Raw genomic sequence first — 72,089 nt, forward strand, 5'->3', positions numbered from 1 at the left:
GAAGCTCTCGGTCCGCAAAATCATCGGGCGGGACGTTATTATTGGAATCGGATGGATGAAGACTACAAGAATTTTCGTTCGAAAGTGTGACGGTGCCGAAACACGCCCCGATGATTCACCACCGGGAGTTACCGCACTCGGTGGTCTCACCGGCCTTTCATGAAATGGGGAATGACACGTGTGGGCCAGCCACGGCACCTGTAAGACCCGTTTTATTTTGTTTATGACCGACTATTTCTCTGAAAGTGGGTTGAACGCGTTGTGCCTTTGAAAAATCGAGAAAAAGAAGTCATCAACTTCATACGGGATCACATAAATTCGTCGGTTTCGCATCCCCGCCGAGATAACTTGTGATAACGGCCCTCGGTTCGCGGCGACAAGGTCGTCAGTTTCCTCGAAAGTTTGAAGATCAAGAAAATCGTATCAACCCCGTATCACCCACGCGCGAACGGATAGGCGGTAATCCACGAACAAAACAATAATCCAAAATCGAGGAAAAGACTTGAGACGAAGACCGTCGAGAGACGTATTGCGGAGGTGCTGTGGCTTACAGAATCCACATCCAAATCGAGCACCGGTGAAACTCCGTTCGCTGGGTTTACGGGCCGAAGCCCTTATCCCCGAGAGAAGTCGGTGAACCGACTCTCCGAGTATACCACCGGGGAGTCGAACGAGGCGTAGGCACGCGTTGAGTTTCGACCTCGCGGATGCAGCTACGCGAATGCGCATCTATCCGCATAGTGGCCCAAAAACGTAGAATGAAAAAAGATACTACAACCGGAGATCGAGCTTTAAGCATTTCCAAGTGGGGACTTGTCGCTTCAAAGGTTACCTTGCACACCAAAAACCCCAACGAAGGAAAGCTAGGTCCAAACCGGAGGCCCATACAAGATAACCAGATAACGGGCAAAGGATCGTGCCGCCAGGAGTCAATGGACGGGCAACGTCGCGCAACAACTTCGGAACGCGGCTCATCTAAAGAGATACCATCGCTAAGGTATGGCCCATATCCTCTCATTTACCTTTCTCATTTGCGGGGAAGTCGAGAATGTATGGAAAATAGAGTCTAGGTCTTCGAAAACACGTGTTGCACTCTTTTCCTTAGTACGGTTTTGTCCCAAATGGGCTTTCCGACAAGGTTTTTAACGAGGCAACATACAACGTGTTACCGAACAAGTATGAAGGCATAACGAGCACTCACCCGGATGCCCAAAGGTGCCGCCTTTCCGGGAGAGGGAAAATAACAAAGACTCACCGCCCTCCGACCTCGGATCGCGCTTCTGGGTACCATGCCCACACCGAAGATGACGCCCCACACCGAAGATGACGCCGATCAAAGTAGACAAAGACCCAACATTTGCTACGGCAAATAAAATAAAAAAAAATAAAAAAAGGCCCACACAGCTCATAGCCTTCGATGTAAGGACCAAACGATCATAACGAATCGTGTCCCATTCAACATTTTACAAGAAAAAAGGCGACACCGCCATAGCCTTTGATGTAAGGACCAAACGATCATAATGAATCGTGTCCCATTTTTACACTTTGTTACGGCGAAAGGAAGAAAGAGTCAAAACTCTCATATGCACAAACGTTTTGCAAAAGCAAAGTTGTCAAAGGTTATCAAAGATAGCAACTTTCTGTTAAAATGCACTCGTACGAAGACACCGCACCGAGTTTTAACTTGCAAAGGCAATCGTCAAAAATTTGATAAACTCCCCAAACGGGAGTCGCCACATCAAAAAACTCTATTAGCCGCCGAGGTTGAAAAGATATCGGTTCCTAAGATAAAGCCGAAGAAAATGTTCTGGCTCCAATAAAACGCTCCCCGAAATATCGGACAAAATCCAAAGGACGCAATAAGTCAATGACTATGGGTCACCCCTGCGTCCCAAAACGGACCAACGATCGCAAAGAAAAATAATGACAAACATTCGAACGAGGAAGCAAAAAAGATGCACTTTTCATTTATACGACAAATGTTCTTTACATCAAAAAGAGAAACAAAGTCCTGTGAAGACAAAAAAAAAAGATAGATGCCAAAGAAGGCCCACACCTATCCGACATGACCGAGAGTGAGGATGAATGTTTGGATTCCGTCCGCTCGAGTCTTCTCGACTCGGACCCGAGAGCACGGTTAGCCTTCTCCTCCATTCCTTTGGCCTCAAGTGCGACGTGGCCTAAAGATCCTCAAAGCCGTGCTCAACTTGCTCGAGCGCGGACGCCGAGACTTTCACTTCTCGTACTCGGGCCGACGATAGCGGTACGAGGCTCGGCCGCCTCCACTCTTTTCCAAGTTTCCTCCAAATCGGCCTCGCCCCGCGCTATTTCCAAACGAGCCCTCCGTTTTCTTCGAGGTCATCTCTCGGGACGGCCGGGCCGCATCCGGGCCTCCTCGCCACGCAAGGTCACATTGCCTTTAATCGCCCCTCGAGTTCGCTCGAACCCCCTCACATATCCCGGCCCGCTCTCGGCTTTTCCCATCCTCGCGCTCGTTGAACAAAGCAGCCCTCGTACCGAGTCGGCCGGCTCGGGCCGGGACAAACTCCGTAGGGGCATCGCCCCTTCACCGAATCCGCTCCCCGGTTGGGAAACAATGCTCCCTTCGAGTTCATCCAACCGCATGCGAGAATCGGGGTTTTATCCCCGCTAAGAGCGATCTGCTCGCCTCGAGGCTCCGATTATAATCGGTCATGGCCCGCATCACTCTCCAAACGACAATTTTTCTCCCGACCGCATCAAGATCGGGCGAAGGTTGGGCCAAAGACGATCGCCTTTAATTCTTCCTCCTTCTCCCCGGTGCGGCTGGCATTCTCGTCTCTCGGCTCGGGCATCGAGTTGGCCCCGAAGATCGTCTATCTCGTGTGGGCACCTGTGAAGGCCTCATTGACCAAAGACCACGCTCCGCGGGTGAAACAAACCGAAAAACTTAGGTGAAGAAAGGATGGCATTCGAGAATAAATGAACAAAGTGGCTAAGAATCTTACCCGGGCCGCCCGTACGCATACCCTCGTTAATAAAGACCGCCAAGTGACTCCTGGGCCATTTTGGCGTCTCGTCCGAACCGAGGCGAGGGACGCAACAGCTTGCCACGCCCACCGACGAGATACAGTTACGGTCGCCGGGGACGGTGACTACCGCCGATCGGGTTCTCCTTGGCTCCACGCTCGGGGCGGGAAAATGTTCACCAAACTATCTCGGCGCCGGACTCTGAGGCCCGTCCCGCCGCCTCGTGGCCGAGGAATAGGAAGATGGCCAGGCCCCCCGTTTCCCCCGCAAGTGGCGGGAGGAGTCCTCGAGAACATATCGTCAAAATCATCCACACGCGCAGCCGGAGTGGATGAACTTCGGAACGTACCTCAATATTTTCGGCGGAGGCCGTGGCTCGGGGTCACACGGTGCTCATATATCCGGGAGACGGACGAATGCCCGTAGGGGCTCCGATCTCTGCTCTATACCGCCTTTTACCGCCTCGGTTAGCCCGGTCGCTTCCCCCATCCTTTCCTTTGCGGGGGAGTATCTTCCGAAGAAGTTTCGCCGAAATGTCGACAAAGTCAATCGAACGAAGAGGTCGAAAGTATTTTTCCGCACCTCGAATGGGAGCAGGAACAAACGGACCTTCGCCGACAAGGAAGGGCGGAACGGATACCGCCTCCTCCGGTATCGGGGGCCGCGGAGGGACCGAGCCGACTCTCCGAACGATGATCGGGCTCGGCCTCTTCCGCCTTGAAGGCCGGCAACACCCCAGCCTTTCCGTGTCGGCGACTTTTCGGAAGTCCTTTTCTTTTGCGCATCATCGAGAACACGGAAGAACCCGCCGTGTCAAACTCCGGATGGCGGTGCATACAGGACGCCGGTTCTCGATTGCTCCTCGAGGCCACCGAGCCCTTGGGCAAACCTGAAAGGCAAAAGCAGTAGCGAAGGTTGTGAATTCAAAGGGCCACTTTCGAGCGGGAAAACACAACAAAACATGAAAGGGAATAAAAATATTACCATGGTTTTGCGCCACCCACCGGCCACGAGACAGGTGAGCCCATGTTCGATTCTCATAAGGGTGGCCGCAGGAGCGGTATGCAACCCATTCGCTCGATCGCGAATAACGGGAGGAACGATCCGTTCGTCGAATAAAAGCAAAGAGAAAGCAACGAGACAACGAGATCGAAGAATGACTAAATGCGCAAAACGATTGCCCAGCAGAGTCGAACTTACGCTTATCGTTCCATTTCTCCGGAAGGGCATGTAGTCGGCGGGGGATGATATCCTCGGTTTCACTCGACATACCGTTCTAACCCCCTATCCCGGCCTTCATCCATCTTCGAGAAGAACGGATTCCGGCCGCGCTGGACAAGTTTTATCACGCCGCTTCCCGACATCCTCGGGGGTACGGGCAGCATCAGTGGCCCGGCGAAAAATTCCTTCCCAAAGATCGTTGGCGAGTAACCGGAAAGGCAGACAACGACCCTCCAAACGATCGGCGGCCACCGTGCCAAAGTCACGCTTCGTAGGTCCGCACATATCGAGAATGACCGGTCAATCGGAGGGTCGATTTTTGAGGGTAAAAGGATAAGTGTACACGTACAAAAACCCCTCTCGATAGTCGGTGACGATGATTCATCCGACCGGGCACGAAAAGATGCGTTACCGAGCGGCCCCACCCGCGTGGGCCGGCCGGACACGTCGAGTCTCTCCGGTAATCGATGAAGGATATCGTCGCACATCGTATCCCCCGTCCGAAACCGCAGCGAAGGCTTGTCGACCTCGAGATCTTTGTTAAAGTTGAATTTGTCGTATAATATCCGAAACCGCGTAGCTCGATTTTAGCCGGGGATGCGTGACGGATCCGTGGGTGACATCGATGAGTGTCGTGGGTAGTGCCTACTCGACATCTTGAAAGTGTGAAAGAAAGAGGGTTCAAAGTAGAAAGGAAAGTGAAGAAACCGGTAATTCGGGGGGCGACGGTCGTTAACACTTTCAACCAAAACGATTGGCGAAATCAACTCTTTTGCACAGAATTTGAGGTGATGAATCAAACAGCAAGTCAAATGTAGAGGCAACAGTTCATGGGGGATGTGAGGAAATGCAGAGATAAGAGGGGGACGGTGAAGAACGGAGCGTGAAAATGGTAAAATGAAGAGGTAATGGGCTTTATATAGGCATGGAGGGAACGGTTACCAAGGAAGTCCAATCGTACGCGCGCGCGCGTGTCCCCATTATTAATGAGAGGCGACGAAACGACGTGCAAAAAGCGCGGGTCGTCCGGTAAGGACACGTGGCGGAGAAAAGGGAGGGGCGTTACGTCACCATTCCCGCCAAAATGTGAAGATAAGAACGAGTCGGCCGAATCACCCAAGCTTTGAAAAGTCATTCACTCCCCGTTGTCACAAGGCACCGCATAACGAAGTGAGTGAAGAGTCCGTATCCCGGAAAACCGGATATGATCCCGACCGCTGTGTTCATAGGTGAAGGAAGAGGGACGAGAACACACCGGATGCTACCGGTCCTTTTTTCGGGGAAACGCTCATACCTACGAAGTCAACGAGTCTCCTTTCCCCAGTGATCGGAAACGCCGCATCCTCCGGTTCGAGCATTCGTGGCGGGTCGACGTCTTTGTATGGTCGATTCACACGCGAATGGGAACTACGCGCCGGTGACGTCCGTCGCGGTCGGTTACCTCGCCAAACGTGTGTCGACGCGGCGCGTCGGTACCAATCCCACCAACCAGACAGACCGTCTCCTTGAAATTATTAGTTTATTGGTTCACAATGCACGAGATTTGGAAGAAGTTACACTATAAATATGGCATATCCTCACCCCCCTGGTGGGTTGCTTCTTGACTTCTCCAAGAACACTTGTAATAGAATAGATCATATATATACAATCTTTCCTTCGGCTTTCTAATTCTAAGGTCGTTTTGTTTAAGTTTATAGTGTGATTTAATCCATCAAGTACTCCATACTGTCCATACGCGATTTAATCCATCAAGTACTCCATACTGTCCATACGCGATTATATTCGCAAATAAATCGCCACTATTAGCCATTTCACTAGAGAACTCTTGAACATATACTCTCTCCATTTCATACATACCAAGATCCAAGCACATATCCTATACCCACTTACAAATTCAATTGATTATCCGATTTCGGGGTAAACACTCAAATCTCTTGTGGGAATACATTGGGTATGTTATTGTGTTATCAACGTATTGATATCTATAGTTAAGTAATTGTAATTTGTAGATTATACTAGAGCAGAATAAAAAGAGCAATTTGATGAATCAAGTAGTGTTACATCTTTCTGATAAAGGAATTTCAATTGATCACTATATATAGCTCCGTGCCTGCAATCTGATTATAATATATGAGATTAATTGTGACAGAATTTTAATGTGACTTTAAATTCAAACTGTGTCACGTACATTTCTAAAAAAATCTTAGTTTAATTGGCAGAATATATTATGGATATTGAATAATGACTTTTGTAGGTCGATAATCATGTAGACAAATGTTATACCAAAACAAATTTTATACAAAAATGGATGTCACGTTCTTGCCATCTAAGTTGCTAAACACTTGAAAAAGCAGTTGGCAACGTGTTCGCAAGTCAACCTCGTATATACCATTGTAATAATATGTGCAATTTTTACATTTATTTAATTAAGAAAAGCAATATTCCAGTAAGTCAATTTGAGTATATATACTTTTGATTTTGAATTATCTTGTTATTAAAAAAAATCATTTTCATGGATCCTTTTCACAACCACCACGTAAGTAGTAAGTACCAAGTTGAAGGGGTTGCCAGTGATGAAATGTTAAATGATATGCGGCACTAAGGAACCCCTAATTTACTAGGCATGATCATGAGTTGTCAAGATTGATGCTATTGGTATATCTTGAATGTTTGTTTTTTATATATATAATCATGGTGTTCGAGTAAGCTTGTACGTATCTCAATTAATTTTACGGGGTATTTACAGAGACGGATCTAGAATTTGAAGTTTATGAGTTTCTCAGTAATTTTAAATTAATTGTATAGGGGTTTATGTGCGGATATCAGTGATTTCGATACGGTATTGCTCGCACTTGGATTAATTCTACGATATACGTGCTATCTCGACCAACACAGGCATCGAAGGACTTGCTCACTAAGACTTGAATAATGGGAAGAAATTATCTTAGTGTATTTGGCTCCGCTAAATTTGAACAATATCTTTATACTACATTACTCTAGGTGCAAATTTAAGTAAGTCAAGTCAATAAGTTTGAATAGATTAACGAGTCCGCATTTGAAGTTTATGAGTTTTAATCATCCTAATGTGCCATCGGAACCATAACCTATTTACGCTACTGGGTTTCAGTATTTTATATGTATATATTTAGTGAATTTTTCAATATATATAAAGATTTGAGCTAAAATTCATGAGTTTTGTCAAACCCGTAACATATATTGTACATTCATCTCTTGCATTCGAATGTTCAATGATTAAGAAAAGAAAGAAAAACGTAAGATCGTTGCAGTACTCATCTATGCAACATCGTTCCTTTTTTTGATATTTAAAAATGTGATGAGATTGAAATCTTTTTATTCTTAACTAGATATTTCGGGATTGTACCTTGAAAATTAAAGATCTCGGTAAAGAGTTTTAATTTAACCCTTTAATGAGCCTAGCTATCCGCCAAGAACATAACCGGATAAACTAGGCCAATAAATTTTAAATATCGAATACCTAAAAAAAAAAAAAAAGAAATACTAGAGTAATAGTATATGTATAGTACTTGGACCACATTTCTTTTTTTCCTTTTTCCTTTTTTTTTTTGGGGGGGGGGGGGGGGGGGAACCGCTTGTTATTCAATGGTAAAAGCTGTCAATTTAGTTTTTTTTTTTTAATTATTATTATGAGGAAAAAATATTCCATAACTTTAGTCATCTTGGTCACGCAATTCACTTGAAAAGTTTTCAAACTCTTGAAATTTTGTCAATAAATAGAAGAATAACAACAATGATAGCAACAACAGAATCTGTTTGATATTTTTGGATATCTATGTTCGATCAACTTCAATGAGATCTTATCATATACTCCCTCCAGATCAAAATAAGTGTCCACTTAACCTTTTTATTTTGGTTCAAATAAGTGTCCACTTATAAAATCAAGAAAAAATTAAAACTTTAATTTTTTCAGATTTGCTCTTATTTACTTTAGGCAATAAATAACAAGAGTCTTATTAATTAAGGATTGTTAGTTAAAATACCCTTTTTTTTTTTTTAGAAGTTAGAATTTTTTTAAGGGGTGTTAAAAAGACTAAACAGACACTTATTTTGAACCGGAGGGAGTATCTTAGAAGAATAGCAAGATTTAGACATCCAAAACTTTTAGAGTTCCAACAATTGTTTATACCTACATTCGATAGAATTCAATTATAGATCTTACAAGAATAGCAAGATTTAATTTATTGGAGTTCAAAGTTTAATTTTCCCCAATTAATACTTACGTACTTTGCATTTGATCCTTCTTTTCATACTGGTAATCTTGTGAATATCTATAATTATATTATTGGCTTTGTTATTAGTACAATCCGACCTCTCTTTAACAATCATATTCTATAACAACTTTTTACTATAACGGTTAAGTTTTCTTTGTAACCAATTTTTCATATTATGTTATATTATATCTTCTCTATAACAATATTCTGCATAGCAGTTAAAAAGTATTCGAACAAAGGATGATATATATAAAGATGTTTGACTGGATATGCAAAGTCGTTCCCGGAAAAAAATATAATGTGAACTTAAAATAAACAAGGATTCAAATTAAGTGGTATTCGAGTTTCTTTTTCAACTGCGTTTCTTTTCTTTTGTGTGCTAGCTGCGTTCAAATTACTGTAATGAATCGAGTCTTTGGCTGTGGAATTTCTCATATTGAATTGAGACATGACCGATATAGAAAGAAGACTATAACATAGCACGTGCCTTGACAATTTAGAGAAAATATACACGGATTTCGTTGAGACACGACATTGACCTTAATGCTGGGAGGCCCCCACATTTGTGGAACAACTCAACATTTGATGAGAAGAGAAGGATCGATAGATTTTAGACCAGTAAGCTTGCGAAGGAGCGCACATGATATTTTAGGCGAATTTCACGTTGCAATTGTAGGAAAAGATAAGAGTATTATAAGATATAATATAAATTCACATAGTACGCATGATTTTGGACTCGATGATGGTATAGTCGATGGTGACAATTTTGTAAAGCCTATTGAGTCAAAACAGATAATACATATCATGGACCTGGGTTATGACAACTATACTAACTTGAGATTAACTCTAAAAATTAGTAAATTTTAAATCTTGAATTTATCTCCACGTGGCACGTCATTATATCTTCTACTGATGCGGCGCTTTCATTTTCCAAGATATTTGTATATGCTCTGATGGAAGCTACATCCGGTAATGATGGAATTATGGAAAAGAAAAGGTTTTCACGTAAGCTTAACCTTATTATATACTATAAATCAATCAATCAATCAATCAATCAAAGGCAAAGTAATTACTTGAGTATTATGTCAATTTTGTGAATAACATGAATCCTTGTATGATAACACGCAAACTATGGGCACATATGGTAAGTTTCAAGCTAGCTTCCTCCTTTTCTTTCACATTCACTCATTTCTTTTTTCCTATCGACCATGACAACTAATTGAAATCACCCTTAGGTAGAAGGACTAGTATCTGTAGAGAATTTATTCAACAAGCGTGCAATTGTAAGAATCATTATTATGCCACGAGGAAATCAGAGTCACAAGTTCAAATTGTAGATAGCCTCTAGTAAAAATATAAGGTGATGTAGCGCATAAGTTACAAGGTTATCCAAACACAGTAACTTTGACTCAAACCAACTGTCATAATCAGACCGTGAAACGCCAACTATTCCACTAGCTACCTCCCACCAGCACAAGTACCAGATTACTCTATCCAACAAAACTTAGGCAATCCATAATTGCTTACTTGAGGTGTTTGGACATGAATTTGGTGATACTTGAAAAAGTTGAAAAAGGTTATTCGAAAATAGTAGTTGTGTTTCACTTGAAATAATGTTAAGTTTTGCGGCTTGAAAAAGTGGTTAGAACCAGTGTTTCAAACTTGAAAAACTCAAACTTCAAGTTGGATTGAAAAATTAACTACAATGTACAACCAAACAATTTTTTATGTAGAAAAATGAAGCAGAAAAAAAAAGCAAAAGATTGTATGTCCAAACAGGCTGTAGTTTCATTTGCCATAACAGACATCAATTTGAACAATTAATATTTAGCTAAGAAACCATCTTAACTGAAGATCCACCAAATGTTCTGAAAGCAAAATCAAAAATCTAATACTGATCCTCTCCAAATGAGACAAAAGGATCTAAAGAAGTTATCAGTGGACAGACGAGGCTGCTTCCAGTAAAACTACTTTACATAATGTACAGAGGTATTATAAGTTAATGAGTCTAGCAATTGATCAAGATTGAATCCGGCAGAGACTAATGCTCGTGCTTGATGCGGGCCTTTAGTATTCCGGGGAGAGGAGGTGAGGTCGGAAGCCTACCAGATGTGTTTGGCACTGATGGATGAGAGATTTGATGCTGAAACATGTTGGCCATACTGGAACTGGAACCTTCGCCTCTATCAGCAGATACATTCTGTGCGACAACACCATCTTTTGGTCTACTTCCGCAAAATTTCATTGCTTTGAGGACATAATTATCGTCATGTAGCTCAAACGGAGTGCTGGAATCGATAAACCACACTTGAACGAGTTAACGAATGTTTTGGAATATCTTAGGTCAAAAACATGATTGGACATTGCAAGAAACAGTAGGAGCTCAAGCCGAGAAAACGACAAAAGTGATCCCTTATGTTTGAGGATAGGTTCAAAGTAGTCCCTTAAGTATGAATTTAACAGTTTGGGTACTTTAAGCTTGCCAAAAAGTTCACTTTTAGTCTCCCTAAAATATTTACCGAACTCTATCTGTTAGATTTGACGGAAACAACGGGAAAAAAGATTCAACTATAAACACCAAAAAGTCCCATCAAATCGTATAATATGCAACATAAAAAGCTATACTAGACACTATAAGATATAAAAGTAGCAGAAATTACACCTTAAAAAGCTGCACCATACTCTCGCAATAAATTAAAATTAGCAGAAACTAGAAAACCTCTAAATGTGAGTTCTCACTAATTTCCCTTCTTTTTTTTTTTTTTTTTTTTCTTCATAGTTCCATCAAATCTAGCGGACAGAGTTCGGTAAATATTTGAGACCAAAAGTGTTAACTTTTGGCAAACTTAAAGGACTAAATTAAGTTCATACAGAAGGGACTATTATAAACCTACCCTCAAACATAAGGGACTATTTTTGTCATTTTCTCAGCTCAAGCCACCCTGAACTTACTGATTAATTTGTTCTCTCTCTCTCTCTCTCTTTATTTATTTATTTTATTTTATTTTGGATGACATGGGAACCCGCAGGCGCTACCCTTAGGGTGCGCACAGGGTAAACCCAGCTCCTATGCAATAGCTCGCAAAATTTTGTTCTCTTTTTTGGTTCTTTTGATAGGTCAAATTATTAATTAAACGTCAAGTTAGTGTCAAAAGTATGTATTTGTTTACAGGACTCAGCCGAGTCATTCACACTCTAATCAGAACCAAAAAGAGCATAGACGTTCCAAGGCCACTAACCTGTTGAAGTCGAAATGCACCAACTGCATATCTTCTGATATTTCCACTTCGACTGTAGCATGAGGACGAGTCTAAAGCACCACAAGAAATATGCAAGTCATGACAACAACGAAATGCTACGAGAACAGCATTACAATCTCCTTTCTATTCAATTCTATTGCTAAAATTTACATATGCACGCAAATAATAAAATGCTACACGAAGACGTTGACAAAAAAGCAAATTATATGGAGAATGTTTTCACCCTTCTCAATACTTTTATTTCCTTTTCTATTCCTACAAGGACAAAAGAAACTTGTTAAACCCCCAAACTTCTGCACAATATTACTAGCGTCAACTGAAAATGAGGCATGCAGATATGGAGGAAAAGAAACTCAGAGAATAGAATATGGACATAATGAATCTAACTCAACCACAAAAGTTTTTTTTTTAGGAATTTTTTGTGACTGTAAACGCAACATGTAAGAATATATACAGAAGTCATCTTCCTTCCAAGCTTCAATATACGTGTTTGTACTTTTAGATGCACCAAAGCTCTACTAATTTAAGACTAGCATTACTCTTGCATCTTGGAGTTTTACTGATGTTGAAAAAGAGTATTTACATGCTTTCTTCTCTGCAAATATGAGCGCATGAACGTGTGGAAAGAAATACAAATGGGAAAACCCTCTCTTCTTTTCTTCTCGTTCAGAGACTAGAGGTATTCTATATCTGTGTTATAACAAAGTTATCCTTCTGATTTTTGTTAGAAGGGTTTTAATCAAATGTAGGTGAAAAGCAATAAGCTATAATTAATATCAAATTGTTAGGCCAAAATTTACTTGAGTTCAAGTACAGCTAAGACAAGTCGAGGAAACCTTAGTTGCCACGAGCTTACTTCCCTCACTTGTAGCCTTAAACTAATCCCAACAAAATAAATTATGAGATGACATATTAAAGAATGTAATGACTTGTATCAGATATTTACTTACTTGATAGACAATAGCACTAACAAAAATAGATGATTGTTGCCATTTACCTGCACTAAAATAAACGGTAAAGCCACACCACCACTAGGAGCATTGCCTGAGCCATATAACTGCTCATTGCGTTTTACGAGGTTTTGAAGCCCTACATACTTTTGAAAGGAAAAAAACTTTATTAAAAAGACAGGGATTATAGGACCAAGATATCACACATATCAGCATTGTGAAAGACTATCAGACTTATTATCAAAATCGAACCAAAGATAGTGCTTAGAGAGAGCTCATACTTGTTCTTCTAGTTCTTCTAAATAGGCTGCTTTCTTTTCAATCCTATTTCTCAAGCTAAGACGCTCAGTCTGCAGTTTAAATAAACATGAGATTAAATTAAGCATAGATCAACTTTTGTGTGCCAAAATTGATGGCTCGTCGAATTCAATAAGAAAGAGGAAACAGACAGGACATTAAAAAATTTAAAATCAAACCTTTAGCTCCTCAATATCGTTAGCATCAGTTCGTGGTAAACCCTTCCACTGTATTTCCTTTTTATCTTTAGAAATGATATCCATAGCCATAAGTACGTTCAGAGCATCATAGACTCGTCGTCTGATGTTCTTCTCATCATATTGTTTCTGTCATAAGTAAAAGGTTCAAACTGATTTTATTGTAAAAAACAAGTTCGTTCAAAATTTATGAACCACGAGGATGGAGAAAAAACCTGATCTGGACATGCAAGACCATTGGGAGCATCAGAAAACTCAGCTACAAGTTCATCTGCAACCTGAGCGAGACATTAAGTATTTCAGTTTTTTTGTGTATACAGATGTCCTTAAGATTTTCTTTTTTCTGAGATTAAGTTACAGAAAATCTATGCAGCAATTTCTTGACAATAACTATAACTTTGAATTAGTTCAATGCACAGACAGATAATCCACATCTCGATGCTCATGCCATGGACATGATTAATAAAATATATCCAGAAGACAGAAAACAACCACATTACTAGTTCTACAGAAGAAAGACCATAAACTCTATGCCCTTGTGAGACACTATTTTGCATACCCAGAAGTCATTTAGTGAATCATCCATAATTAACGACTATTACATATCTTACCTCAAAAATTCTCTTCCCATATTAGAGAGGGGAAGCCAATTGGAGGATGGTTAAAAGTATTAATTAGGAAATCCTATGATGCTTGGACCCTTCAAAGTCCTTGTCACGGCTGGGACAGCAAGTAAATAAATAGGGGGTTGTAAGGAAACTATATTCCTTAAAAGATTTGTCCAGTTGAGAAAGCCAAACTCTTGTAAACCAGCTTATATCAACCCGACACACGGATTTGGTCGACTTATCTCGGGTGCTTTGACTACATCTATGACCAAGAAGCATAGATTGATTCGGCATTTGGTTCGAATTTTTTTGGTTTATGTCACATGTGACGTATATAGTTACATAAAGTATGAGAACACTTTGTTATTACACGAGATATCTTATGAATAAAATAGTAGGTGCTTATAAAGAATTAATTTTATTAATCTTAGTTCAATGTTGTTCAATGCCAGAGGAGTGGAGGTGGAGTACTATGGTGCCACTGTACAAGAACAAGGGTGATATTCAGAGTTGCAATAACTACAGGGGTATCAAGCTTTTAAGCCACACTATGAAAGTTAGGGAGAGGGTGGTCGAATTGCGAATGAGGAATAGTGTGTCTATCTCCATCTCTGAGAACCAATTCGGTTTCATGCTGGGGCGTTCGGCTACAGAAGCCATCCATCTTGTAAGGAGATTGTTGGAGCAATATAGAACAAGAAGGGACCTGCACATGGTGTTTATCGATCTAGAAAAGGCATATGATAGAATTACTGGGGAGGTTCTATGGAGATGCTTAGAGTCTAGAGGTGTGCCTGTGGGTTATATTAGGGCTGTTCAGGACATGTGCGGTGGAGCCAAAACTCGGGTTAGGACAGTGGGAGGTGACTCAGAGCACTTTCCAGTCGAGATGGGGTTGCATCAGGGATCAGCCTTATCCCGTTCCTATTTGTCTTAGTGATGGACAAACTAACACAACATATTCAAAGGGAGGTGTCGTGGTGTATGTTATTCGCGGATGACATAGTATTGATTAACGAGACGCGTAGTGGAGTTAATGCAAGGCTGGAAGTGTGGAAAGAGGCCCTGGAGTCAAAAGGTTTCGAGTTAAGCAGGACGAAGACAGAGTACCTGGAGTGCAAGTTCAACAATGTGACGGCTGAGGCTGAGGCGGAGGTGGAAGTGAAAATTGAGGCACTAGTTATTCCTAATAGAGACAGCTTCAAGTATCCTGGGTCCATAATCCAAGGAGACGGGGAGTTTGATGCTGACGTAGCACACGGTATTAGGGCGGGGTGGGCGAAATATAGGCTCGCCTCTGGGGTACTGTGTGATAAAAAAGTGTCGCCAAGGCTTAAAGGTAAGTTCTACAGAGTTGTGGTTCGACCAGCACTTTTGTATAGGCCAGAGTGTCGGTCAGTCAAGAATGCCCACATTCAAAAGATGAATATGGCGGAGATGGGGATGCTTAGATAGATGTGTGAAAATACTAGGAGCGATATGATTAGGAATGAAGTTATACGGGGTAAGGTGGGAGTGGCCTTTGTGGCGAACAAGATGAGGGAAACGAGGCTCAGATGGTTCGGACATGTGACGAGGAGGTGCGAAAATGCACCAATGAGGAGGTGTGAGAGATTGGCTTAGCAGGAGTTAGGAGAGGTAGAGGTAGGCCGAAAAAGAATTGGGGGGAGATGATTAGACAGGACATGGCAGCGCTCTAGTTGATTGAGGACATGACCTTAGATAGGAAGGTGTGGAGGTCAAGGATTAGGGTAGATGATTAGTAGGTAATATCGTGTTATCGTACTTTTAGTCGTATGTTTTAGGGTAGTCATTTTTTTTTTCCGCTAATGCGTATTGATATCTGTTATTACATTTTTGTACGTTTGCTATTTTGTTGTTCCTTTTTCTTTCTTACGTTTTTGTATCGGTTACATTTCTTTTGAGCCGAGGGTCTATCGGAAACGGCCTCTCTATCCCCAAAGGTAGAGGTAAGGTGTGCGTACATCTTACCCTCCCGTAAACCACTTATGGGATTACACTGGATATGTTGTTGTTAATTAATCGAAATACTTATATATCTCGTGATAATATACATTTATTGTATCCCAGCACCTGTATCCGCACTCAGATCCATACCCTCGAATCCTAAAATTTATGTGATGAATAGATCCCGACCCGTACGAGTAACCGCACCCAAGCCCAAGCAACATAGAAGAAATCTAAATTCTCCCATAACAAACAAAAGAATATACTCTCTTTTTCAAAATGTAGTAAAACTTACTATCGATTCATTTGCACATTAAGCAAGAATTACAAAAATAACATCTCTTACTTGTAGTTGTAGCAGAATGAAATGCCTTACAGAAAGAAAAGTAAAGTGTCAAAAAGCAGACAAGGGAAAATGTCACGATCTTTTTAAGGGTTAAAAGAAACACAGGACCATGGAACCTCCAAAATACCCTAAATATATCCACTGAAGAAAAATGACTACCCTAAAATTCTTCCTAAAGGTCAAAATGTGTGTTTTTGTATAAGAAGCGAAAAATGGAATAACTCTTAATTTCGATTTTCATATGGTGATAGTGTGATATTGCACAAGTAAAAAGATACTAGCATGACACAACTTAGAAAGGATGGAAGTATCAGATGAAAAACGTTATCTCAAAATAGATATAGAAGTTAGCATATTCCTTTGTAGTTTGCTCGCCAGGTGCTGTCAGAACCAGATACCAAACATTATCATACATCAGAGCCATCAAAATAAAAAATGATCATACATCAGAGTCATCATAATAAAAAATCATCATCATAAATCAGATTAATCATAATAAAATATCTAAGTTGGACACCCAGAAATACATTGTACAGACGAGAAAGGGGGTTCAATATATAATAGAATAAGGACAAGTAAAAAGGCACAACTATTAAATTGAGTTGCTGAATCGTAGCATCCATTTGTGAAACAAAGATACAGATAAAGGAAACGCCAGAAATTTTAAAATCACCTAATGTTGATAACATAATGAATTTTCTCAAGCCAACTTACCTCATTATACGTAGTTCTCCCTTTGCTTTCAACTTTCTCACAAACTGTAGATAGAAAACAATAGCTTACTAATTAGTAGAAAGCTCTGATAGCATGCAAGTTGCAACACACGAGAAATAAATGATATGTGAAATAAAAACAACCCAGCCGCTGCAAATTTTTAGGCGTTTCTCCAAAGTAATACCTAAAAGAAGATGAAACTGATTAAGAGAAAAAACCTTTCATGCTAAACTGTCTGAGTCCTCTACCACTCTTATCCCCTCCTGTTGCACGCTGAGCTCTCTTCTTTTTCCTGTTACTGATAAGAAAGCTTAAGTAAATGTAAGGAAACATTACTGTAAGAGAAACTATTTGCATACACTTTTAACAGCTGAATCATGAGTTCCATGTTAAACCGCATAATGACATTGTAATCTAGCAAATCATCAAAATGAGAAGAATAGCATAACATCACGCTTATGATGTCTAAACCACAACAATGAACACCTATTGTTTCTTAGACAATATTAAAGGGTCATGTTTTCCCAAACTCAGTAGGGCCATCACCTTAATAGCAAATATTCTAACAGGTTACATAAAAAATCTCTGCAACAACCCAGTAGCATGAGGCTTGCATGGTCACTGATCCAATTGCTACGAAGTTGAAAGACATCTCCTGTGTCACTATAGCATTCCATTCCTATAAGCTTTTTGACAATTCTTCTTAAGTACAACAACAACAACATACCAAGTTAGTCCCACAAGTGATGTCTGTGGAAAGTGGGGTGTACGAGACCTTAACCCTACCTTCGTAGGGTAGAGAGGCTGTTTTCCGATAGACCCTCCGCTCAAGAAAATCGTTTTTCAGAAAATGGTTTGAAAGAAATGCGAGACACTTCTTCTTAAGTATTCTCCAAATGTTCTAGCATTATCAATCTCCACATGTCTATGTTATTCCTTAGTTAAGTCTTTAAGCCATGTCAATGCTTCTTAAAGTCAATATAATTGGCTAATGCAAGTTCCATTATCTCACGGTTTAGCATTTACTGCTAATTACTCTAGAGTCTAGACTAGCATTTCGTTTAATTATCAGATAGACTAGTAAGAACAACAGAATCCTAGGTTAATCCATGATCTAAAGTTGCCGCGCCACTTATCATCTATACATATTTTAAACATTTGGCTACAAATTTTCTATATACATGTACAATCTTGAGACTGAGGACCTACAACTTATATGCTGGATCAGCTTCTGCACTAAGGGTGTGTTCAGCATGGAGGAAAACAAATTCCTTAAAAATGAGGAAAATTGGTTTTCCTAGTGAAAGTAGGGAAAACAAGTTTCACAAGTGACATTCCACATTGATTGTGTCCTCCCCATCCTCCAATACACATCATCGTCACCCCCACCCCTGTAGCCCCCATCCCCATGACCCCACACTTCTACCCCCACCCCCTATAATACTTTCGGATAATATTTCCTACGTACTGAACACAAGGAAATAAGTAAGAAGCACAAATATTTTCCTGGATAACATTTTCCCTGGAAAACATCTTACCCTACATAGAGTTCCATCTTCCAAAAGTTCAAGCAGTAAAGATAGCATTTTTTTTCACATAAAAAGATTAACAAAAGACTCACCCAGCTGCCCCTTGAGATCCAGCATCATCAGCATGAATATCAAGATTATTCAACCTAAGAAAAGTATTCTCACTAGCAGGTGTTGCCACCATAGCTGCCTCACTTCTACTCGATGGTGACCCGATACTACTACTCGTAGAAACCGATTGACCCGAACCCGAAACAGTAGTACCCCATGACCTAGTTACCCCACCCCTCTACCATTACCCCCTCTAGAAACTTCTGAAACATTCTTCCCCCCATCTTCCAAATTAGTCAACATTGCCCCCCAAAAATCATAAACAAACTTTCTATTTCAGTAAAGGCATCAACAAAGACCAATCTAAACTTGACCCAAATGAAATTTTCAAGAATCACTATCAACCCTAGCAAAAAAAATATTGTAAATTTCAAGAAAACTTAATTTTTTCTACTATTCAACATTGCCACCACAAAATCATTAAAAATCTTTCAATAAAGATTAATCCAACCTTGACCCAGATAAAATTTTCACAATTACTATCAACCCTAGCAAAAAAACTGTAAATTTAAAGAAAACTTAAATTTTTCTATTAATCAACATTGCCACTTAAAAAAAATTAACAAACTTTATATTTCAATAAAGGTTTCAATAGAGACAAATCTACACTTGACCCAGATGAAATTTTCACAATTCATATCAACCCTAGCCAAAAAAAATGAAAAATTTAGAAGAAAAAACTTAAATTTTTGATACCCAGATGAGAAAAGGACAAAATAATTTTTTTTCCACGATATAGGAAACTAACAAAGATGAAAATTTTACAAATTTAACAGATACCCAGATGAGAATTAAGCTAAAAAAGTAATAAAAGAGGCTTTCATAAATGGAAAAAAAAAATGATATTTTTGAGGTTTAGTAGAAAATCTTGATCATATGAAGGCGGCAGAGATAATAGTTGGTTTCGAGCTTGAGGAAGGAGGGAAAAGTAAAGTCCAGGTCTAGTGAGTTTTTTATTTTATTTTTCACTTAAAGTTTTGCCCTTTTTTTTTTTAGTATTAAAAAAATATTATTATTTTCTTTTACAATTTTTGTTGTACAAAATTGAGACTATTATTAATGAAAAATACAAAAAAAAAATCATAATACAATTTTTTCAGTATTTGTTTAAGTATTTTTGAAAATATTTTAAAAGTCATAATTTCGGCGTGACTATTCTTTGTCGTTTAAGGGAATGGCTGAGTGTATTTTTAGTCTTTTATACAGAGGGTCATATAGCTCTATTCATTTTTGTAAAGGCCCCTTTTAACTAATTTCCTCTGAACGCTTATGTGTCTTTTAGTAGTTTATTTATATCTCGTGCATGTTACATGTCTTTTAATAGTTTATTTATATTTCTACGTGTTCATTGCATGTCATCGCGGTCGTTTTATAAGAGATAGCACACTAATTTTTTTCTTTCCTTGTTCGATACTTTCGAAGAAGTGCTTCTTCAGTTTCTACTGGCTTTCGGAAGTGTTTTTGTGCTGTTATTAGGAGTTCTAGTACTTTTTATGTAATTATAAATATATAGATTTTACCTAAAGTTTTGATAAACTCATCTTTTAAATTTGTATGGATGCTCTCATATTCCAAAATCCAATATTTATTTGAGACACAATATTTTCCAAGATATAATTTTTATAGACACGTTTCATTAAAAATATAGATAAAACGGGAATGACAAAGCATAATCAAGTGAGACAATTTGATATTATAAATTCATTCTCAAATTAGTTGGTTCAGTGTTATTTTATTTTATTATTTTAGTGTACGTGCATTGCACGGGCGTATCGTTTTGAACAATAATCACTAACATTGCGTGTCTTTAATTGTTTTCTTATACCTTTATGTGCCCATTGCATGTCATTTCGATCGTTTAATGAGAGACAACATGATAACTTGTTTCTTTCTTTGTTCGTTACTTTCGAAGAAACTCTTCTTCGGACTTTCAGAAGTGTTTTGTGTTGCCATTGGAAGTTCTAGTACTTTTTATGTAATTTAAATATATAGATTTTACTAAAAATTTATATAAACTTTTCAATATTTGTTAAGTATTTTTCAATATACAAGAAAAGTCATGATTTCGACATGTTTATTTTTTGTTTTAAGAAACAGTTATCAATATCACTTACGTTACGTGTCTTTTAATTGTTTGCTTATACCATTACATGTCCATTGCATGTCATTCCGATCGTTTAATGAGAGACAACACACTATTTACTTTCTTTTTTTGTACGTTTGAAGAAGCGCTTCTTCAGTTTCTACAGGCTTTCGGAAGTGTTTTTGTATTTTTATTGAGTATTCTAGTACTTTTTATGTAACTTGTTGTTATATCCCGTATTTTATGCGTTTGGATAAGTCGGGATAATTGCGAGAAGTTAAGGGTTAGACCATTTTCTAAGAGTATTTTTGAGCAGAGGTCGTTGGCGAATACTAATTATGAACATTATTAGTATGGAAATATTGAAAAAGGTTAAGGGTGAGAAGGGATATTTGCAAAGTGGCGTCATTGGAATAATGTGGAAGGCTAGGGGCGAAACGGTAATAATACGAAAAGTTGAGGGGCAAAATGGGAATTTCACCCAAGTTTCATGAAACCTCCAAAGAGACCATATTGGCCATGTGACTAAAAGAAAGAAAAAGAAAAAGAAAAGGGAATAATAAAAAGATGACAAAATTTAGTCATCTTTTCTAGAGAAATTAGGGAAATTTCTAGAGAGGGGCATGTGCCCCTCACATGCATGAGAATTATATATATATACATATTTGTTCATCTTTCAATTGAAGACAAAGCAAGAAAAAAAAAAAGAGAAAGATGAAGAACAAAGGAGAAGGCCATTCGGCCAAGAGAGAAAAAAAAAAAAATTCCTAGCCTTCAACTTCAATCCAAAAATCTCATCTTTCTTGAATTCTTGACAAGCGCAAGACGCTCTTCGACGTGGTATACTTATCTTGGCAAGCAAGAGACTTCGGTGGCAAGTGGAAAAATTAGAAGAAGGTAAGAACTTTATTCTTTTATGTTGGAAGAATTACTTATATGATGTAGCATGTGTAAAGTGCATAGAAATCATGAAATTATGGTGTGTATGTGTGTGCATGGCCGGGTGGATGTGTTTTATGTATATGTGGCCGTGTGGTATTATGGTTGGAGAGGGCATGAATTTATTTTATTTAGTATGGTAATGGTGTTGATGTAGTTTTGTGGTGTAAGTGGAAGAATATGAGCCAAAACTTGCATGAAAATCGTTGTTAAGTTGTTGTAGGAAGTTTAGTAATGTTATGGGAAATTTATGTAACTAAGGGAATGGACTTGTTAGAATGCAAACTATGTTGTTGTGAATGAATTTGGAAGGAAACGATGCTAGTTGTTAATGTTGTGGCAATTGTGGAAATTTTGGATAGAATATGGAATTGGTAGAAATATTCGAATTCGTGAATATTGTTCGGAAAGTCATTGAAATATGTTTGAATAACCTTGAGTTAGCAAGTGAATATGAGAATAATGGTATTAGTTGGATATTGTGAAGTTGGAATGAAATTTGTTGCCTTATGCAGAAAGGAAGACTATTTATGTTATAGTGTGTTTTGTGACGATTATTGCAATTCTTGGTATTGTTTGTGTTGTTGGGTTGTTGTTGTTGATACGTTGGAGCCGAGTTAAATCTCGGGGATGTTATGTGTACAGGGGAAATGCTGCCGAAATTTCGGTAGGCAAGTGTTACCTTAAGACTCAACTTCTAAATGCTCTATTTGACGTTTGGTAAATGTGACCAAATTGTAGATTTTGGCGAACTTGGAACCGGAATTTGGAGTAGCGTAAGAGACGGAAAAGGTATGTAAGGCTTCACTTTCTTTCTTTGGCATGTCTTAGACGTAGTAGGCCTGAATATGTGCCTCGGGGACAATTCCTTTCTTAGAAATTCGAGATTGAAATTAACTACTATTCATTCAGTAGAATTGAATTAGAAATTGCGTGAAATGATGGAAGAACTCCCTAAGCATTTAGAACTTGCATGAGTAGGACCCGACTACCAAAGGCCAGTTGTTTAGCTACCTCATTATGTTCTATAATGTACGTGGTGGTGTGACAATGTTCCTAAAATAATTATTACTTCGGTTTTCCAAAAATAGCTTCGGAAACGCGTTTGTGGTTCACTGATGATTTTAAAGAACTAGTTTTGTACAAAGAAACACAAAATTGATTTTTCTAAAACCACTCCGATGGGGGTGTGAGATTTTATTATTTAAACTTTTCAAAACCACTACGAATGGGGTGCGATGGCCTCAGCTTATGCCTGAGTGTGCTATGGCCTCGGTCTGTGTCTGAGCGAGCTACGGCCTCAGCTGATCACTGAGTGTGCTATGGCCTCAGTTCACGTCTGGGTGCACTATGGCCTCGACTTATGTCCGAGTGAGCTATTTTTCAAAAACGACTCCCGAAGCGGGGTGCGAGATTTTACTATTTCATTTCACTTACTACTTATGGTTACTTTATCATTACTATTATGCCCGAAGGGGGCCGTGATTATTGTTATGCGGAAGCGGCATGCCCGGGCGGGGCCATCTTTATTGTTATGCGGAAGCGGCAATGCCCGAAGGGGCCATTGTTGATATTGAGCCGAAGCGCGCCGCCCGGCGGGCCATTGTTGATATTGAGCCGGGAAGCGGTGCCCGGAAGGGCTATCGTGATTTCGCCGGAAGCGGCGTGTGAGATGTATTGTATTACTCCTTTAAAGGAAGAGTTCTAGATCACATTACTTACTTTGAGAACGTTAGTTGGATTGCGATTATTTATTTAAAGCTTGCTTTAGGACTTGTGTATTCGTTTATGTTTTCTTTTAGCGAAGGCTGCAGGTAATGAGCTTGATTGTGGTTTCTTCCCTTCTAAACTAAGCTATGGTCATCATTTGTTATCGCTTTACATACTCAGTACATATTTCGTACTGACCCTCCTTCTTCGGGGGGCTGCGTTTCATGCCACGCAGGTACACCCAGATGAGTGGAAGACTTTGCTAGGAGCTGTTTCAGTGACATTGGCGAGCTCCATCTCAGTTCGGAGTATTGCCGAGTCAAGTACTTTGGTTATGATATTTCGTTCGTGTTAGAGACTTTGCAGACAGTGTCCTGTGGATAGGGTGTCGAGAAGCGCGAATCAGTTATAGATGTTAAAAGAGTGCCCATTTTCAGATGTTGTCAGTTGGTAAAAATTTTGTGACTGCCTAAAGGTTTTCATAATCTGTGTAAAGATAGTGATCTTTATTTTGAAAAGTTTCATGTTTCTTAAATTTTTTTGAAATGACAGGTTTTAGTAACGCGAACGTTTGAGGGTTCGCTCGACTCTGAGGAGAGTCGGGTGCCCATCACACCCTAGTAAGGTCGGGGTGTGACACTTGTTTCTTTGCACGTGCATTGCACATGTATGTCGTCATTTAAAATTCAATTTTTTCTTCTCCAAAGAAGTGTAACGGAAGCATACCCTCTATCATTTGTGAAAAATATTTAGTCGATGTTTGTGTCCTTCTGAATGGTTACATTAAGTACCACAAAAAATGATTTAGATGAGAATAAGGTAATAAGAAAAGTTATGGTGCCTCAAGTAAGTCGGGGTCTTCTAAAGAATTTCTTTTTCATTTAAAGCTTTGGCCTTTTCTTTTTTACTTTTTAAATTTAAAAATAGTTTTTTTTTATATATTTTCTTTGTACTTGAAAATTGAGACTATTATTATTAATCAAAAAGAAAAAAATTACCATACATTTTTTTCAACATTTGTTAAGAATTTTTATATATATTAGAAAAGTTGTCGTTTCGACTTGCCTGTTTTTTCTCATTTCAGAAACGGGTGAGTGTATTTTGGAGTCATTTAAAAATGTCACTCACGTTACGTGTCTTTTAATAGTTTACTTATATCTCAGCATGCCATTGCATATCAACTCGATCGTTTTATGAGAGATAACACAATAACTTTTTTCTTTCTTTGTTCGTTACTTTCGAAGGAACACTTCTTCAGGCTTTCAGAAGTACTATTTTGTGTTGTTATTGAATGTTCTAGTACTTTTTATGTAATTTAAATATATAGATTTTACCTAAAATTTTGATAAATTCTTCAATACTTTTTAAGTATTTTTGTTTATATTTAGAAAAATCATGATTGCGACGTGACTGTTTTTTGGCATTTAAGAAACAAGTGAGTGTATTTTTAGTCTTTTAGCGTCATTTAAAGATGCAACTTACGTTACGCGTCTTTTAATAGTTTACTTACATCTCTGCATGCCATTGCATATTATCTCAATCGTTTTATGAGAGACAACACAATAACTTTTTTCTTTCTTTGCTCATTACTTTCGAAAGAATTTTTTTTCAGGCTATCAGAAGTACTGTTTTGCATTGCTATTGAAAGTTCTAATAATTTTATGTAATTTAAGTACATAGATTTTATCTAAAATTTTGATAATTTTTTCAATATCTGTTAAGTATTTTTCAATATACTAGAAGAGTCATGATTTCGACGTGGTTAATTTTTGACATTTAAGAAACATTTATCAATATCACTGACATTACGTGTCTTTTAATTGTTTGCTTATACATTTATGTGTCCATTGCATGTCATTTCGATCGTTTTATGAGAGATAACATAATAGCTTGTTTCTTTCTTTGTTCGTTACTTTCGAAGAAACTCTTCTTCAAGTTTTCAGAAGTGCTTTGTGTTGGTGATAATACAATGAAACTACAATTACAATTGAAAAATAAAATGAAGAAATAAAAATATCTTCGGCTGAGGCGCGGATATCTCGCTCTCTTTAAGGAGATTCAAGCCCACTGCAACAAATTTACCGGTTCAGCAATAATCTTTCTGAGTTGTCCCCTCAAGGATACAACAGCCTGATCACGTCGTATAACTCAACAAACTCTGGACAAGATGTTGAGTCCAAAGCTCCACCAAAAAAAAGAACACCTTCCTTCAACTAATAAACTCTCTTTTTTTCCTCACTTTTCAAGAACTCTCCAAAGAATATATTTTTCTCTCTACCCCAAAAGCTAAGGAAGACTTCTATTTGTAGTTTAGAAAATCATCCTAGAATTGAATAGGACATAAATGGGGTAGTAAAATAGGTAGATAATGGAAGAATTATTATATGGAGGTTACATGAGTTACAAAGGAAGAATAGTGCCATATTCTTACCACTAACTGATTTGGTTTAAAGGAAAATTATGGCAAAAAAACGGAGAGGCCACATCTGCCTATATGGCACTAATTGAAAGAAGTAAATGTGATAAATTGATGTAGGAGTTTCAAAGGAATTAAACTCCAAACCTGCCATGAACTGAACGTGGTCATGGACCATTTCAAACACACTTAAAAGCAGCACTTTAATATAATAATTTGTAAAAAACACTTACATTTTGTGTTGCTATTGGAAGTTCTAGTACTTTTTATGTAATTTATATATATAGATTTTACCAAAAAATTATATAAGCTTTTCAATATTTGTTAAGTATTTTTCAATATACTAGAAAAGTCATAATTTCGACGTGGTTATGTTTTGTAATTTAAGAAACGGTTATCAATATCACTTACATTAAATGTCTTTTAATTCTTTGCTTATACCTTTACGTGTCCATTACATGTCATCTTGATCTTTTAATGAGAGACAACATACTATTTACTTTCCTTTTTTGTACTTTCCAAGAAGCGCTTCTTCAGTTTCTATAGGCTTTCGAAGTGTTTTTGTATTTTTATTGAGTACTCTAGTACTTTTTATGTAAGTAGATTCTTTGAACGTGCGTTGCACGTGTATGCCACCATTTAATATTCAATTTTGCTTCTCCAAAGAAATGTAACGGAAGCATACCTTCTATCATTTTTGAAGGCTTCAATCAAAGTTTATGTCCTTCTGAATGGTTACATTAAGTAACACGAAAATTAATTTAGATGGGAATAAAGTCATAAGAAAAGTTACGGTGCCTCGAGTAAGTCGGGGTCTACTAAAGAATTTATTTTTCATTGAAAGTTTTGCCTTTTTCTTTTCTTGTACTTTTTTTTTTTTAATTTAAAAATAGTTTTTTTTTTTAAATTTTATTTTCGTTGTACTTGAAAATGGAGACTATTATTAACCGAAGCAAAATCATACATTTTTCAATATTTGTTAAGTTTTTTGTATATATTAGATAAGTCACAGTTTCGACGTGGCTGTGTTTTGTCATTTAAGAAACGAGTGAGTGTATTGTTAATCTTTTAGCGTCATTTAAAGATGTCACTTAAGTTACGTGTCTTTTAATAATTTACTTATATCTCAGCGTGCCATTGCATATCATCTCGATCTTTTTTATGAGAGACAACATAATAACTTTTTCTTAGGCGTCCAGAAGTGTTTTGTGTTGTTATTGAGTGTTCTAGTATTTTTCATGTAATATAAACATATAGATTTTATCTAAAATTGATAAACTCATCTTTTATATTTGTATGGATAGTCTCATATTGCAAAAAACATTTATTTTGGAGGCAAGATTTTCCAAGCTATAATTTTTATATGCATTTCTTCAAAGCTATATTGATAAAATGGGAAATGACAAGCATAATGAAGTGAGATAAGTTGATTTTGTAAATCATTTCTCAAATTAGTTGGTCGAGTGTTATTTTATTTTCAGTTCTTTTCTTTAAGGATTTAAAAGTAGTGAAAAACAAGCGAAAAAGAAAAGTTTATTTTCTGGCCATGTTGCTCATTTAATGAAAATATCCAGACTTGCTTCACCGGACATAAGTTTTGTAACATTTTATTTTTCGGAAACTGAACTTTAGACTTGTTCGACACAAGTCTTGTTGTAATTAAGTTCACTCGGCTTAAGCCTTGTTTTTGTGGAGTTTGAAAATTTTGCCGTGTCCGGCATAACTTGTGTGATATAATCTAAAACTATGCTAAGTGAAATCTAAATTGATGTGAAGCCACCGTGCTAGAATCAGGGGACTCGGAGAATGCCTAATACCTTCTCGCTGATCAACAAAATTCTTTACCCAGTCTTTTGTTTTCGCGGATCAATAATAAAAGACTCATTTCCTTTTTATTAGGGATTCATAAGGTAACTTGGAATACCAAAACTTAATTCCAAATGGTGACTCTGTTACATAAAATAATCCATTTTCAAAACTGCCACTTCAATTGAAAAAATCCTTTTGATAAAAAAACCTTTGTTTATCGCGGGGTGAAAGGGGTGTGACGGTTTTTACCTAAAATTTCGATAAACTCGTCTTTTAAATTCGTATGGATACACTGAGCGATGAGCAGGATGAGGTTGATTTTTTTTTTTTTTTTTAAAAACAAATTAAGCTTCTTGCACCTAACCTTATCTATTGCAGTACTATTTGGTATTCAGCTTTATTACAAACTCATTTTCTATTACTAAAACCTCTCTTTTTCCACACGAAGAATTCATTTCTTGTCTGATTCCTTAGCACATGCTTCTTTCAGACTAGTTAGGCTAAATCCAATGAGGTTGATTTTTTCATATTCCAAAATCCAATATATATTTGAGAGTTTTCCAAGCTATAATGTTCATATACACATTTCATCGAAAGTATATTGATAAAAGAGAATGATAATGCATAATGATTTTATAAATCCTTTCTCAAATTAGTTAGTTGAATGTTATTTCATTTTAATAGTTTAGTGTACGTCTTTTTTGCACGTGCGTATCGCGTTGAACAATAAAAAAATTGTTAGAAAAGTCATGGTTTCGACGTGACAGTTTTTTGTCATTTACGGGAATGGTTGAGCGCATTTTTACTCTTTTAGCGTCATTCAAAGATGTCACGAACGTTATGTGTCTTTTAATAGCTTATTTATATCTAGACGTGATCCATTGCATATTACGTGTCTTTTAATAGTTTACTATATATCTCAAAGTGTTCATCGCATGTCATCCCAGTCGTTTTATGAGAGACAATACACTAAATATTTTCTTTCTTTGTTCAATACTTTCGAAGAAGTGCTTCTTCAGTTTCTACATGCTTTCGGAAGTGCATTTTTATGTTATTGGGTCTACATTACTTTTTATGTAATTAAATATATAGATTTTACGCAATAGTTTGATAAATCATCTTTTAAATTTGTACAGATACTATCATATTCCAAAATCAAATATTTTTTTGAGAAACAATAATTTCCAATCTATAACTTTTATAAACGCACTTCATCAAAAATATATTGATAAAGCGGGATGACAAAGCATAATGAAGTGAGACAAATTGATTTTATAAATCCTTTCTCAAATTAGTTGGTTGAGTGTTATTTTACTACTAGTTTAGTGTATGTGTGTTGAACAATAAAAAAATATATTAGAAGAATACATTATTGAAAAATAGTAATTAGCGCTAAAATAAAGGGTCTTTGACATATATATACATCTTAAGGAGAAATATTTAAACGCGACGATAGTTTTATATTTACAAAACATAACATTACAAATCCTATACAAAACATGCTTTATATTTAAAAAAAAAAAAAAATTAAATTATTTTTTATTTTTTAAAAATCATTTTTTAAAAAAATATTTTTTTATTTTAAAAAAAAAAATATTTTTTTTTTAATTTTTTTTAATTTTTTTTAAAAATTAATATTTTTTTTTTTTTGCTCAAAAACTTATGTATGAAAGTTGTATGAAATGTGTATATCTCGCTCAAGACTTAAAAAGTTTGCTCAAAATTTAGTGTATGAAAAATGTATGAAATGTGTATATCTCGTTCAAGGCTTAAAAATCCGCTCAAAATTGTGTGTGTATAAAACAATATGAAATTTGTATCTTGCTCATGTCTTAAAATTTCGCTCACATTTTCATGTATAAAGTTCATGTTAGATTTCTATAAAATTAATACAACTACAACAACATTGTATATAACTTTGATACAACATTCAAGACTTAAAATAATCGCTCAAATTTTTGTGTATGAAATGTGTATATCTTGCTCAAGGCTTAAAAAGTTCGCTCAAATTTTATGTATGAAGAACGTATGAAATGTGTATATCTTGATCAAGGCTTAAACATTATGTTTAAAATTTTATGCATGAGAATGGTATGAAATGTGTATATCTTCCTCAAGACTTAGAATTTCATTCACATTGTTTGTATATAAATTTCATATTAGGTTTCGGAAAATTAATACAACTACAACAACATTGTAAATAATTTTCATACAATATTCAAGGCTTAAAGTTTTCGCTCAAAATTTTGTATATGAAAATTATATTAAAAATTTTGCTCACACACATACACATTTCATACAACTTTCATACACAGAAATATGAGGTAATTTTTTAAGCCATTGAGCAAAAAAAAAAAAAAAAAAAATTAATATTTAAAAAAATATATATAAAAATTATTATTTTTTTAAATAAAAATATATTTGTTATAAAAAATATATATATTTTCTGGAAAAAAAAATAAAAAAACGAAAAATATATGAAAATCTGTCATGTTTTGTAATATATCGTTATGTTTTGTAAATAAGGAAAACTATCGTTACGTTTCGTAAATATTTCTCCTTAACGTGTATATATACGTAGTTTTCCCTAAAATAAATGCAATATTTATTTTAAATGATGAAAAAAATATTATTACATGAAATAAAAGACCAGCACACAATCATTTTTTTGTGCGGAGTGCCCTTCGAATGCACCAGTCTTTAATTTTTTCTCTTCACCTAAAACTCCTAGGTTCCGGGGTTCGAATTTCCGCTCAGTCAAAATTTTTTAAAAATTTCGCCAGGTAAAATTTGAATTCGCTGCAAAACTCTGCCTGCAGGCCTAACTTTAGTCCAAATAGGCCTAAGTTTGCTATAAAACTTTCCCTTGTAATTTTTTTCCGAATCTAATGATATTATGTGAAGGATAAAAATTAAAGACCACCCCAAAATAAGTGCATTCCTGCGAATTGCCTGCACACAATAGAACAACAGTGCAAATGACCCAAGAGAAAGACCAAAAAGACCCAATCTAAAAACATTTAGGCTCATTTAGAAGGAAGCCCAAATCATACGGCCCAAATATTAGAAATTAATAGTATCATTTTTTTGCACGGATTCCCTTCAAAGCCCTTGGTCTTTATTTTTTATCCTTCACTTAAAAAAATGATTGAAATTTTTTTGAGGTTCAGGTTTTAAATTTTCGCTCAATAAAAAAATTACACTTTTACAAGGTAAAGGCTTTGTGAATATTTTGCCTTAAGGCAAAAGTTTGCGTTGCGAAATTTTGTAAGGCAAATTTTTTTTTTTTACTCTGCTATAATAGCTCTAATTTTACTATAAAATTCCGTCTTACTAATTTTTTTTAATTGAGTCAGAATTCAAACCTACAATTTTAAAATATTTTAGGCGAAGGCCAAAAATAAACACCACACCCGAATAAGGACGATAGTGCAAATTTGCCCCAATTCATATTAGGGCCATGTCTTTGGCCCAATTGACACAATTCTTCATTACCTGCAAATCTTTCTCCAAGAATTGATTTCTGGCGAAATTAAGCTGTAAGTTCCTTTAATCTCTTGCTAATTATTATACTTAATTATATTTGTTCTATCTAGTTTAGGATTATTAATTAGTGGGAACTGATTTAAGATTAAACTTGAACAGTTGGTTTAGTTATTAATTTTACTAGAAACGGATTCTTGATTCTTGAAATAAAAAGGGTGAAGCTTTATTTGTTTTTTACTTCTAAAAATTGATTAAAAGTGTCATTTTTCCTCTTCAGTCCATTAAAAAAAAAAAAAAAAACATCATTTTTAGCTTATACACATTGTAGCTAATTCTTTATGTTTAATTATGTTTGTTCTATCTATTTTTTTAAATTAAGTTTGAGCTTTTGTTGTAACTATTTTTGCTGATAGAAATTAGAATTTAGAGCAGTTGATTTAGCTATTAATGTTACTAGAAACTGAATCCTTGATTCTTGAAATATAAAAAGAGAAGCTTTATTTGTTTTTTACTATTAAAAATTGAATAAATAGTGTCCTATTTCCTCTCCAGTCCATTAAAAAACATCATTTTTAGCTTATACATGTTGAGACATTTTAACTAATGCATATATATATATATATATATATTTTTTTTTTGTGTGTGTGTGTGTGTGTGTTGGGTTTTGGGGTGGGGGGGGGGGGTGGAGGGTGCTGTTTTTGTTGGGTTTTCAAATGCTTATTTTGCCCAAGTTTGGTTTCAGCACTAATTATTTAGGAGTATTATTTAGTGGGAGCTGATTTAAGATTAAATTTGAGCTTTTGTTGTAACTATTTTGGCTAATAGAAATTAGAATTTAGAGCAGTTGGTTTAGCTATTAATGTTACTAAAAACTGAATCCTTGATTCTTGAAATATAAAGATAGAAGCTTTACTTGTTTTTTTTACTTCTAAAAATTGAATAAAAGTGTCCTTTTTCTTCCTCAGTCCATTAAAAAACATCATTTTTAGCTTATACATATTGAGACATTGTAGCTAATGCATATTTTGTTTCTTTCTTCTTTCCTTTTGTGTGTGTCGGGGGGGGGCTATGTGTTTTTTTGGATTTATGTGGGTATAGCTTATACACATTGCAGAAATGCATACTTTCTTTCTTTTTCCCTGTGTGTGTGTGTTTGTGGTTTCTCAATGCTTATATTGCACAAGTTTGGGTTCATACTATCAACCTACATTACATGGATTTGTTTATGGGCGTATACTGAATTGACGTGTGTGCAAGTATTTGTGTGGGTACATGTAATTGTTAATTTTTTTATGTATATTTCGAAGAATCTTTGTGAAAATAATAAACATACCGAATCGCACCCTTACTTGTACGGGTACGGGTGCGTTATTGAAAATGATGGATTGTGTGATATAACAAGTGATTATAAAAGCAAAAAGTGATAAGGTCTATGAGACTCGAAGCAAAAACCGAGTAGTGACGCGTACAACTCCTCACATCAAAAAGTAGCAAACACGTATGAATTTAGTACTATAACGATCAAATTGCAATTAAACTGGTATGACACTGGGTATATTATTGTTGTTGTTGTATCTTATGCGTTATACTTATAGAGAAGTTTCCAATAACATGAGGCCATGCATAAGCATTATACTTATAGAAAACAAAAAAGAAAGAAACTGATAATTTAAGACCATGTGCTGTTTCTAGTCTCTAAAGTGGACTATGTATGTCACTAACTACAGGCATGAGATATAGTTCTCAAACTCGTCACAATATTGTAAAACATTTTGTCTTTTCATGTCATGGGATTAAGGAAGGATAGAGCTCATCCGGCATTTGGTTATAAAATGGATTGACAAGAAGGATGAATCATCCTAAGTTAATACGTAGTATTATTTTATTCTGCATAGAGGTGGAACTAATAATATCTGTAAGAGCTTAGTTGAATATGAACTATAAAACCTGTGGAAGCACTTTTGTTGACATCCATTGGTTTTTTAGATTTTTTTTTTTTATTATACTTTGTTTCTTTAGAAGTTGTTTGTATTTGGATATTTCATGTGGAGCATCTTGACCAATGTTCCATTTTTGCATATAGATGCATTTGTTTGTGTAATGTGATTTAGATAGCTGCACTTTTCGAACTTGAGTTTCAATTTTTGTATACTGAACGCAGCTTGTGTTTTACAGAGTTCAAAGTCATCATATATCAGCAATGCCTCACAGAACTCGGCCTATGGCAGCTCTTCTGCTGTTTACTGGACTAAATGTTGTTCTGGTCTCAACAATAACTCCTGTCTATGATTTTGTATGCTTCCATCCTTATTGGGAAAGAAGAGTAAGACTTGCTATCATCATATCCACAATCAAACTGAAAACTATTCTTCGTTTCAGCAATCATAGGATTACATTAGTGCTTTTCTGTTTCTTTCTTGTTCATAATTCCCTGGCCAAGTTATTGTCCATAATGAGAGATCTATTAGAATAAAGGTTTTTGCTTTTTGCCTTCTTTGCATGAATGATACAATTATCATCGACATGTTCCAAGTTGCTGCAGCTTAGTGCAGTAGTTGATTATGTTACTGATTCAGAGAATTAAGTTGCTTTTTAGTAAATGAACGCCTTTGAGTTTGAGTAGGTTTAGCAGAGAGTTCTCTTTAAGATTGATAATTTGAAGTAGACTTCAATTTTTCTGAACTTTTTTTAATTACCTAAACTCAATTTCGTATTAAATGATCTAATTTCAGTGTCCTCTTTCTCCCATGTTACTGATAGCTTATTTTCTAAATATATTTCAGAGAGAGCATCGGCGTCAGGAACGTGAAGCAGCTTTGAGAAGTTCAGCATCTGCTTAAGTGTGATAACAAAGCCGGAGATTCTGTATAGCAGGTTGTCTTTTTAACAGGGCCACGAGATAAAACTGTCTTATTCAGAGAAAGTATTTATAGAATACGAAAGAAGTTAAGTTGGAGCCCTACATGTGCTTCTGGTTTTTGTTCTGCACACAAGTTTTTGTTGTTCCCTTCTTACATACGGAGTCACAATTTCAAGTTGAGCAACTATTGAGCTGGCTTATGCTTGAAACAGAAAGAAAGATGAAGACATAGGCATCTTACTACTGTACTTGTTCTTTTCGAAAAGAATTGAGACAATTTTTTTTTGTTTTTGAGGAAACCATTGTTGTTCCATCTATATTGGTGGCTGTTTGGCTTAGAGCATCAATCTTGATGCTTACCATGTATTTAGAGGCTTAGAGCATAGTGCTAGAAATTTTTGAAACCGATTACTGTTCTGTTGCTTTGATGCAAGACTAGATAAAGTCATGGCACTTATTAATCTTACAAGAAATTGGAAGGCTTTAATACTTTGATATAACCTCTTCATTTTAGTTGAATCACAACTTCATTTTACTGTTTTATGATTAATAACAAATAATGTGTTGGACATGGATGCTAACCTTGCTTCTACTTCATCTCTCTCTAAAACGGATATAGTTGGGGATTCATATCAGAAAACTCTCACCAAGTTCATGTTATATCTTTGAGAAATGGTAAATTGTACCCTAATCAGTGGCGACACTAGGATTTTCACTGAGGGAATTTAGAATATAAAGACGTAAACACACAAAAAAGCTAAGGGGAATTCAACACCTACTATTTATACATAATAATAATAATTTTGACCTTGTATGTACAAGTACAGTGTAAATTTTCTAGCGAATGGGGTTGGGATGAACCCCCTTGCGCTCCCTAGCTCTGCCCCTAAATCTAATAGAGTTAAGCAACGACAATGACAATGATATGCCAACTAACAAACCACAACTTGGGTTTTTCTTCCAAACACAGTTAGACCATGTTACAATATTGACATTGATACATCTTAAAACCATGAAGAGCAAGAATAGCATCATGAAAACCCAGTTAAAGAGAGGAAATTGATGATATCTGTTTAAGTGTTCATCCTGCAACTAACCACTATTACTATGCATAATTTGGTCAGTACAAAAAAGAATCGAGCAACTTTTGCTTCAAGAACAAATATATCATCAATTTAAGAACTCATCAGACACAGGTGTCTTCTTAAATGGATCAGACTTTGATAACATGTTTGCCAATGCCCTATTGGGAAATATATTGTCAGCTTTCATTCTGTCAGCAATTCCGTAACAAGGAGCTTTGGCATTGTTATAGGCTTGAACAAGACATTGGAACTGGCGAATTCGGCAATCATATCCAGCTCGTCTCATTTGGTAAAACATCTTCTCGGAATTATGAACGTCGCCTCTCTTTGCATATTCTTCCATCATAGCTGTATAAGACACAAATTTTGGTTTCAAATAGGTATGCTGTGCAGCTTTTTGCAAAATGGCGTCTGCTTTCTCTAGTTCTTCTGCTTTAATATAAAGTCTTATAAGGCCATCCCAAGCTAATGGCCCGATCGGGCAGCCACTCTCTGACATCCGCTTAACGAGATCTTTTCCTTTCTCCAACATATTATGACTTGCATAAGCTCTCAATAGAGGATAATAATGTTTAGATGTGAGATTTTTTCCTTCTTTTGACATCTTATCAAAGATGACTTCCGCTTCCTCAATTTTATGCAGCTTTCCAAACGCTTCAATAGCAGCCGTGCATTCATCAGTCCGTGCATTAGGCTCACAAAGTTGCCAAATTCTGCGCACATCATCAGCCTTTTTAAGATCTGCATAAAGAGCAAGCAAATGCCGACAGGCCAAATGGCTTTCCTTTATCTCTCCTTCTATTTGTTTGAGTAAATTCTCAGCCTTTCCTACCAGACCAGCAAAGATATAATGCTTTGCCATGGTGATTTTTGTAAAGATTTTAGGTTCTATCCCTTCAGCCTTCATGGTCTCAACAATTTGCTCCATTCCAGCAATATCCTTACATTGACCCTTGGTATCTATAAGTATTTGGTAAATGAAGTCAGTTGGCTTTATGTTTTCTTTTTCCATTAGCGAGAGAACATACGGAATCTTCTTTTTATCAGTCCGCTTATATAGAAGGAGCAAGTGACTGCAAGCAAAGCTCGTGACTGGGAATCCGAGATCCCTCATTGTGCTAAATATCTCCTCAGATTTCTTCAAATAACCTTTAGAAGCATAATTGGCCAACAGACTTTGATAGACTTGGGTACCCTCTGAATATAACATTCTGCCTTTTGTAGACCAAGGACTTTGGCAATTAAATCAACACGAGAAGCATAATCTCTATCAGTAAATATAAGTTGCTTTTTCAATTCCGACCACTCAGAGAGCTGCCAAGAGAAAAAAAAAAATTTACTGAATTAATAGCGACATAGCAAATCAACAAACTAATCAAATGCTACAAGCTCTTATTGTTACAACTTACATGAAGCTTAAACAAGTGCTATTCCAAACTAAATCCAATATTTTAAGGTCCATTAACAAAATGTACTAATAAATAAACCTGAGTTATTGGAGATTTGCTCTCCGAACCATATACTAAATCTCTCCTATAAGTCATCTTCTCACAAATTCATATGCAAACAAAAGACGACATGGCAGCCCAAAAGAAACAAAAGATCTACTGCTTAAACAAGAGATACAAAACTATTAGCAGAGGCAATAAGATATGAGTAGAAACCAATAAGTGGCGTTTACCATGAACATACTTTTAGATCTTCCAAACGGGTTTCCCAAAAAACGTGTTTGTTTTAACTGCTTTTCGATTCTTTTCAAGAAAAATCTTCTTCCACTCTCGAAACACTTACAAAAATCTTTCAAAAAGCTTACAATTACCCAAACGCGCTTTCTTTTTGCACACCCTTTTTTACAAAATATTTTTTCATAAAATGCTTTTTAAAAATTGTCCAAATGGCTATATCTCTCATCTTCCTCGACTTTGTCCTTTAAAAAGACAAAAGAAAACATAATGCCAACTCATTTAGAGGTACTTATGGATGAGGGGTGTATAAGTATCCAAAGCAGGTGGTCATGCTTTATGCTAATTTTTAGTGTATTTTGAAAGGTCCACATGAACTAACCGTGCCTTTATCTCACCCGTTTGATACGTCAAGGCAAGTGAATGATTAAATCGTCCGATCTTACACCAAATAGTTAAAATCAAAATTTAAATTTTCCATATATTATCCAAAGTATCTAGTCCAAAGAGACAGACTCCCACGATGAACACGATTTGATAGAAAAAAGATGCCCAAAAAACACACACACACAACAAGCAAAGAGTTCTGGAGCAATTTTGCTCACTTAGCACGTAGCGTGTTAAGATGTTGCTATCTCCGGATGTTCTCAAGGAAGAAGACCCTTATTATAACGATTATTTCATCAAGTCCCCATAAATTTTAGGGAAGGGGGCCGAAAGTACCCTTGAACTATTCGAAATAGGTCAACATTATCCTCCGTTACATTTTTGGCTCGAAAATGCCCTCGTTGTTAGCCAACTAGCTGAATAGCTCACAATTATCCGTCCTACTAACGGTTGCTCTAGAATAAGGGAAAAAGCACCAATTCAAATAGTTCAAGAGCAAAAATGTCCCATTTTCCCGTGTTTTGGAGCAACCGTTAGTAGGAAGGATATTTTTGAGCTATTTGGATAGTTGGAGGGCATTTTTTAGCTATTTGATTAAAGGCGAGGGCATTTTTGAGCCAAAAAACATAATGGAGGGTAAAGTTTGACCTATTTCGAATAGTTCAGAGGTATTTTTGGCCCTTTTCCCTAAATTTTATTTGCCTAAGCATTGCTCAAACTGGAATACAAGTGAACTTGTTAATGATGCCATGGCCAACTTGGAAGTCCAGATACACGACATTTAAAGACTCAAATGATGACACTATAAATGAACAAAAAAATAAAGGTCAAATGACATGTCCGATCCAACATAAAACCAAAAAGAATACCTGCAACGCCCTTCCATACATGTGTCGTTTACGAAGATAAATCATGATCAATGTAATTTCTGTTCTTGTCAAATCATTTCCCTTTTCAACCCATTCATCCATAACTCTATCAACAGATAGAACCGGTGCAGCTGTAATAGCTTTCAACAATTCCTCGGAAATTTTTTTGTCGTGAGGCGTTTCCACATCATCCCCAAAGAGCTCAGGCTCAGAGACTAATTCATCCTCCGCATTGGTCTCTAGCTCAGCTTCAGTTACATTGGGACCCTCGAGCTCTGAGAACCCGTCGTTCAAGTCACTATCTATCTCACTACGGCTCTTTGTGCCAACTAGTGAAGTGAAATTTTGACGTCCCAAAAACAATTTGGAAGAACAATTAGCTGTCTTGCAGAATCCTCTAAAAGAAAGATATTGATCCGATATTTCATTTGAAATCCCTTCACTGTTTCCTTCTGAATACCTACTGGTTATTTCTTTAGTCGTACAGCAAATTCGAGAAGGTCTTGATATAAATCTTTGTTTCCTGGAATACATGACCAAATTAGTCCATCAATTTTCCATTATCCAAGTCAGAAAACATTTCTACCGAAAGAAGAAATACAAAAAAAGCAAAATAAACAGATAAATAGAACAGAGAAATATTAAATCTGGAGGCCAATTTATGTCATAATCACATTTTAATATGTTATAGCATTGTTACGACATATTTCTACGATGAAATTTCCAATTAAAAGTGGAAATAAACACAAAAAGAAATCTTTTTTGTATCACCAAATTATGACACTAAGGAAACACAAAACAACAAGCTTTCCCTAGCCAAATATAACTTGAATTTTCTACTCAAAACCCTTATGATTAAACACATAATACAAATTCATTTCACCATTTCCAACCTATCTTTGCTTACAGGACACTTCAAGTAGAGCACTATAACTACTTCTATAAAAAAATAAAAATCTCTTTAGCTCGAAATATCCACACCCCCCCCCCCCAAAAAAAAAAAAAACAATTATATACTCCCTCTGTCCCAATTTATGTGGTAAACTTTCCTTTTTAGTCTGTCCCAACAAGAATATCACCTTTCTATATTTAGAAATAATTTAACTTTATGAGTGATTTCCAGCCACACAGATATCTAAAGGCTTGTTTTGGAGCACAAATTTCAAACGTCTTACGTTCTTTCTTAAACTCCGTGCCTAGTCAAATTCTGCCACATAAATTGGGACTGAGGGAGTAGTTAGCTAAAAAGATGCTCCTGCATTTGTTAATGTTATCCTCCAAAAAACCTAGAAATGCAATAAAACAATCCAAACAGAACATTTCTAGTCAGTTTTCCTCTATTTTCTCTGACAATATGTAGTCACAAAGAACAAGAATCTGTTAACACACACTCAAAATGTAACAATAACATGTAAACGAAGAAGGAGATAATAAATTAATTGAGGGAAGAAGATGATCGACCAAGTGCCCACATACTGATTTTACAAGATTCTTGATTGTGTATCAGAAATGTAATATTTTAATCCTTAAACCCTAAACCCTATTGCATTTTGTTTTTGTAGATGTTCTTGCGCCAATAGAATTAAAAAAGGGATAATTTTAGAAATCTTGTCCGCGTTTACCTCTACAACACTCACCTCCCTTGTGATTTGACATATTATATTTTTCTTCCTAGTTTTAATCTTTTTGTAATTAAACTAATTTTAATGACTACATTTGTGTAATCTTCCAAAATTACCCTTTTGTGACCTTAATCATCAAAATAAAAGTTTCCTTAAAAACTCTTTATACTTTATAATTTATTTGAAAGCAGCTAACAATTCTTTAACTAAGAAGAAACGTTTAGAACGTATGATATCTTTCTCATATTTGAATTCAAAATAAAACTACTGACATTGATATTGGTTACAATAATGAAAAATATTTTGGTGACACTGGAGGTTTTTGTAAGTATTATCATTTGCGATGTGCTTATTTTGATATTCTATTTATTTCAACCATATTGACTATTTCAGTTTATCTCATTTATGGTAACACGTTCGACTAATTTGAAATCTTAACTTCTAGAGGAGAGATAAATATGAAGATTATCCTGTAAATAATTGTCTGAAGTTAATTGCTATTGTGCCTAGCCTTGGTTATTAGTTACATCATATTAAATGCAAAAGCACCAAATGTTTTTATTCGCTAAACTTTAGACTGATGTAGAACTTAAAAAAACACATAATATTTTTTTTAGAAACTAACGAGTAAATATAAATAAAAGGTACGGTAACTCTATCAGAAAGGATATTTATCAGCAAATTTCTTTGCAATTCTTGGTTAACAGGAAGATGATCTAAATTAAAAAGTTGTGTTTATTATAAGGTTATCAACTATTGCAAAACAAAATAGCACTTGATTGAATCGCCTACAGAATTTGGGAAATTTGAGAGGATGTTTATATTTAAAATCTAAAATTTAATAAAAGGTGCCACATAAGGGTAGTTTTAGGACATTAGAGAAAATATATCACTTAAATTAGTTTGGTTACAAAAAATTTAAAATAAGGGAGGTAAGTGTAATACGTCAAATCAAAAGGAAGATTAGTTCTATAAAGATAAACGTGGAGGGAGGTCTCTGCAATTATTCCATTAAAAAAAGAAATGCATTTGATGGTTCTCTAGTCTCTATAGTTCTACATAATTCTATCCAAGTCCAAATATTCTCTTTCTTTTGTTTTATGCAGAATAATGTATTTTTATATTTTATAAACACAACAATATAATGGCTTATTTAAAATTATATGTTCTGAGAATCTTTTTTTATTTTTTAAATTAGTGCTCGATCAAACATTTTAAGTGAAACGGTACGAGTAGTACATTATAACGTTGTCGCTCATCTAAAATGCAATTTTCCTCTCATTGGTTAACAACATTTTAATTAATTTTTTCTCGGGGCTTTGGTCTAGTGGTTGGAGCATTGCGGGCAGAAGCGAATCTAGGATTTCTGGAACATGAGTTCACATCTAAAAAATAAAAGAAGAAGAAGAAGAAAAAAATGTATTCGGTAAATAACTCAATCTTCAATCAAACTAAGTGCACCATTTAAACTTTTTGTAGGATGGGTTCCAGCAGAATATTATTATACTAATTTTAAAAAATATATACATAAAATACCTAGTTTACCGAATGATCATGTGTTCACGTGCCCCGATTTTAATACCTAAAATTGCCCCTGGTTGCGGGTAATGTATAAATTAAGCACATGTTACGGGTTCAAATCTTATTAAAGATGATCATGTGAAACTGTTAAGCTCTCATTTTCCTATTCTACTTTGTTTCTTTATGCTCTTCAAAAAGAATGAAAAGAACAATCCTCTAAACTTGCTCTGGAGTTAGTTAACTAAATTTGGTCCCTCACTTTCATATGTTATCTTTTGTTTCTTTAGTGGATTCCATGCAACAATGTTGCCATCAAAATTTGAACCTAAAAAGAGTGGCGTTTAAAATTTTGATATTGCTCTCAGTGTGCTAGCTTATCTTGCATGTAAAGTGAGTGCCATATAGAGAGCATCGAAGATTTAGAGCAATATGATGTATAAAAATGGCGAAATTCTTTCTAATATCTGTGCTGCTGAGGTGTATCACATTTATATAGTCTAGACGTGCACAAACTGAACTAGACACTATTTTTCATTGTTATGACGACAGATTAATGGCGGAGTTGTTAGTTCGATGATTTCATGTGAAGGAACCTACCATAAAAGTAGGTGTCAAGACCTCTTGTTTGGATTATTTTTAGCACTCACTTTCTCCCGTGTCAACTTTCTTCTTCTTTTTTTTTTAGTTTTTTATTTTTTATTTTGTTTTTTAAGTACCTGCAGCCACTATCCTTTGGGTGCGCACAAGGGTAAAGCCCGCTCCTGTGTAATAGTTCGCAAACCAAACAGGAGAGGTAAACTGCACTAGGCAAGCCCCGTGCGACAAGCTCGATCGAAAAAATATCGAGGGGTTTCGAACCTGAGACCTCCCATTTGGAACATCCCTACTCAACCAACTCGGCCATCCTTGCCGGTCCGCGCCTCCTTTTTTTATTTGAGGTTTCCTTACGATGTCATATATACAATTTTACGAAAACCGTCAGCCAAGAAACCTATCAACTCCTTCACTTTGACATCACGAAATGTGTTTACAAAATTTTGAATCATGTGCATAGTTCAAACTGGACTCCAAAATAATGTACATAGTTCAAACTGGACTCCAAATATAATAATGCAGCCATGTAGGTATGTTGCAAAGATCGCTTTTAAATGCAGACAACTCAATCATGATTTCTATGTTTCGAAAGAAGAGTACTTACAACTATTTTACTGAGTTCATGTAAAATATTTCATGAAGTATATTGGAAATTATTAGGATATAATCACGTTGGCATTAGAATTAACAAACGCCACAAAAGTGTTATAAATTTCATGTTTATCATATTGTACAATTAAAGATTTATACCTATAAAGGTTTATTTTGTTTACCGTGTTAGAGGAGCGCAGTGACACCTCGACCTAATCAATTACATAAAGAAATGATATTCACCAAAATAATTAATTATGTGCAATCGTATTGATCTTTATATTGTCAGTATATATAACGTAAATTTTATTTAATGCTAGTAGTTAGTATATCAGATCCAATTGAATTAACTAGTCGTTTTCGCGCAGATTTTAGGACATTAATCACAACCTAATTATGAGGGCATTAAAGTCGAGAAAAGAATACAGAAAAGGAAAATAAAAGAAGCTTTAATGTTACTCTTGGATTAGTGAACCACATAAAAACTGATTGGGCTCCTCTCCATTTCTCTTCTCTCCATTTTCCCCAAGTTCTATCTTAGATTGAGGACACATGGCATGAGTTAGATTTAATGACTAAGATTTAATTAACTCAAATAAAACCCTAACCATGGTTCACATAATTAATAACTTATTCATAAATATATTAAAGTATTTTCTCTCTCTTGCTATTTTACTTTCCTACACAGTAATATTTATATTTCTCCTTATTCAGTTTACCCGTTCCTTACTCCATCTTGGCGCCAAAACAATTTCTGGTGTAAAGTTTTTTTGCAACGCCCGAAAATCATGGCTGCAGATATCTTGAAGCTTTTGTTATTAGCTTTTGTTGTTTTGTTTTAGCGAATCGACTGACAGTATGTTTAAGTTTTGACCTTGACGCTTGTTATTTTTTGAGCCGTCATTATGTTTAGAGTGAAATTGTTTTGCTAAGCAGCTACTGCTACGTTATTTGACTCGAGATGCTGCCTTTGAGACTAAGTGAATATGGATATCCAGTGACTGTCTATTACCCACTTGAAATGTGGAGGCAGTTGTATTTTTCAGTAGCAATAGGACTATATATGCTGGTACTTATTTGCAAAAGATGACTGGGTATAATGGCTTCTGATAAAAAAAATTATTGTATCTTAATTGTAATTTGTTTAATAAAAATACAGGTGAATAAGATAATCATAGTTTTCTTATGATTAAGGCACGTGGTTATAAAAATATTGAAGTGCCACCATCCCTGCAGTAGGTAATTTTAAAGAGAAAGGTCCATAGAAAAAAATGGAATTAAAAGATTAACTCAAGAAGAAATTGAAAGATAGAGTGTAATCAATTCAAAAATATTGAAAGAGGGATTTTCAGAAATCAATTACCAATTGAATATGTACTCTGTTAATTCGTAAGCATTATAATAGGAAAAAAATGAAAAATATCATCAATTAATAATGGGATCTATTTAAGGAACGGGTAAACTGAATAAGGAGAAGATATTACTGTGTAGGAAAGTAAAATAGCAAGAGAGAGAAAATACTTTAATATATTTATGAATAAATTATTAATTATGTAAACCATGGTTAGGGTCTTATTTGAGTCAATTAAATCTTAGTCATTAAATCTAACCCATGCCATGTGTCCTCAATCTAAGGTAGAACTTGGGGAAAATGGAGAGAAGGGAAATGGAGAGGAGCCAAATCCCATAAAAACTTGTCCACCCAATGATGTGAGGTCTTTAAAAAAAAAGTCATCAAACATTAAATAGCAAAGTAGAATTTTTTGTTCATATTATTTGTCTTTAAATTTTTTGGCAAAAAGAACTTAATAATCTTAATTATAAGAGTTTCTATAATCCTTTGTCTCTCATTAAACATCACATCTTAATTAACACTCTATTAATTGAGACAATAGCAAACTATTTAGAAAAAAAGTAATAAATGATTTTCATTTTATTTTAAAACAGTAAATACCTTAATTTTAAAACGGCTAATATTTAAAATCAACGGAGTAGTATTTCTGTTTTTCATATTGTTAAGGGTACTGGTGGGGTGTCAATTAACACTCTTTTCATTGGAAAATTACAATGCGTAAGCAGGTATTTTTTTTTAATGTATACATACATTATATAATTTCTTTGGTTTTTTTTATTTGTTTAGTTTTTTATATTTTGACTTTAATAGCAAAAATTCTGACTCCACGCTAGTTGAGGGTGAGATTGCTTGCCAAAATGATTTTAAGTCCACGTGGTATGTTTGTGGTCCTTGTTATTGTAGTTCAGTAGAAGTTAGGCAACTGTAACCTACCTTTTCTGTGATCTCATAACTATATGGTTGATTACTAGGTGAACTGTGACAACTACTTTTTTCAAAATTTCTGCTACCTAAGTTTTGTTTCTTTAAAGTCTTCCCCATACCACCTATTGACCATGTCAACAACTTTATTATTAAGGATACTAAGTTTAAATCAAGAATCATCTTCTCATTAACCCTGCCAAATTCTTGGATGATATTGAGGATCCAACAGTGTATTCATCCTCATCTCAACTATCTTCCAATATTTTCTTGTCAATTTTGTCAATATTTTGAACCATTTTTGGTACTTTTTAGGTTCTTGGACAAGTGGTATTATTATATGAGACAGATACCAAAAGTAGTGTTGTTTGTCTTTCATTGTCACTTGAGGAAAAATCAAGATTGGTTTTACCAAAGTTCATAAAATTTGATTTTTTTAGGGGAGTGTTCTTGCTAGAGTTTATTATTGTTTAGTGATCAATTCATCCAAATCTTGGCTTATATTTGTCAACTTCATAGTAGAAGTTTTGTTCCCCTCTTATATCTGGTGGCAATTCACTGTAGCTGGATACCAAAACATTTAAGAAGCAAACTTCTTTAATGTTGGTTTCTTCATCTGTCATTTTTGTGGTTTTGTGAGTCTCAACAATTAAAGCTTGTCTTTTGTGATATCTACCAATGTCCCCTTTCTTTAATTCTACTTTTGGCTACAACCCCATTTGAAAACTCAGCCAAAACTTCACAATATAAAACACTTTTCTTTTTACCCTTTTCACTATATATAAAACTAGTGTGTCTCTCTACAGGTTCTTGAATTGTCTAGGCTTAGCTAAAAAAAGAAGAAGACATTTTTGTATTCAATGCTATTTCTCTTGATTTCTTGTTTTTCTTTCATCCTACTACTTTCTAAGTCACTTCTCAAGCCAATTCTCACAATGGGAGCTTTATCAAATCTCTTGTTTTGTGAAGAGGTAAATCTCTTGTTTTGTGAAGAGGTTTTAAAGTTTTTAGCTTTATGGTTCAGAAAAGGCAGAAATGCTATTAGTTTGTTGAATTTGCCACTAATGACAAATCATGTTAAATCAAAAATAGAGAATGTTGTGGAGAAAGATGATGAAATTTCTTTACTGGATTTGCCTGATCTGACATTGGAATGTATTTTTGAGAGGCTTCAACCAAATGGCCTTTGTAAAATGGCTGCAATTTGTAGTTCTTTGAGAGAAAAATGCACAAGTGATCATTTGTGGGAGAAACATATGAAGCAAAAATGGGGTACATTGATTGGTTCTGCTGCTTATAAAGAATGGCAATGCTATATTACCTCAAGAAATGAAGATCTCCTCTTGGAAAATTCAAGAAAGAAGAGAGACTTGTTGGGGAATTTTTCAAAGATTAGGCAACTTTTATGGAACAGATTAAAAGAAAATGATGATAACAAGAAGGTTATAAATTCTTCATCAATGAGCTCAAATATGGATTGGTACCTCTCCCTTGAAACTGGCAAATTTTGGTTCCCGGCTCAGGTTTTTAACCGCGAGGTAATTACAGAAGAGTTTAACTTTTATACATTGACAGTATACGGAATTTCCACAATGCCAGCGTAAATTTACCTGTTGTAGTAGGTTACCTGCATTTGGTTGTTACCTGTAGTTTTACTGTCATTTTTTTAAATTAAATTTGATTTTTTTAGTATCTCTTGGACTAAATGCTGATAGATCATGCTTTTTTTCTTTTTAAGGTGCAGAATGGACATGTTGGTTTTATGCTATCTTGTTATGATGCTGAAGTTAGCTACGATTGTAGCACAAATACTTTCAGAGCGAGGTAATCTTTACACAAATAGCCGGTCAGAATTACTGTTTACTTTTCCTAGCCAGTATAGTACACGGGATTATATACTGTATATCATACATCAGCCGGTTATTTTTAGTTTAAGCAGTTGGGTGGGCAGCAATTTAGGTTAATTCTTTTTTATCCTGAATGAGGAAGTTTCTTTATAGCTAGATGTATTCAAGATCCTTTTTGTTTCGGTCCTTTTGCCTAACTGTGAATGATCAAACTTTGCAGGTATCCAGCATATGGGAGGCGAATAATCGAGGAAGAAATAGAATGGAACAGACTAAGAGCACCAACTGTTGATACTCCTTCTTATGTTCTTCATGTATCGGATTGCTTAAATGATCTGAAACCTGATGATCACTTTGAGATTCAGTGGAGAAAAAGCAAAGAGTTCCCATATGGTATGCTAAATATGTTTCCTTTAGCCCTTATTTTTCTTAGAAGTTAGCACTTCTTGATTCCATGGCTTTGTTTTTCATCTGATAAACATCGAAATATGCTCTAAAATGTTCTGATCTTTGTTCGGCAGGTTGGTGGTACGGAGTTGTTGGACATTTGGAATCTTGTAGTGGCAGCAATTTGAATTGCCATTGTCATGCGAGTGGTAAGTTATATAACTTTGAAGTATACTTGTCTAAGTTATATAACTTTGAAGTATACTTGTCGAGTCCCAAAAGAAAAGGCGAAAATTTCTCTGTTTCTTTGAAGTATATAGCTTTATTGTGATAGAACATCAAATGTAGTGGAAAAAGTTTAAATGTAGTTTCTGGTAATCCTTCCATGATAAGTAGCTCTAGATCAAATTAGTTTGAAGAGACATTGCATTTCTTGTTTATTCTTTTTGGTCATACTATGCATGACTAGAGTAAATTAGGTAAGCGTGAATACTCTAAAATCTTGTTTGGTTCTTAGTTGTAATCAAAACATTATGTAACATGTCATGGCACTTCCTGAGGAGATCATGTTGTATGTTTTTGAAGACGTTATAGCTTTTCCACTTTCTCCACTAAGTACTGTTAGAGTGTATGATCATCTCATCTAAAAAGCTTAAACTGTTAGAGAAAACACACTTTTATTTACTTGATTATATCTTCAACAAGTACTTACATTGAAGGGTAATTTTAAGATTACTATTCTAATGATTAGCTATATTCGCAGAGACAGTGCTATTGGAGTTCAAACAGTACACCCCTGGCTCAAGATGGAGGCAAACAGTGATAAACAGAAAGGATCACAGAGAAGTAGGCAATGAAGCGGATGGTTTTTATGGAGGAATCAGAAAACTTTATAGTGACAAAGAGATATCATTGTGGAAGAGCCTCTGGCCTAGCAGCACTTTGGAATAGCACACAGAGCTCTTTACATTTCCCCATTTTTACTTTTTTGTGAAGAAGCTCCCTTTAAGCTATTCTAAGTGTAAATAGAAAGCAACTTATAGATTAGGCTTTAGATTTTTCGCTTTGGTCTCGGAAATGTACATATAAAACTGAAGAGGCTGATAGAGCCTCCGGAATGGAAAAACTCCTGGTAGAGATTGTTTCCCCTTTGGTAGACCTTAGGCTGCATAAATTCAACTTAATCAGCCTTGTGAGTTTTGGCTACCAGATGCATAAATCACAGTATCTATGCATAAAAATGTTTAGTTGTTAAATAAGAGATGAAAATAAAAGCTTCTTTGTTCTATCTGTTTTCCACTTTGTCATTTTCTTTTGCATCTTCATTTCCAACTTTCCAGAGATGGAACTTTCATGAGATTAACAAAGAATGATTCAATCAACATTTTGCATGTCTTCACCTAAACTCCATGTCCAATTGAAGCCCATATCATAATATACAACATGTTGATACAGGCTATTCTCTCAACTAGTACCTAAACAACTGTGACATTCACAAAGAAAACCACAAGATTTTGCTTTACAAGTGAAGAACAAAAACTGATTGAAAGGAGTAAAGTATGTAACGAGCATATGCTCAGACGAATCAGGTCCAGCATCTGAGAGCTAACATTCATCGTTGTCTCTTGTATAAACCGGTATTTCCCATTTCTTGGTATTCTTTTTAGGGTCATCACTGAGGCTGAGATCAGTATCATCCTGTTTCATTGTGTTGATAAATGTTTTCGCTCCCATCATAATAAGCCTTTCTACCATGAAGAGCTCGTAATTGTTTTCGATTAATGGATCCAAAATGCTGCTAAAATTTGAGGAATAGGCCAGCTTGTACCTGAAAATAGGAGGTAACAGAAAAAGTATTATAGCAGGCAGTGCTAAATCATGATCTTGCTGAAGATGTAAGATCATAGTTAAGGGATAATTGCACTTTTGGTCCCTCAATTACTTATGAATCCTGAGGATACTGCTGAAGATTTAATCGAAAGGACCTAGTTATTTGATGCAAAGTTTTTCAGATAGAAATCTGACAGTCTCTCAGGAACTTTATATTAAGGGATAATTGCACTTTTGGTCCCTCAGTTATTGATGAATTCGGATTTTGGTCCTTACAATATTTGACTAAGCACATTTCACCTTCAATTAATCTGAAATGTGTGTCATCGATCCCTTTACATAGAAAATATGTGATTTTTAGAATTATATTATCCTCAAATATGGAGTAACCGCACAAATTTAACATAATACATCAATAACTGAATGGTTTAGCACTTACTAGTTCGTTAAATTTATTAAGATTCACAGACAGAGGGATCAAAACTATACATATCAATTAATTGAAGGTCAAATGTGCTTAATCGGAAATCACAAGGAGCAAAATCAGAATTTGTCGATATTTCAGGGACTAAAAGTGCTCAATTTCCCTCATATTAAACTCTGAAGTCCTTAAATAATAGTCACCTGCATCTTTTTGGAAGACAAGACAGTAGACACTGTAGGTACTAGTGTACAAGCTAATAAGTTTTACGAAAGACCTTAAAGGGTCGTTTGGTTCAAAAACAAATTACGCTGGGATAAGTTATGCTGGGATTAATTACGTTGGGATAAGTTATACTGGGATTAGTTATTCTAGAGTTATTTTTTATTGACTGTTTGGTATGTTGGACTAAAAGTATTATACATTGGATAATTTCTAAAAAGAAGAGGTTTCTTTCTAAAAGAAGAGGTTTCTTTCTTATCCCAAGATAACTTATTCCACCCCGTGATAGGTATAAGTTATCCTAGCACTATTTTTACTCCTAGGATAACTTATCCCATGATTACTAACCAAACAAGGGATAAGGAATTGCTAAATTCTTATCCCAGGACTATTTATGTTTATCCTTCGTACCAAACGACCCTTAAGGAAATAAGAGCGTTTAAAGCTTCAAGCAACCAAAAGAAACCGTGCATATTACTCTTGTGTAGTATAGTATGGAAAGGTCAATTAGAGGATAGGAAGATTACTGAGAGTTGAAAGATCACTAACCTCACACCCAAAGGAGAAAAGTAACCTGGTGTCCTCTCATTAGAAGCAATATAAAGGGTTCGCCCAGGTGGGACCCATTTTGCTATTCTGCATAGAATGAACTCAGGACGTGTATCCCTGTCCAGATGAGGGTGCAAACTTCGTTCAACCCCAAACCTGTCCTTCCTCGTCTTGAGAACATCACCTCTTCGAACATGCATAGCATCATAATCACCAAGCCACACCTTGATCTATAGAAATGACAGAATCTATCAAACCACAGGAGAGAATATCTCTTATTAGTAGTCTCAAAACATATGGCATTGAGGAGATGGACCATGGCCTTTAAGTCAGTAACCTTTCGCAGACACTTATGGATAAAATGACAAAGATGGTCCTTATGTTTGAGTGTAAGTTCAAATTAGTCCTTTAAGTTTACACGGAACAGTTTTGGTCCTTCAAGTTTGCCAAACATTACTACTTTTAGTCTCCGTCAAATATTTACCAAACTTTATCAATTAAATGTGATGGGGACTATAAAGAAAATTAATGGGAACTCAAATATAGAGGCACAATTTTTGTCGTTTCTGCTATTTTTGATTTATTTCTAGAGTTAGGTGCAGCTTTTTGAGGTGTAATTTCTGCTATGTTTTACTATCTTTTTAGTGTCTAGTGCAGGTTTTTTTTTTTTTGGTTCCATATTTTAGGATTTGATGAGACTTTCTTGGTGTTTATGGCTAAAACCATTTTTCCCCATTGTTTCCATCAAATCTAACAAACATACTTGTCAAATATTTGATGGAAACTATTAAGTGTTAACTTTTGCCAAACATAAAGGACCAATTGTCCATCGGATACTTCAGGGACTATTTTGACTCCACCCTCAAACATAAGGGACCATTTTTGTCACTTTCTCCAACTTATGCAACAAAGAGTAACCTAGAAGCATATTATATAAGGAAGCTAAAAGAGGAAAAACTATAAGATATATTTGTAGTTTTACACCAGCAAAGCTTCAAGATATGACGTTTGATACTTAATCAGGTGGGACTCAAGAACAGAGAAAACAAGTCGAAAATGTGATAGCAATCTAGTTCTACTGCTATGAGAAAACAGAGTGTTAAAAGGATTTCATTGTCACATATAGATGATAGAGCCAAAACAAATTTTAGTTAAATTTAAAAAGTTAAAGGACATGCAATTAACTAACTTCTTCTGCTGCACGCCGTAGTTTTTCCGCAGCCATTGAAGGAAGAAATGAATATGGCAGAAGAATGGAGCTATGATTTTTCCTATTCTTGCATTCTGCAAACCTGAATGATTACCATGATTAATATATACAGTAAATCTATCAGAATTCAAAAGCAGATCCAATACTAAAATATGAACAAATTATCCCCTACTACTAGCTCCATTTTTCCTAGCAAATGAAAGAGAAACTCATGAATTCCAATGTCTTATCACTTAAAGGGGGCAACTTGTGAAAGAAATTTTACCACGAAAGTGGGCTTGCAGTTCGATTGATAAGCAAAATGTTTGAGTACGAACTTTTTTCTTTGAGATCAGTCTTGCTAACTCCTTCAACGTGGGCCACCCCTCTAGAACCTAACTTCATGCTTGTTGCCAGGACGTGATGCCACATTTCGGAGTTGTCCAAAATTACAGGTACTGTGTCAGAGATGAGATCCAAATCATATAAAGAATCCATAGCACACGAACTATCTGCCCACCTGATAATAAGATGGACATATAGGAAGTCAGTAAACTAATATTGTTAAAGAATTTATTTACTAGGGAATCCAGAAACAGATAAAAGAAGCATTCAAATGTTTGTCAAAGGCATATCACATCAGCATACATAGCCTAGTTCTTTGTGGCTTAGGCACAACTGAACAACAGTATTTAAACTCTAATAGGGCCATGCACGACTATGATTATCACATGTATATTCTGCAGTTCTATTTTGGTCGGTTACTTTTGTTTGAAAGACCAGAAAATTTCATGAGAGAATAGCCTAGTTCTTTGTGGCTTAGGCACAACTGAACAACAGTATTTAGACTCTAATAGGGCCATGCACGACTATGATTATCACATGTATATTCTGCAGTTCTCTTTTGGTCGGTTACTTTTGTTTGAAAGACCAGAAAATTTCATGAGAGAATTTAGTTGTTTAATATTTTTTTGACAATTTGTCAACTTTCTCATGTGTACATTTTGCATAGAGTTGGACGTAACAAATGAATTCCACCTTGCCATTAATTGAGAAAATTCAGATTTCCTCATAAGAGGAGGCAACCTAATCAATGAACTGCAACATGCCACTAATACAGAAAATTTACCATTCCTCAGAAGTTGAATTGCTGGGCCGATGAAGAATCCCTTTGTTATTGTGGATCGGATTGATACACATCCTCGAAGGCATAACAAATGTTCTGCTACAAGCAGTAGCCCATTCTTAGATAAGGAGAACTTCAAATATATCTTTCATAAAAAAAAAAAAAAAAAAAAAAAATGATCGGACTGTTAAACACATCATAAAATGCCTTGGTTCCATAACCAAATGTCATGGGATTGCATACACAAAGATATGTGGTTATCCAAATTCACTGTAATATAATACTAATTGTTGCATGCATGTCAAGTCTTATACCCATAATCTTAGCATAAAATGCTCCAAGGAATTAGGATGACAAAATGAAACTGGGGTTAGAACCAGACACTCAGAAGTATCATCTTTTGAATGGATCAAAATTTTCTTTCACCAACATAAACACAAGATGAATAGTAGCTAACACATTATGCTGTTGTTTGTTGTGAAATTTAATCCAAAGATCAAAATCACTCATTGAAACAGCTGACTAATCCAAAAGATGCTGACTTCATTCTAACAAAACGTTCCGATGTTTCAGCATACTTCTAACAGAGGAATTAAATTGGCCTTGATTATATGTAAACTCAGAAGAACTGAATCTCGAAAAAAAAAAAAAATAGCAAATTGAAACAATCATCAAATGTATTCTTGTAAATTGCTTCATAGTCCATAAGCTATGTAAAAAACTTAACATTTGTCTTTTCCAACTCAGGCTTATGTAAAGAATCCACTATAACTCAAGTCAAGCTTAAAGGAAAATTATAACCAAAAACTTCTTTTTTATAGCAATCAACAAACAAACATCCCTAGCAAGTTTTTTTTTTTTTTTTCAACATAGAAAAGATTCAAACTTTTAAACTTACATTGCAACGAAAAAAGTTCAACATTAGCAATATCAAGCTTAAAGGAAAAACATTAACCAAAACTTCTCCTTTTTTACAGCAATCAAGAAACAAACATCCAGCAACTGAAACACCCACTTCCACATACAAAAGGTTCGAACTCTTCAACTTATATTGCAACAAAAAAGTTCCAACATTACCAATATCATGCTTAAATGAAAACTATTAACCAAAAACTTTTTTTTTTTTTTTATAGCAATCAAGAAACAAACATCCCGCAAGTAAAACCCACTTCAAACATAGGAAAGATTCAAACTTTTCAACTTAAATTGCAACAAAAAAGCCTCAACATTAGCAATTTCAAGTTTAAAAATAGAAAAGATTTAAATTTTTCGACTTAGATTGCAACAAAAAGGTTCAAATTTAGCAATATCAAGCTTAAAGGAAAATTATAACCAAAAACTTCTCTTTTTATAGCAAACAGCAAGCAAAACCCACTTCAGCATAAAAAAGATTCAAGCTTTTAGACTTAGAAATGCAACAAAAAAGTTTCCACATTAGCAATATCAAGAAACTCAAAATAGAAAAACAAAATTGATATACAATAATACCATATATTTACCTCACTTCAACATAAAAGATTCAAACTTTTCAACTTAAATTGCAACAAAAAATGTTCAACATTACCAATATCAATAAACTCAAAATAAATAAAAAAATAAAATTGAGATACAAAATTCCCATAAATTTACCTCACTTCAAACACAGTAAAGATTCAAACTTTACAACTTATATTGCAACAACAAAGCCTCAACATTACCAATATCAAGAAACTCAAAGTAGAAAACAAAATTGAGATACAATACTCCCATAAATTTACCTCACTTCAAACATAGTAAAGAGTCAAACTTTTCAACTTATATTGCAACAAAAACGTTTCAACATTACCAATATCAAGAAACTCAAAATAAAAAAAAACAAAATTGAGATACAATACTCCCATAAGTTTACCTCACTTCAAACACAGTAAAGATTCAAACTTTACAACTTATATTACAACAACAAAGCCTCAACATTACCAATATCAAGAAACTCAAAGTAGAAAACAAAATTGAGATACAATGCTCCCATAAATTTACCTCACTTAAAACATAGTAAAGATTCAAACTTTTCAACTTATATTGCAACATCAAAGCCTCAACATTACCAATATCAAGAAACTCAAAGTAGAAAACAAAATTGAGATACAATACTCCCATAAATTTACCTCACTTCAAACATAGTAAAGATTCAAACTTTTCAACTTATATTACAACAAAAAATCCTCAACATTACCAATATCAAGAAACTCAAAATAGAAAAATAAAATTTACCTATTAAGAAACATAGCTTCTTCAAGAGCACACCTAAGACTTGATTCTTGATGACCCAAACCAGCACAAGTATTACAATGTTTACCAGGACAATCAATTCTATTACCCCAATAAAGATACTTATGTGGCCCATTATGTAATTTACTATTCTTAGAATATACTGAGTTTTTTGAGCTTATTGAAGTAGAAAAAGAAAACCCATTTGAACCAATGTATAGTAAAGTTATGGCTATAATTGAAACTGTGAGTATTAGAGTTGTGGATCTTGGTTTTGTTTTCCCTTTGTGCGTTTTTTGGATCGCCATTTTTGATTCTTGAATAACTGAGAAACAAGGAAATAAGAAGATCTGGATGAAACTCACTTTGGTACCTTAAAGTTTTAAATGTTTCACTTTAGTACTTATATCTCTGTTTAGTTCAAATTAGTCCCTTGGCCAGGGCCTTTCATTTTGATTTATTTTTGTTTAACCATCAGTTAAGAAAATATGTGATCATACATGAGAAATGGTTTTGCGACAAATTTTTATTTTTTTACACATAAGAGATCTGGAAAGATCATTTTTTTTGTTCTTTTCAAATTGTAAGAGAGCAAGAGATCTCATTTCCTGATACAAATATGTCTTGAGTTTTAGAGCCTGTTTGGAAGGCCACCTGGTAATTGGAATTGGTGTAATTACTAGGGTAGTAATTACACAGCCTAGTAATTACACAGTATAGTAATTACGCCTATTTGTATGTCATATGTAATTACAAGCTTACTGTTTGGTTACACAAGTGTAATTACACAGTTTGATTAAATTTTTTTTAAAAAGTTAATATTTGACAAATGATGTTAAATTAGGTATTTAAGATACATATTGTTTCTTAAGAATATATAAATTATTAATCATATATTTGTAACTAATATTGTAAAAAATAACTGATTTATATTTGTCAAATTAATAATATTTTAATTTAATTAATTATAAAAACTAAAAGCATACATTTTGTAAGAATCATAGATGGCATGTTTGAATTTTTATTTTTTATAAATATAATGTCATAACTTTATTCAAATATTTAACAAAAAACAATCTATCAATTCTAATTGAAAAAAGAACGGCATACAGTGTGAAATAACAAGTCAATATGACTAAAGCAACTAAAATGGAACCGAAAATATAACATGAATTTAAAATCTATTATTTTGACGACAAAGAAACTTTGAATAATTTATGGTTCCAAGTTAATAGATGCAATACGAATTTGAATTGGAGAAAATTTGAAAAAACATAGCTGAAGATAACTAATGACGCTTAGGGTGATCATCTAGAAATCTTTTGGGATGCTATTTCAATCACTATAACGAAGTTGAATGAGACCGCCATTTTTATTAGCCTGCCTAGCATCTTAAGTGCTATATTATTTACGAGGTTGTATCAGAAGCGTGAGGTAGTCGCATATGCTCCTATAAAAAAAATTAAGATTTTGCACATTATTCACTTTAGATTATCGTCTAATTATAATTTTGATATTTTACAAAGCGTCTTTTAATTCAAAGCACTTGTTAATAATTGACATGGTATTAACGTGCAAGACAAGTTTGTAGAAACTAGTAAGAAACAAAAAAAATACGAGCAATTACATGGAATCACAAGAAGTTAGGTTGGAAAATGAGAAGAAAGAAAATGAAAAATAAATATGTAAAAATAAAAATATATTTTAAAAATAAAACAATTTAAAAAAGTAAAAATAAAAAAGAAATAAAAATAATAAAAATAAAACAGAAATTATAATTAAAAGAATAATTTTAATTAAAATAATAAAATAAAAGAAATTAAAATAATAAGAATAAAAAATAAATTAAAATAATAAAAAAAAACAGAAATTAAAAGTAACCTTGTAATTACACCCAATTCTCAACCCTCGCTTGCCAATTGAAGAGTGTATTACTACCTCTCAATTACACCCAATTACATCTTTTGTGACCATGTAATTACTTGGCCTGACAAACATGTCAAACTATGTCAATTACATGGGTGACTTTCCAAACAGGCTCTAAAGTAATTCACACAAAATTGAGTTCAATTTAAGTTAAACCAGCTCAATGATTTAAATTATGCTGATGGGACATCTACTTATAAGTAAAATTCCCAACTGCAAGACAACATGATTTTCGTTTAAACTAAGACAAGCTTAACAATTGAAAGCATTTGGCCCCTCCTAGGTTTTTAATCAATTGCACTTCACCTCCTTTCATTTCGAATATTGGTAAATTGTCATCTCATTGTCTCAAAGGGAAAAAACATTTTCACCCTCCAACTTTATACATCAATTACATTTCACCTCCTATCATCTCATCTTAGTCGAGTTTGAACCAGCATGTTCAGAAGAATGGGTAAGATGTTAGTATATCTAATATTATTTATTCTAATATTATTTATGCATATATATAAGATGGAGTTAGTCATTGCATACATTTCGAAATAGTCATTGCATAATATATCCAATTTTTTTATAGGATGGAGTTACTGCTGATAATTATCTTTTAGTTTGTATACACTGTAAATGTACCTGTCGAAGAGAAATTATGGTTACAGTAATTATTAAATTACTATGTTGCCCTAATGTGTTTTTAGACCACGAGCAAAGACAGAGTCAGAATTTGAAGTTTATGAGTTCCTGATTCTAATTTTTTTGATGTTACTGGTTCAAAGTATGATTTATACATACTAATTGAATTTTCAAGGCAAACATTGAATTTTAGCTAAAGTGAATGGGTTCACGGAACCCGAACTTGTAATGCTCCCTCCGCCCGTGACCACGAGTACATTACTTAGCAATGATTTAGTTTGCCAGACTTTTAAAAAGAGTTTAAACATCATGAACAAATAAGCCACCAAAATTTATTTGTAAAATTTAGAAAAACATGAGATAGATGTCAATAACACAATTCAAACAAGAAACTTTCAAACCTAAATATGGCAAATTAATTAGAAATTTTTGACAATAACATCACAAAGTGTTTGCACTTTCAAACCAACTTGTTGAAGTGGTATCGGTTCAGCAGGTGGTTGTTTGAGAAGTAATTATCACAATCGGCTGAAAAGGTAGAAATAATATTAGCACGAATTTTGAGGGGACGGATTTTGCTATATCAATCACGATAAAGCCAAGGGCATCGAGATTTGCAGTAGTTTTAGTACGAGGATCTGATCCTAAAGCTTGTTGACATATATCTGAATGTGTTGTCTTTGAGCACACATCGCTAACTAAATCTGCTTTCACTGATATCGTGAAGGAGATTGTTAAAAGAAGAGTAACAACAAAGAAGTTGTTGAAGGAAAATGCTATTGTTGTGTGATTCTATGTAGTAATAATGCATGGCACTATTTATAACTCAAAATAATTTAAATGTGAGGAAAGTCATTAACTAGTGTGTTATTGATGTGAAACAAGAAAATAAGAACAAGATAAAAATTGAAAGATAGAAAATAAAGAGAGATGGACACAATTAAATTCAAGCAATTAAAAGATGTAATGGTGAACTAACCAAAACACCACTTAATTGGGATTTGGGAATTAAGAGCACCTAATCTATTAGAATCCTCAAGAAGGTTGTAACCTTACTTGCAAATCCTAGGACAAAATGTTGAATTTCAACAAAGGGTTTCAAGCTCTCACAAGAGACACAAATTATCATATGTCAAAAACTAGTCATAAAACCTCATATTTTACTATTTATACTAAGGGCTAAAAGTAGTAAAGAAAGACCTAATTGGCCTTCATTAAAGTTACAAGCAAATTAAAATGGTAGAACACTTAATATATTAAATATCTTCAAGTCTTCCATGTTGGAGCCTTCCATATGTTCCATTTTCATCCATGTAGCTTGCAATTTTTGAAGGTCCTTAGCTTGACTCCTTGTGAAATGCCTTCTTGAAGTAGTGTAACTTTGATCTATATCAATTATGGTAACAAAATCCCGGAATATTAATCATTTAAGGATTATTAATAATTTCTTCTTAAGATGTAACTTTCAGGGTCTATTCCAGGCACTTTCAAGAATACATGGATCAAGATGCTTTGGTTGAATGAATAGAGTGGTGATGGGATGAGTGGTCCTATAGACGTCGTGATGCACGTATGGTGCATAGGATGCACAACTAACATGCATGACACACGCACGACACACGTCGAGAAAGAGCAGAATTCATGCCACAATATCAAATTTGTGTATTTTGTGTGTCGTGCGTGCATCATGTGTGTTAGTTGTGCATCCTGTGCACTACTCGTGTATCCTGTGCATCACGACGTCTATAGAACCACTTATCCCATCACCACTCTGTTCATTCAACCAAAGCATCTTGATCCTTGTATTCTTGAAAGTGCCCGAAATAGACCTTGAAAGCCTATTTCTAGACAACAGCAAAACCTCTAAAGATGACATAGTTCCGAGAAATTCGGGCGAAGGGCCAGCCAAATTACAATTCATTATTGTCAAATTGATCAGTTAAGCTGAATCTTGCAATCCTTTTGGCAATGACCAACCAGTAGTGGCATTCAAAGGATTTTCATCCAAGGCCAACACTCGTAGGCTCACAAGTCCGTTGGAAAAATCTAATGGAATTGTGTCAAATTGGTTGTAATTCAAGTATGCATACCTCAATTCAGACAAACCACTAAAAGATGGCAACTTTCCACTAAATTGGTTCTTTTGCAAGCCTAAATTTGTCAACTGATTAAAGTTTTGTGGTAAAGTGCCTTTTGTCCCAACCCCACGACTTGAATCTGCTGAATTCGTGTACATGTGGCCAAACTGGTGAACCACAAGGGTCTCCACCATTTTCAGGCCATTTCAAGAGCTCAGAATTTTCTAACCCTTTCTTGAACTCATTGATAATAGCTACATCATTCGGGTCTGTCACACATGAAACAAGTGAAACAACTGCAAGTGACAGTGCTACAGCATGCCAAATATGGTGAAAAAACTCCATAGCAAAAGAGAGAAAAGTGTATTCAACAATCACCAGCAATTCACTTTTTGAGTAGTAGGAATAAAATTTGGAAATGTTTGCCTTATTCTTACGTATCAGCTTTTACTTGGAATGTGATATCAGTGCAAACATAACTTTACCAGAATTTAGCTTAGGAACTTCCTTAAACGATGAAACTGAGATGCTTAGCAACAATAATAAGTAATGTAATAGTAGTCAGGGGGTTGTAAAGATTCAACATACCTCTACATTCAATTGAAATAGCATCACTAATATGTCAAAGTAGGGTGGTGGTGCTAAATTGGTAAGGAAAGAAAAATTTGTAATCTGGGATGAAGCACACTGCATATGCTAACTCAATGAAATCTTACTGGCATCAAATGGAAAATATTAAGCTAACAGAAAGTATTATGGCTTCATATGGGAAGCAGTTGTATCATTACTTAAATAAGAAAATTCTTGTAAATTTGTATAGGTAAGTTTTCTCCTCTTTTGTTACCACATTTATTATACTTTACTAGTCTCACGAGGCCCGTGCTAAGTCCGAGCCCAACTCCAGATATAAAAAGTAATATTTTAGTTAAAGAAATATAATTTATGTTGGTAATAATTAAACTTCAAATAAGTATATTTTCAATATATAAAAGCAAAAGCAAAACTTTTATTTCACTCCTTTAATATCTTAACTTTCATTTTGATGAAATTATTTACATCAAATATTTGAAATATATGAGTTTCGAATCCTAATTTTTTAAGTTATTTAGTTCTAAAATAATAATTTATACATATTTAATGAACTTTTAAGATAAATACAAAATTTGAACTAAAGTGCTACCGAATCCGATCAAAGCGGTAGCTTACACTCTAATTCCACCCTACTTCAAACTCATTTGATGTTTCAAAGATTATTTTTAGCTAACCAAACAAGAGATTTTAAAGATAACCCGATCTTGACTGATAATGTTATCTTCATTTTCAACATTATATGTCATCATTTCATAATTTTTAAAACTATCTGAAATCATTTTTGTACTAATCTTGATAAACACATATGAGCTTGTTAAAGTATAAATATAAAGTAAAAGAAATGCCAACATATGAATAAAAGAATTTTCATTCTCAAATTTCATAATACAAATATAAAGTAAAAGAAATGCTTACATGTAAAAATTTATAATAAGCAACAAGCAACAAGAATATCTAGCGAAGAAATGACTATTTTTTAGGTTAATAAATAAGATTAATAGAAGAAAGCAACAGGAAAAATATAGTGCAGCGGATGGGGCTATTTCTCCCTTAATCAAGGGTCTGGGGTTCGAGCCTAAGTATGAAAAAATCCTTGGTAGGGAGCGCTTCCCCCAATTGGAGCCTATGCGACAGGAATCTGGATTAGGCGAACTCCAATCTGAGTACTGAATACCGGATAGAAAATAGGTAAAAAAGGCAGAATATTCGATAGCTTTTAAAAAGTAAACCATAAGAACAAAAAATAAATTTGACTTTAAAAAATAAAATCAGGACCTAAAAGTAATTAATTGAAAATTTTGACATTTTTTGGAAAGTTTTGTAAAGACTACAAAAGCCCTTTTGTAGTCCCTTATATATAATAGTAATACTAGTGGCATTTGGCCCGTGCTAATTCCAGGCCCAAACCAACTTAAAAAATTATAAATTTGTAATTATTTTTTTATTTTTTCTACTCCTAATTCTTTTTTTCTAAAAGATTAAAAAGGTATTTGAAAGTTATAGAAGAACATTTTTCTTAGTTTATGTTTTAGACTTTTTAAACAAAAGCATGTACAAATGCTCTTCCATTTTCTATTTTGCGGACAGTTTATGAGACTATAATATCTAATCATCCAAATTGAGCTCTATCATATGTAAAATTAATTTCATTTGTTTTTTTTTTTAATTAAACCCATATTGGCTAACAACATTTTTTGCAAAAAGATGTTACGATGTTCAAATAATGTCAAAAATATTTAACGCTAGAAATATTATTATATAATGAAATCGATGAAGTTAACTAATAAATAAATAAATATAGAAGCTTAAGTTAGATAATTACAAATTATGGTACTGTAAAATACTTTTTAGTGTTCCTCCAAATTAAACGACACAATTTTTTTCAAGAAGTTCTTGAAAATAATTTTTTTTTTCTTATTTTTAAATTTGTTTGAATTTAATAATTTTTTCTTTCTCAATAATTTCAATTTAATATTCACTTTTTCTCAATTTATGTGGCACACTTTCTTTTTTAGTATGTACTAAAAAGAATGTCCACCTTTCTATGGTTAAAAACAACTTAAACTTAAAATTCTTCTTTAACCCTTAATGAAAATATATATACTCACACAAATGTCCAAAATTTCAAAAGTATTTCTTTCTTTTTTTCTTAAATTTTATGCCTATTCAAACAGTGTTACATAAATAGAAACATATGGAGTATATACTTTGTGGTGTTTCAATTACCTTTTCCATGACATCATTACTTTTCGTGGTATATAAGAAGTCCTTATTACTCCCTTCATTAACTTTTACTTGTCCGTAATAAACTTTAAACTCCTTTAAGAGATTATAAATGAAGTGCGTATTTTATCATAATCCTCATATTAATTGTTCTATAGTCTTAAGTTTTGCGAAATGGTTTAGGAAATAAATAATTAATGTTAATAGTAAAGTGTGAGAGAATATGTTTTTCTCTTGATATTTTAAAATGGACAAATAAAAATGATTTTTTTTTTAATATAGTGACTAATTAGAAGTAAACGAAGGGGATGATTAATAGCCGAGTAAAATTGCGTAGTTTACATGGAACCCATTAGGATAATTGATTGAGGTAACAAAGAACTAATTCATGGGCAGAAAGAAAAATTTAGAAAGTTGTACAAGTGTCCTAATCATGGTTTGTTCTCTTTTATCCAACTGTCAAAGAAAAAAATAGTTTATACACAATAGTGATTAAATACGAAAAGACCTCAAAAAGTACAAAAACATGAAATACCAAAAGTAGCCCTGTGAGGATTACAAAAGTTTAAAATCCTCTCTTATATATAATAGTAATAGGTCATTATTTATGTATGCATTTAACACACAAACTTCATATTTTACCTTCCTTTATATGAAGGTTATAATTTTGAAGAAAAATTCACCCAACATAGTGATGGGAAACTTAGATCCCTCATATGACTTATGTAATGAAATAAGGACGATCACCGTCCCAAAGAGGTTTGACACGGATATAATTTCATCCATCTTTTAACTGTTTAGTAGATTGAAAAAAAGGATGCAATACCATGATTAAATATCAAGGATAATACACTTGATGCTATGTACCTTCATTTAAAGAATAGAATGTACAGTCACATTCTTGAACTTGCTTTCATGAAAATAAGAAAGACAATAATAGTCTATCATTCAAGTTCATATTCATGTTGGTCCAACTAATACAAAAGTTGATGTTAGAGTTGGATAAAATCTGGATTTTTACAGCGTCAGTTGACAACACATACTTTCACCGTGGTATGCATGGAAAGAAAAGAAAACCAAGCATTAGAATCAAAACATGACATACCAAACTAAATCTGGGATGATCAATGCAAAGCAAAAGTGAGAAAATTGTATTCAACAATCACAAGCAATTCACTTTTTGAGTAGTAGGAATAAAATTTGGAAATGTTTGCCTTATTCTTACGTACCAGCTTTTACTTGGAACGTGATATCAGTGTAAACATACTTTTTCCAGAATTTAGCTTAGGAACTTCCTTAAACGATGAAACTGAGATGCTTATAGAAGATTATTGAGCCTTCAGGTTTCTCAAAGTTGCAGTCTTTAAGTAAATTATTGATTAATCATGGTATAAATGGTCTCACAATGTAATTTTTATTATCAGGTCGAAAATCAATCCGTTGTGAAAGGGAATTCTAACCATAGTAGTAAGAAGTGATCCGTAGAAAGAATATTGAACACAAGCGCATGACTTCACACTACAAAAATGCTAGACTTTTTTGGTAATTAATCACCAAGAATATCACTTACAAAACAGTAGCAAAGCTAACTCAGCATGCTACTCCCATAAACAGAGGAAAGCTACAGACACCAAATAAGAAAAAGACTAAGGCCTGGTGAAGATTGAGAAGCACCCCTTCTAGGAAGGGTTTCCTATCTATCCACAGGCACAAACAAATCATCCTATACCAGACTTAAACAGAGCTAAAAGTAGCTACTCTGAAGAGCGATCTGAAGTCTGCCTGATGCTGGAATGTTGCAAACACAAACCAGTTCTCTAGCTAAAGCATTATGATCTCTAGACACACCCGTTTGTTCCTTTCCTTCCGTATAGAATCCACAAATTCAGTGTGCACTAACTTGATAAGCTGAGCATGCACTGTCCTTCCTCTAGTATGTTGCAAGATCCATTCTTGATGGGCCACCCAAGAAGAAGCAGAATTGTATGAGAGTTGTAGCCACACCATCAACCTATTCCAGAAAAGCTTTGCAAAGGCACATTCCCAGAACAGGTGTTCTCTGGAGTCCATGGATGTTTGACACATTACACAGCCTGGATTAACATTCAATTCCCATCTTGCTAAAGGGTTCAAGTTGAGTAGGACCAAGACAGAGTACTTGGAGTGCAAGTTCAGTGATATAGTGTATGAGGCGGACGTTGAAGTGAAGCTTGGCACCCAGGTCATACAGAAGAAAGATAATTTCAAGTATCTTGAGTCTATTATACAAGGAAATGGGGACATTGATGATGACGTCACACACCGTATTGGTGCAGGGTGGATGAAATGGAGGCTTGCCTCCGGAGTGTTGTGTGACAAGAAGGTGTCATCAAAACTTAAAGGCAAGTTCTACAAAGTGGTGGTTAGACCAACTATGCTGTATGGGGCGGAGTGTGTTGGCCGGTCAAGAAATCTCATGTTCGAGAAGATGAAAGTGGTGGAAATGAGAATCGTGATGGATGTGTGGGCACGCTAGGAGCGATAGGATTAGGAATGAAGTCATCCGAGACAAGGTTGGAGTAGCCTCAGTGGAAGACAAGATGCGAGAAGCGAGACTGAGATGGATTGGGCATGTGATGCGGAGAGATGCAAATGCCCCAGTGCGGAGGTGCGAGAGGCTGGCTAGCGACGGTTTTAGAAGAGGTAGAGGTAGGCCGAAAAAGTATTGGGGAGAGGTGATTAGACAGGACATGACGCTTTTCCTGCTTACCGAGGACATGACCTTAGATAGGAGGGTATGGAGGACTTATATTAGGGTAGAAGGCTAGTAGGTATTCGCGTTTATCCATTCTTACGAGTAGTTTTATTGCTCTATAGTTTCTTGTCTCTTGATTTCTGCGAGTATCCGTTGGTTTATAATGGCTTATTTACTTTCATTGTTTCATTTTCATAATTGCTTTGATTTGTTTGCTCGTATCTGACCTTTCATATGCCTTTTCTTGAGCCGAGGGTCTTCCGGAAACAGCCTCCCTACCTTACTAAGGTAGGGGTAAGGTCTGAGTACACTCTACCCTCCCCAGACCCCACGTTGTGGGATTCACTGGGTATGTTGTTGTTGTTGTTGTTGTTGTCCCATCTTGCTAACCTGTCAACAGTAAGCAATCTACTATGATTAAATAAAAGCAATCTACTATGATTATATAACCACAGAGTAAAAACAGCACGAGGTCTAGCAGGATTCCCAAGCATCAAATTCTTCCATGTTACTTTAGGATTCTGGCCAAGCATCTGAAGATAAAACTTTCTTATCACACCCTTTTTTACATGTATAGTGGGTAGAGTGAGATGAACCAATGAATCTCTAGCAGTTATAATCTTCCTTAGCATCCAACTAGCTTTTTTTTTTTTAATCAGGAATCTTCCTTACCATCCATCTAGCTTGCTTAGGACCTTTGATATAGTAACTATGGATCTATTTCATCCATAGTTTATCTGCTTGATTTGCTAAGTCCCAGCATACCTTTGTGATGGCACCTTTGTTCTAGAGCTTAAGATTAACTAAGCCAAGACCACCAACTGACTTTGGAAGGCAAACTCTCTCCCAAGCAACCGATGACATTATTCCCAGACCGAAGATAACTTCTGCAATGTGCATCTATAAGTTTCATAACTTTGGCTGGCAAAATGAAAATCTGGGACCAATAGGCATGCATACCAAATAAAACTGACTGCACTAATTGGACTCTCCATGCATAAGAGAGTTTCTTAGCAGTCCAGGAAGACAAACTAGCAACAATTTTGGCTAAAAGAGGTTGCCACAAAAATGCTAGATTGCTTCTGCTAGGAGGAGCACTCGAGTACCAAAGTTGCCAATCAATCGGCATCTATTAACACATTGCAGCAGGTTTTTGGTTGATTTATCTATCTTTTTAGGGTTGAAATAAGAGCAATTAGAGACAAATTTATGAGTTCTATTATCCTAACAGGAAATAGTTTGTTGTACTTTTACCAGCAACTTGATATGTCAACCATAGTTCAAGATGACTGATCTGTACTTGGTTGGTCACGGAATTAAGTGAAAATAGTTTTTATTTGAATGAAATTTGAGTACATTTGTATGTGTTCTTCATATTCATTGAGAGAGCTTATGATCAGAGAGAGAGAGAGATAAAGATTACCTAAATAATTGCGTGAACACCAAATTTTCACCTCTGCTGATTCAAATCTACCTACATGTGCTCTGGTTTTCCCAATATCAAACTACTTTATCTTTCAAAACCTGCAAGAAACTGTAACAAATCATCAACCTATAACATTAAATGCTTTTCACAAGACTACCCTATGACAAGAATAAATAACAAGAAAAAGCCTACACACAAAATCATATTAGTGTTTTGGATTAATGCGCAATTCCATTCGTTTATATAATCATGTAAAGTTATGCACTACAATTGAACAAACATAATTGAAAATTATGAGCAGTAAATATCGGTACTCCAACAAAAAAATTATATCTGGGACATCAGACCTTTCATCCATATGCATATCCGCAAATGTTGCATCACCTTTTTGTCTTCAAAAAGAAGAATTAAGTTTCAGTACCCAAACAAAATAGATTTGAAGCCAACAATTAAAAAACATGCACTTAGATGTCTATCTCCAAACATGTTCAACGAACCAGTTTGATGTGTATCTTAGTTTTGGGACTATGGTAATAGCAATAGCTTCTTGGATCAAGTAGCTTGCTGCAACTTAGTTTTTGTTAGAGCTTATTACGTTGGTATAACACAAATTCTACCATGAGGCATCTTTAGTTGAGCACAAGAGAAAATTTGATGATGTATTTGTGCCTTCCTACAAAAGAATTGAACCTTAAAATTTGCAGTAACCATGTCAATTCTATTCTTATAACTTTGTGCTTATGTCTTTCTTAGCTTCTAGTTTTCACTTTGGTTTACTCAATTGCACTATCAGATTATATTGTATTTGGACATTTTTCTTTGATTGAAATGGGACAAATTTTTCTGGTATACCTTTTTCATAGCATGGTGGTCGAAATGGAGAGCGGCGACATGATAATGTGAAGGGAAAAAATATGAAAGGCAGAAGCAAAATTAAGTTGCTGCAATTACTTACCACTTACCTGATACTGGTGAATGAAAACTGTAGCAAACAGTGCAGTAGTTTGATATCCTCAACAGTGAGTCCTTCACTACCTGTAATAACATTTAAATGACAGAATATGTTAGATTTAAATAAAAAATTAATAGACAAACCAGATGTAAGGACAAAACTTCAACAACAAGGTGCTAATCATCATTTTAAATAGGGATAATATATCTAGACTACAAAGTTTCTTTGGAACACAGGAAGGTACAGAGTTGCTTGTCTGAAACAAAACTTTTTTCAGAACTTTTGCCTTTAAGTATTGATGATTACTCTCATTGACAATGCTAAGTTCTAACAACTATACTGATTTACATACTTTTCCGCAATTTTACTTTCACCTATTTTAAAATCTAACACCAGATTGCAAATAGAAACGATGAAAATCACAATATCCCTCATCCAAAGTGTGCACGACAACACAGATGACATTAGTTATATCATGCTATTAATAATACGAACATATTAACTCACTTAGCAAAAACACACATACCATTGACACATACAGAATAATACTAGTTTTTAAAAATCATGTACAATCTTTATGCATAGATTACCTTAAGTAAACCCAAAAACTTTTAGGAATAAAAAGTTACAAAGATAGGTTTCATAAACTCTGAACAACAAGTTTTAATAAGTACATTATAGTTCATAAACATCAAATGCAGCAACTTTTTACCAATTTGCCTGATAGCACAGGCCACAGGGCGCGGGCAGTCATCTTTCGGTTCTCCTTTCCACGTTTAAAACACACTATGAAAGTACAACTATCCAGTATAGATTACAAAGCTTTTCAATAACCTCAAAGCATAGAGAAAATAATAACGAAGCATATCCAATCCAGAGATGATGCTTATTCTTGTGGTGGGATGGTTGGTATAGAAACTGGTCCTCATAAAATAAAACAAAGTAGAGAATATTGAAGTTGCTTCAATGGTGAATTCAAATAAAAAAATGTGGATGAATAAACTTCAGTAACTATTAGCGCAAGCTGAAACGTTGCATTCAGAGGCGAAGCCAGGATTTGAAGTGTATGGTTTCCTAGTTCTAGTATTTTTAAGTTACTGGGTTCCTGATTAATAATTTTTATATATATCCAAAAAATTTCTAAGGCAAATACAACTTTGGCCCCTGGTTGCAGTTTCTTTTTTAACTTTGATATTATGGCTCTAGTTCGGGTAGCTGGGTGCATCAACCGACAGGAGAGAGTAGGCCTGCGCACAAATCGGTTCAACCCGAATTTTCAAACCGATTCGAAGCAATTCGGATAATACAATTTGGATAATACAATTCAAATTTGGTATACAAATTCCATTATAAATTATTATGATTTCACGGTTCGGATACGGTTGGATATATTTACAAACCGAACCAACCGACAAACCGAATTGTGTATACACTAAATCACTAATACACTTTATTGCCCAGGCCCAAATCCCAATACATCCCCTTTGATATTTTGTTAATTCCTAGCCTTAAACCTGAGTGCCTCAGCCTAACTCTTTCACTCCCCTGCGATAGACAATCTCAAGAGTACAGAGATTCCAACCGTCCCCGGTGACCTTCATGTGTTGTTGGCTGCTGACTGCTGGATTTGTATGCTTGCACAAGTTTTCAAGCTCTTGTTTTGCTATTTATATGCTATTATGCTTGCAAGTTTATGTTTTTTTTGTTGGTTAATGTCTTGGTTATAAGATTGCCAATTTAGGACACCATTACTTTTGGTTATGTTTGCTTTAAACTGAAATGAATATAGTTGCTTGTTTAAATATCAAAATAAACTGAACAAACCGATTCGTGTAATGGAACTGAAATAATAAAAAACGAATCGAATTTGACATAGAATGGATCGAGTTTGGATGAGAATTTTAGAAAATCGAAAATTCGAAATTTCAAACCGATGATGGCCGAAATCGAACCGAACCGATTCTTGCACGGCCTAGGAGAGAGGACAACACGCTCTTAAGAAGTCAATGGACAGGAATAGGGGCATGTTTCCACAATTGCAAGAGAATCTGAAACATAAAAAGTCGGGTAAACCATTCTCAGAAGGAGTAGGTTAATCACAAATGATTTCAGAATCCGTAAATTCAATATAGATGTATATTCCCCGTCGTTATTCATCATTTTAAGTGGTTATACGATGATAGTCATTTTTAACTTGTTCTATTAAGTTAATTCAGGCAGAATGCACCCTCTATTCATCATTGTGAGAATTGGAAATCATGAATCTGAAAAAATAATCCAAAAGAATATAAAAAACAAACAGATAAGTAGTAAGTAAACGCAATTAGAAATCCAGAACTGAACAATATAAAGCACGTAATTGAGAGTTTGTCCATAGATATAAAAATAAAAAAAAATAAAAAATCACTTTTTTTTTTTGGAAGTTTGGAGTTGGAGTTGGCCATATTTAGGTTTAAAGGTTCTTGTTTGAATTGTGTTATTGACATTTATCTCATGTTTTTATAAATTTTATATTACAAATAAGATTTTGGTGGCTTATTTGTTCATGATGTTTAAACTCTTTTTAAAAGTTTGGCAAACTAAATCATTGCTAAGTAGCATACTCGTGGTCAGGGGCGGAGGGAGCATTACGAGTTCGGGTTCCGTGAACCCATTCACTTAGCTAAAATTCAATTTTGCCTTAAAAATTCATTTAGTATGTATAAATCATATTTTGGAACCCAGTAACATAAAAAAAATTAGAACCAAAAACTCATAGACTTCAAATTCTGACTCCACCTTTGCTCGTGCTCTAAAAACACATTAGGGCAAAATAGTAATTTAATAATTACTGTAACCATAATTTCTCTTCTACAAGTACAAAGATAATAATCACCAGTAACTCCATCCTATTAAAAAATTGATATATTATGCAATGACTAACTCCATCTTATATATATGCACAAATAATATTTTTTCTAAAAAACGAAATGTATATTATAGGCCAATACAACTTGAAAATAACAGAGTGAACATCAATTTGAGACAAGAAGCGGAGCCTTAAAATCACCAGAGTCCAAATCCAAAGTAACTGACGAACATAATTGTGACAATAGACCGACACTCTACTTGTGCAAATTCCTACATACGCCACTAGTTTTCCCATATATTAAAGATCTAAGATTACAGACACAATAAAGAGAATTTATTAAGCTAAGCAAAATGGCAAACAGGTTACACCAAGAAGCCACAAGAACTCATCTCAGCTTTCAGCTGTCTTTTCTGATCCTACTTACATTTTTTTTTTTTTCTGATTATCCTCATCTGTACAATCCTCTTAAAGTGGAATGTGATCCAACATTTGAAGAATAGAAGAAATTACATGACAAAACAAGATTCGATACCAAATTTTCTGCTAAATGCCATGTACTATCGAATAGGATCTGTAGCTTCGGCATAAACCAGCTGTTTCCGCCTCTTAACAGATCATTGAAATGCTTCTTTTTGCCACCATTTGATTCTTCGAGGTGAATAGTCTGAAAGGTAGATGAACCATTGGGAAGTTCATAAAGATAAGCCATACTCTAAGCTTTTTGTAATGTGCGCGAAGAAACTCCATGCAGAAGTCGGACAAATCCCAAGAAACTGAGCTTCCCATCAGAGTGTCTAATCCAGTCCTGCAGAACTACATGAACTGGGACGGAAGGACTAAGTCCGAGCTCCTGTTTAAAGAAACCGGATAGGAAAATTAGTAAAACCAAGAAATTCAAGAAACGACTTTAGCCAAGTTTAGTCATTGTGGCACCACCATACTCGTGCATGTTCTTAATTTCTGACCACTTAACAAATCATACTTTTTAACTTATTTTGAAAATCTCAAGCTTTGCAATAGAACATTTTCTTTTAGTTAAGTAGAAAACAGTTCATAGCTTTGACGCCAAAAAATGAATTCTGTATGTTCAACTTGTTCGTTTTTACTTGAATATGTCATAACCAAAGAACAATAATGCATGTCGGAAGTTATTACTCCCCCCTTTATGAATTAATAGCCTTTCTGGCCAAGCTTTTGGGAAGCCAAAAGTGCTTATCTTTTTCAATAAGTGCTTATTTTAAAAAGTTCAGGTGTTCGGACAAGCTTTTAGTCGCAGAAATTGTTTTTAAGAAGCTAAAAAAGTAGCTTTCCCCAAGAAGCACTTTTACAACCTTGATCAAATACAAATTAATGCTCTAAATTGGCAAAAGTGTTTTTCTAATTGATTAGTCAAACACGAACTGCTACTCTCCAAAAGTATTTTTTTGAAAAGCACTTCTGGCAAAAAGCACTTAAAAATAAGCACATTTTAGAAGCTTGACCAAACAAGCTATAAGCCTTATTGATGAACATAAAAATCTAGATACTTGGCCACCATATTTATATTACTACTATTAACATCACAAGGAGAGAAGGGGGAGGAGGGAGAGTGTACCGAGGCAAGTTCTTCTATCATAATAGCCCTGTTCCCCTCCTTTTCAAAGAACTCATAGCCACGACGAGCATGTTGCTCCCAGCTTTCCATTCCCTCAAGCTGATGTACACTTATCGTAGCAGCACAGAATTCTTCGAAATCCAACTTTCTATATTGAAGGGAACTCACCTGCACGAGACATGAAAAATTCAGTCAACAAAATTTGTCATTACTTCACACTGTCCATTAGAATTATAAGCATAAATTTCATTGAGCTTACCGTATTGACAAAGTCGAAAACTCTTGAATCCTTCATTGCATCGGTGGAGTTCTTCATCACAGCCTGCCAAATCATTTAACTCAAATTCACTAGTTGGAGAATGTAAATGACTAAAAACAGTATACTGAAGAAAAGAAGACAATGAGTCAACTATCTTTTTAGTTTCTGGTTATTTTTCTGGAGCAGTTATGGTTGAGGATAGAGAGCTTACCATTTTGAAGTTTGGTAGAGCTACAAGTCCACTTTTGCTTGGCCCTAATATTGTAAACTGATCCCGAAGATAAGCTAGTTGTGGTATAGTCAATGTCTTAGCAAGAGCCTGTTATAGTAGCAGCAAACGATAAATCATACAGCTAACCAATCTAGGGGCTAACATTTTTTTTATTAGTCAAAATAATTTCATTCATATTGCTCCAAGATTGTATCTCTGCACGTGGCTAAAATTATCTGACCTTAATATGCCTCAAAAAGCATGGCGCTACTTATGGAAGTGCTCGTATTGATTTTGTTGGCTAAATTATACGAGTTCTGAACTTAGAAGCAAGTTCAACAAGAACAGATATACGTACCCTTAAAGCGGTTTTTCTAAGAGAAGAAGAATATACATAAGCTTTTACA

The 72,089-nt window shown here is 34.9% G+C and overlaps 5 protein-coding genes and 1 pseudogene across 8 annotated transcripts in view; 2 read left to right on the forward strand and 4 right to left on the reverse strand.

Moving 5' to 3' along the window:
- Positions 1-10,243: 10,243 nt before the first annotated feature.
- Positions 10,244-19,394, reverse strand: LOC132041674 (transcription factor-like protein DPB). The gene is given in 10 exon segments (XM_059432383.1): positions 10,244-10,768; positions 11,720-11,790; positions 12,738-12,836; positions 12,972-13,040; positions 13,167-13,313; positions 13,400-13,462; positions 16,821-16,864; positions 17,039-17,118; positions 18,442-18,637; positions 18,640-19,394. Coding segments are annotated over 10 exon segments (1,080 nt in total). The 5' UTR covers positions 18,704-19,394; the 3' UTR covers positions 10,244-10,521.
- Positions 19,395-30,814: 11,420 nt separating this feature from the next.
- On the forward strand, positions 30,815-34,252 carry LOC132041661 (uncharacterized). The gene is made up of 3 exons (XM_059432370.1): positions 30,815-30,956; positions 33,079-33,226; positions 33,687-34,252. Exons 2-3 carry the CDS (start codon positions 33,104-33,106, stop codon positions 33,741-33,743), a joined length of 180 nt encoding a protein of 59 aa, XP_059288353.1. The 5' UTR covers positions 30,815-30,956; positions 33,079-33,103; the 3' UTR covers positions 33,744-34,252.
- A 304-nt stretch (positions 34,253-34,556) lies between these two features.
- LOC132041669 (pentatricopeptide repeat-containing protein At1g80270, mitochondrial-like) lies at positions 34,557-38,320 on the reverse strand (annotated as a pseudogene).
- Positions 38,321-44,897: 6,577 nt separating this feature from the next.
- Positions 44,898-47,911, forward strand: LOC132041659 (F-box protein At2g26850-like). 2 transcript variants are annotated; one of them, XM_059432366.1, is made up of 5 exons: positions 44,898-45,927; positions 46,128-46,213; positions 46,457-46,629; positions 46,758-46,832; positions 47,387-47,911. In XM_059432366.1, exons 1-5 carry the CDS (start codon positions 45,250-45,252, stop codon positions 47,572-47,574), a joined length of 1,200 nt encoding a protein of 399 aa, XP_059288349.1. In that variant the 5' UTR covers positions 44,898-45,249; the 3' UTR covers positions 47,575-47,911. The 2 variants fall into 2 exon arrangements, with proteins under 2 accessions (XP_059288349.1, XP_059288351.1); XM_059432368.1 differs by having other exon boundaries at positions 46,134-46,213.
- A 61-nt stretch (positions 47,912-47,972) lies between these two features.
- Positions 47,973-54,539, reverse strand: LOC132041652 (uncharacterized). 3 transcript variants are annotated; one of them, XM_059432357.1, is made up of 6 exons: positions 54,211-54,538; positions 51,964-52,059; positions 51,121-51,354; positions 50,835-50,937; positions 49,646-49,875; positions 47,973-48,451 (listed from the first exon to the last, which is right to left on the reverse strand). In XM_059432357.1, exons 1-6 carry the CDS (start codon positions 54,513-54,515, stop codon positions 48,229-48,231), a joined length of 1,191 nt encoding a protein of 396 aa, XP_059288340.1. In that variant the 5' UTR covers positions 54,516-54,538; the 3' UTR covers positions 47,973-48,228. The 3 variants fall into 3 exon arrangements, with proteins under 3 accessions (XP_059288340.1, XP_059288341.1, XP_059288342.1); XM_059432358.1 differs by having other exon boundaries at positions 51,964-52,056; positions 54,211-54,537; XM_059432359.1 differs by lacking the exon at positions 51,964-52,059 and having other exon boundaries at positions 54,211-54,539.
- A 15,336-nt stretch (positions 54,540-69,875) lies between these two features.
- The window catches only part of LOC132041668 (CDPK-related kinase 1-like), a 7,001-nt gene continuing 4,787 nt past the window's right edge, over positions 69,876-72,089 (reverse strand). Inside the window, exons 7-11 of the mRNA XM_059432379.1 lie at positions 72,041-72,089; positions 71,683-71,790; positions 71,472-71,534; positions 71,213-71,380; positions 69,876-70,468 (exon numbers count right to left, since the gene is read on the reverse strand). The exon at positions 72,041-72,089 is cut by the window's right edge and continues 64 nt beyond it. Coding sequence (XP_059288362.1) covers positions 70,331-70,468; positions 71,213-71,380; positions 71,472-71,534; positions 71,683-71,790; positions 72,041-72,089 — 526 coding nt within the window. The 3' untranslated portion in view covers positions 69,876-70,330. The remainder of the gene's footprint in view (positions 70,469-71,212; positions 71,381-71,471; positions 71,535-71,682; positions 71,791-72,040) is intronic.

Source organism: Lycium ferocissimum, unplaced genomic scaffold, assembly GCF_029784015.1.
Source record: "Lycium ferocissimum isolate CSIRO_LF1 unplaced genomic scaffold, AGI_CSIRO_Lferr_CH_V1 ctg11, whole genome shotgun sequence".
Lineage (NCBI taxonomy): Eukaryota > Viridiplantae > Streptophyta > Magnoliopsida > Solanales > Solanaceae > Lycium > Lycium ferocissimum.

What these genes read in the sequence shown, in the direction of transcription:
- LOC132041652 (XM_059432357.1), bottom strand. Translation starts at nt 54,515, where the DNA reads ATGGCGATCCAAAAAACGCACAAAGGGAAAACAAAACCAAGATCCACA. An exon ending in TACGGCGTGCAGCAGAAGAA is followed by an intron (nt 49,876 to 50,834) that starts GTTAGTTAATTG and finishes TCATTTCTATAG; the next exon opens with ATCAAGGTGTGGCTTGGTGA. An exon ending in TTTTCTCCTTTGGGTGTGAG is followed by an intron (nt 48,452 to 49,645) that starts GTTAGTGATCTT and finishes TCCTATTTTCAG; the next exon opens with GTACAAGCTGGCCTATTCCT.
- LOC132041659 (XM_059432366.1), top strand. Translation starts at nt 45,250, where the DNA reads ATGCTATTTCTCTTGATTTCTTGTTTTTCTTTCATCCTACTACTTTCT. An exon ending in AAGCAAAGAGTTCCCATATG is followed by an intron (nt 46,630 to 46,757) that starts GTATGCTAAATA and finishes TTTGTTCGGCAG; the next exon opens with GTTGGTGGTACGGAGTTGTT. An exon ending in TTGCCATTGTCATGCGAGTG is followed by an intron (nt 46,833 to 47,386) that starts GTAAGTTATATA and finishes CTATATTCGCAG; the next exon opens with AGACAGTGCTATTGGAGTTC.
- LOC132041661 (XM_059432370.1), top strand. Translation starts at nt 33,104, where the DNA reads ATGCCTCACAGAACTCGGCCTATGGCAGCTCTTCTGCTGTTTACTGGA. An exon ending in ATCCTTATTGGGAAAGAAGA is followed by an intron (nt 33,227 to 33,686) that starts GTAAGACTTGCT and finishes AATATATTTCAG; the next exon opens with AGAGAGCATCGGCGTCAGGA.